The sequence below is a fragment of the Nyctereutes procyonoides genome, unplaced genomic scaffold (assembly GCF_905146905.1).
Source record: "Nyctereutes procyonoides isolate TBG_1078 unplaced genomic scaffold, NYPRO_anot_genome, whole genome shotgun sequence".
NCBI classification, from domain to species: Eukaryota; Metazoa; Chordata; class Mammalia; order Carnivora; family Canidae; genus Nyctereutes; species Nyctereutes procyonoides.
The window spans coordinates 20,269,793-20,341,881 of record NW_026575034.1 but is presented as its reverse complement, the minus strand read 5'-3'; the positions used below and the strand labels follow the sequence as shown (position 1 = coordinate 20,341,881).

At 39.6% G+C, this 72,089-nt stretch overlaps 3 protein-coding genes across 3 annotated transcripts; all 3 read left to right on the top strand.

The window, feature by feature from the left end:
• The first annotated feature begins 1,224 nt into the window (after positions 1-1,224).
• Positions 1,225-2,178, top strand: LOC129505006 (olfactory receptor 10A2-like). Its single transcript, XM_055317933.1, has one exon. It carries the CDS (start codon positions 1,225-1,227, stop codon positions 2,176-2,178), a length of 954 nt encoding a protein of 317 aa, XP_055173908.1.
• Positions 2,179-11,740: 9,562 nt separating this feature from the next.
• On the top strand, positions 11,741-14,631 carry LOC129505004 (olfactory receptor 10A5). Its single transcript, XM_055317930.1, has 2 exons — positions 11,741-11,753; positions 13,676-14,631. The coding sequence occupies exons 1-2, from the start codon at positions 11,744-11,746 to the stop codon at positions 14,629-14,631; spliced, it is 966 nt and encodes a 321-aa protein (XP_055173905.1). The 5' UTR covers positions 11,741-11,743.
• Positions 14,632-44,284: 29,653 nt separating this feature from the next.
• On the top strand, positions 44,285-45,250 carry LOC129505044 (olfactory receptor 2D3-like). Its single transcript, XM_055317972.1, has one exon. The coding sequence runs from the start codon at positions 44,306-44,308 to the stop codon at positions 45,248-45,250; it is 945 nt and encodes a 314-aa protein (XP_055173947.1). The 5' UTR covers positions 44,285-44,305.
• The last annotated feature ends 26,839 nt before the right edge of the window (positions 45,251-72,089 follow it).

The following is a 72,089-nucleotide window of genomic DNA, read 5'->3' as shown; positions in this document are numbered from 1 at the left end:
ATCTTCACTATTTAACTTTTCAAAGGACAAACTTTGGTCTATTTACTAATTTACAATCTCTAAATTAATTTCTGCTTTTAATTCGATTTCTTCCTTTCTGTACTTATTTTGCTTCCTAGTTTATTTGAAAACCCAGTTAATTTATTTTAGTTATTTATTATGGTATAATAATAAGTCTTAATGCTCCCCTCCAAAAAATTTTAAACTGCATATGCTGTGTTTTGTCATGTTGTTGTCAGCAGGAATTTGCTGTTTTTCCAAATTCCTGTATTATGACTTCATCAGGATATAATTGATAGTTAACATTGTGTAGGGTATACAATGTGATGATTTGATACATGAATGTATTGTGAAATGATTACCACATTAAGATTAATTAACATATCCTTTGTTTCACATAATTATCTTCTGAGTGCGTATGTGTGTGTGTAAAGACATTTAAAATCTACTCTTGACAACTTTCAAGTATATACTACAATATTTCTAACTACTGTCACTATGGTGTACATATATCCCCTTATTTGTTTTATAACTGGAAATTTGTGCCTTTTAGTAATAATCACCATTTCCCCCAACTCCTAGCTCCTGACCACCATGAATCCATTCTCTGTTTCCATTAGTTTGGCTCTTAGACTACATACAGTGAGATCATATAGTATCAGTCTTTCTTTGTCTCACTTATTTTACTTAGCATAATGCCTTCAAGATCTATCCAAGTTGTTTGCTGCAAATGGCAGGATTATCTCCTTTGTTGTGCTGAATAATATTCCTCTGTGTGTGTGCGTGTGTGTGTGTGTGTGACATTTTCTTTATCCATACATCCACTGATACATTTAAGTTGTTTTCATGACTTGAGTATGGTGAATAATGCCACAATGAACATGGGAGAGTAGACATCAGCCCCACCTCAAAGTTATTAAGTGTGCATTTGTAAAAGGGTGTAAGAAGATATAGTCTGATTTGTTTCAGCAAATATGGTAAAAAAAAAAAAGACAGAAAATATGTGATAAAAAAGAGAAACCGTAGGAAATGATGAACTATAACACATTCCAGACTTGGGCTCTGGCCATTCTTCCTAGTGTCTTTATTCTTAGACAACACACCAGCTAAGATCCTGACCTTGCCTCTTTTCCTGACACTAAAAGGGAATCTGAAAAACAAACCCAGATTCTGACACTTACAATCAAGAATCTCTCTCCAAGACCACAGCCGGGATTCATTTCTATGGCTGGAGGAAACTGGACAAGAGTTGAGGAATTTATCCTCATGAGCTTCTCTTCTCTACCTACTGAAATACAATTGTTACTCTTCCTGACATTCCTAATCATCTACCTGGTCACCCTGATGGGAAACACCCTCATCATTCTGGTTACTTTGGCTGATCCCATGCTGCACAGTCCCATGTACTTCTTCCTCAGGAACTTGTCCTTCATGGAGATTGGCTTCAACCTAGTCATTGTGCCCAAGATGCTGGGGACCCTGCTTGCCTGGGACACAACCATCTCCTTTCTTGGCTGTGCCACACAGATGTATTTCTTCTTCTTCTTTGGAGGTGCTGAATGCTTCCTCCTGGCCACCATGGCATATGACCGCTATGTAGCCATCTGTAGTCCCTTGCACTACCCAGTCATCATGAACCAAAGGACACGTGCCAAATTGGCTGTCGCTTCTTGGTTACCAGGCTTTCCTGTTGCTACCGTGCAGACCACGTGGCTCTTCAGTTTTCCATTCTGTGGCACCAACAAGGTGAACCACTTCTTCTGTGACAGTCCACCTGTGCTGAGGCTGGTCTGTGCAGACACAGCACTGTTTGAGATCTATGCAATTGTTGGAACTATTCTGGTCGTCATGACACCCTGCTTGCTGATCCTGTGCTCCTATACTCGCATTGCTGCTGCCATCCTCAAAATTCCATCGGCTAAAGGGAAACATAAAGCCTTCTCTACATGCTCCTCTCACCTCCTTGTTGTGTCCCTGTTCTATGTATCTTTAAGCCTCACCTACTTCCGGCCTAAATCCAATAATTCTCCTGAAAGCAAAAAGCTGCTGTCATTGTCCTACACTGTTGTGACTCCCATGTTGAATCCCATCATTTATAGCCTGAGAAATAATGAAGTGAAGAATGCCTTTGGCCGGACCTTCCGTAAGGCTTTAGGCCTTAGAAATTGCATCCCATAGGCATTGAGAAATGAGAATAAAGTATACTGAATGGGAAGCAATCAGTTTCCTATCTGGGCTTCCTCTGCCTCCCTTTCCGTCTCTGTTGGGATGAAACTCAGCTGCTGAATCTCAGTGGGGGTGGGGGGAAGAGAGCACAGAAGTAGATTAGAACTATTGCTACCACTTGAAAAACTCCTGTGCATTAGTTTTCTTATTGGTACAGTGACAATTTGAGACTTCTATCACAATCCATTCTATGTATTTTTACCTTGTTAATATGTGCCAATGTGACATACACTGGGACAAAATGAAACTGCTCGTGGTATGAACTAGGAGACAGAAAATTCATCTTGGCTCTTTATCTTCTTTTGGATCAGTTCAATTTCAATCCTTTGGGAAAAAAGCCTATAATCCTGTTTACCTAATTTATTCATTTCATTTTGTGCACTTCTGAGGTCGTACTGGCTCTTAAGTTAGTTGGTATTTAACATGCATAGTGGAAAGTGGAACAGTAATCTCCATGCATATTCCTTTATAATCCCCAAGAACCTTAATCAGTCCCTTCCTCAGGCTATTTTTTCCAGGTAATATTGTATTACAAAAAATTATACTCAATATTATCAACTCATCACCAGTAAAGACTTTCCTTATTTGGCTGACAAATAATCTACTTAGAAACGTACTTTGCTTGAAGCCTCATAGTCATTTTTTTATTTTTGTGAAGAAATTCTACTTGAGATATTCCATTTAATATTTTCAGATTTTTCTGTTGCTTTTTTGTGAGTTGGAGATAATTTTGGTAAGTATTTAATCTAGAGATGTCTACATATATCGTATTCTTTAGCACAGAGTATTGTAAGATAATAAACACAATGATTTACCATCTAATTTGATAATAGAGTGAGCCACACTCCACTGCACTTTTTTAAAGATTTTAATTTCATTTAGTTAACATATAGTGTTATATTAGTTTCAGGTGTACAATACAGTGACTCAACAATTCTATACATCATTTGATGCTTATCACAACAAGTGAGCTTCCTAATCCCCATCACCTGTTTAACCCATCTCCCTCCCCCGCTCCTCCCCTTCAGTAACCATCAAATGGTTCTCTATAATTAAGTCTGGTACTTCATTGTGTGTCTCTCTTTTTTCCCCTTTGCACATTTGTTTTGTTTCTTAAATTTCATATATGGTTAAACCATAGGGTATTTATCTCTCTAACTTACTTCACTTAGCATTATATTCTCTTGCTCCATCCATGTCACTGCAAATGACAAGATGATTTTGGTCCTTTTTATGGCTGAATTACATATATATTTATGCGGCTTTGGTGAATACATGGTTTTGGTACCGAGCAGAGAGGAGGAGATGCGCACAGCACTCGAGAGTGAGGAAAAATAGAAATGAAGGTATATATATGCACACAAAATTTTGCCTCATTTGTTTGCTGACATTTATTTTCTATCACTGCAACCATTGCCATGAACAACATGATCATGGTTCTGAAGAACATCGCAGACATCATCATGGAATGACAAAATCGGAGTCAAGCAAATTTTCAGTGCTGGACTCTGAAAATGAAAAAAAATATTATGTTGAAAAACTCTTTGACCGATATGGTGAAAATGGAAGATTATTCTAATATATATATATATATATACTCAAAATGTATTTATATTATATATATATATACCACATCTTCTTTATTCTTCATCAGTTGTGGACACTTGGGATGCTTCCATAATTTGGCTATTGTAAACAATGCTGCTGTAAACATAGGGGTACATATATCCCTGTACATTAATTTTTTTCATTCTTTGAATAAATACATAGTAAAACTCCAGCCTACTTTATAATGTGACATGTGAGAGCCTCCTGGGTGACTCAGTCAGTTAAATGTCCGACTCTTGATTTGGCTCAGGTCATGGTCTTAGGGTCGTGTGATGGAGACCCACATCAAGCTCCATGCTCAGCACAGGGTCAGCTTGAGATTTCCTCTCTGCAGCTCACTTTGCCCTCCCCCAAATTGTGTGCTCTCTAATTAAATAAATAAATACATTCTAATGATAAAGAGAAAATCCTTAAAGAAGCAAGAGACAAGAATCCCTAACCTTTATGGGGAGAAGCATTAGAATAACAGCAGACCTCTCCACAGAGACGTGGCAGGCCAGAAAGGGCTGGCAGGATATATTCAGGGTCCTAAATGTGAAGAACATGCAGCCAAGAATACACTATCGAGCAAGGCTCTCATTCAGAATTAGAAGGAGAGATAAAGAGCTTCCAAAATAGGCAGGAACTGAAAGAATATGTGACCTCCAAACCAGCTCTGCGAGAATTTTAAGGAGGACTATGTAAAAGAAAGAGGATGTCCAAGGGAATAATCCACGAAAACAGAGACTGAATAGGTATTACAATGACACTAAATTCACAATTTTCAATAGTAACTCTGAACGTGAATGGGCTTAATGACTGAATAGGTATTACAATGACACTAAATTCACAATTTTCAATAGTAACTCTGAACGTGAATGGGCTTAATGATCTTAAAAGATGCAGGGTTTCAGACTGGTTAAAAAAACAAGACCCATCTATTTGCTGTCTACAAGAGACTCATTTTAGACATAAGGACACCTACATTGTGAAAACTAAAGGTTGGAGAACCATTTACCACTCATATTGTCCTTAAAAGAAAGCAGGGGTAGCAGTCCTCATATCAGATAAATTATAGTTTACCCCAAAGACTGTAGTAAGAGATGAAGAGGGAACTATATCATATTTAAAGGATCTATCCCACAAGAGGATCTAACAATCGTGAATATTTATGCCCTGAATGTGGGAGCTGCCAAGTATATCAATTAATAACTAAAGTAAAGATATACTTAGATTAAAATACACATATACTGGGAGACTTCAACAAGGCGCTTTCTGCAAATGACAGATATTCTAAGCACAACATCTCCAAAGAAACAAGAGCTTTAAAGGATACACTGGACCAGATGGATTTCACAGATATTTACAGAACTTTACAGCCAAAAGCAACTGAATACACATTCTTCTCAAGTTTACATGAAACTTTCTCCAGAATAGACCACATACTGGGTCACAAATCAGCTCTTAACCTATACCAATAGATTAGAATTCTCCTCTGCATATATTCAGACCATAATGCTTTGAAACTTGAACTCAATCACAAGAAGAAATTTAGAAAATTCAAACACGTGGAGGTTAAGGACCATCCGGCTAAAAGATGAAAGGGTCAACTAGGAAATTAGAGAAGAATTAAAAAGATTCAAGGAAACTAATGAGAATGAAGATACAACCATTCAAAATCATTGGGATACAGCAAAAGCAGTCCTGAGAGGGAAATACATTGCAATACAAGCATCCCTTAAAAAATTGGAAAGAACTCAAATACACAAGCTAACCTTACACCTAAAGGAACTGGAGAAAGAACAGCAAATAGATCCTACACCTAGTAGAAGAAGAGAGATAATAAAGATTTGAGCAGAACTCAATGAAATAGAGACCAGAAGAACTGTAGAACAGAAAACTAAACCAGAGTTGGTTCTTTGAAATAATTAATAGGCAGATAAACCATTAGCCAGCCTTTATAAAAGCAAGAGAAAAGACTCTAATTAATAAAATCACGAATGATAAAGGAGAGATCACAACCAATACCAAAGAAATACAAACGATTTTTAAAACATATTATGAGCAGCTATACAACAATCAATTAGGCAATCTACAAGAAATGGATGCATTTCTAGAAAACCACAGACTACCAAAACCGGAACAGGAAGAAATAACCTGTTGGTTATTTCCTGTCGGCCAATAACCAGAGAGGAAATTGAAGCAGTCATCAAAAACCTCCCAAAACACAAAGTCCAGGGCCAGATGGCTTCCCAGGGGAATTCTGTCAATGATTAAAGAAGAAACAATACCTATTCTACTAAAGCTGTTCTGAAAGATAGAAAGGGATGATGTACTTACAAATTCGATCTATCAGGCCAGCTTCACCTTAATTCCAATAACAAAGACCCCACCAAAAAGGAGAATTACAGACCAATAACCCTAATGAACATGGGTGCAATAATTCTCAAGGAGGTACTGGCAAATAGGATCCAACAATACATTAAGAAGATTATTCACTATGACCAAGTGGGTTTTATCCCCAGGATGCAAGGCTGGTCAATACTCCTAAAGCAATCAACGTTATATCTTATCAACAAGAGAAAAAAAAAAGAACCATATGTTCCTCTCATTAGATGCAGACAAAGCATTTGACAAAATACAGCATCCATTCCTGATCAAAACTCTTCAGAGTTTAGGGATAGAGGGAACATTCCTCAGCATCTTAAAAGCCATCTATGAAAAGCCCACAGCAAATATCATTCTCAATGGGGGAAACACTGGGAGCCTTTCCCCTAAGATCAGGAACAAGACAGGGATGTCCACTCTCACCACTGCTATTCAACATAGTACTGGAAGTCCTAGCCTCAGCAATCAGACAACAAAAAGAAAAAAAAGGCATTCAAATTGGCAAAGAAGAAGACAAACTCTCCCTCTTCACCAATGACATGATACTGTACATAGAAAACCCAAAAGACTCCACCCCAAGATTGCTAGAACTCATACAGCAATTCGGCAGTGTGGCAGGATACAAAATCAATGCCCAGAAGTCAGTGGCATTGCTAAACACTAACAATGAGTGAAGAAAGAGAAATTAAGGAGTCAATCCCATTTACAATTGCACCCAAGAGCATAAGATACCTAGGAATAAACCTAAACAAAGAGTTAAAGGAACTATACGCTAAAAATTACAGAACACTTCTGAAAGAAATGGAGAAAGACACAAAAAGATGGAAAAATATTCCATGCTCATGGATTGGAAGAATTAATATTGTGGAAATGTCAATGCTATCCAGGGCAACTTACACATTTAATGCCATCCCTATGAAAATATCATGGACTTTCTTCAGAGAGTTGGAACAAATCATCTTAAGATTTGTGTGTAATCAGAAAAGACCCCGAATAACCAGGGGGATATTAAAAAAGAAAACCATAGCTGGGACCATCACAATGCCAGATTTCAGGTTTACTACAAAGTTGTGACCATCAGGACAGTATGGTACTGGCACAAAAACAGACACATAGATCAATGGAGCAGAATAGAGAATCCAGAAGTGGACCCTCAACTTTATGATCAACTAATATTCCACAAAGTTGGAAAGACTATCCACCACAATATAGACAGTATCCTCAATACAGGTGCTGGGAAAATTGGACATCCACATGTAGAAGAGTGAAACTAGACCATTCTCCTATACCATACAGAAAGATAAACTCAAAATGGATGAAAGATCTTAATGTGAGACAAGATTCCATCAAAATCCTAGAGGAGAACACAGGCAATACCCTTTTTGAACTGGGCCACAGCAACTTCTTGCAAGATACATCCATGAAGGCAAGAGAAACAAAAGCAAAAATGAATTATTGGGACTTCATCAAGATAAAAACCTTCTGCACAGCAAAAGAAACAGTCAACAAAACGAAAAGACAACCTACAGAATGGGAAAAGATATTTGCAAATGAACTATCAGATAAAGGGCTAGTATCCAAGATCTATAAAGAACTTATTAAACTCACCAACAAAGAAACAAACAATCCAATCATGAAATGGGCAAAAGACATGACCAGAAATTTCACAGAAGAAGACATAGACATGGCCAACATGCACATGAGTAAATGCTCCGCTTCACTTGCCATCAGAGAAATTAAATCAAAACCACAATGAGATACCACCTCACACCAGTGAGAATGGGGAAAATTAACAAGGCAGGAAACCACAAATGTTGGAGAGGATGCGGAGAAAAGGGAACCCTCCTGCACTGTTGGTGGGAATGTGAATGGTACAACCACTCTGGAAAACTGTGTGGAGGTTCCTCAGAGAGTTAAAATATATCTGCCCTATGACCCAGCAATGCACTGCTGGGGATTTACCCCAAAGATACTGATGCAGTGAAACGCCGGGAGGCCTGCACCCTGATGTTTCTAGCAACAATGTCCACAATAGCCAAACTGTGGAAGGAGACTCGGTGTTCATCGAAAGATGAATGGATAAAGAAGCTGTGGTCTATGTATACAATGGAGTATTACTCAGTGATTAGAAATGACAAATACCCATCCTTTGCTTCATTGTGGATGGCCCTGGAGGGTATTATCCTGAGTGAAATAAGTCAGTAGGAAAAGGACAAACATTATATGGTCTCATTCATTTTGGGGAATATAAAAATTAGTGGAAGGGAATAAAGGGAAAGGAGAGAAAATGAGTGAAAATATCAGTGAGGGTGACAGAACATGAGAGACTCCTTACTCTGAGAAATGAACAAGGGGTAGTTGAAGGGGAGTTGGGCGGGGGTTTGTGGTGACTGGGTGACGGGCACTGAGGGGGGCACCTGGCAGGATGAGCACTGGTTGTTATGCTATATGTTGGCAAATTGAACTCCAATAAAAAATATACAAAAATATTTCTTGTGTCTTAACAGAAGTGTACTATTTACATATTTTGTATACCTGTGTGCAAATTCATCTCTATGAAATATACATAGAAAATTTGTGTGATGGGTGTATATTTCACCTTCCTTTTTCAAATAAATACTATCTGTGAGTTTATTCCACATCAGTATAATATATTCAGTTACATGGTATTCCAGTGGAGTATCTGTAATTTTTTTTAATCAACTCCCTATTGATAGAATTAAGATAATTTTCTCATGATTTTAATGGTAAAACTTGTGCTACAACAAAAGTTATAATCTTTTTTGCCTAAAATTGCTTGATTGTACCACTATCTCTATCTTATTTTGCTCACTGGCCCATTCAAAAACAAACAGCCTCAATTCACTTGATCAGTCTTTGGACAAGGGATACATCCTCAGTTTTTTCAACTTCCTTACCAAGCCTAGTATTAGCAAAAACAACAAAAGCAAAACAAAAATATACCAACAAAAACATGTTATATTATAGGAGGTCTAAAAAAATAATAAAGGCAGTCTACTTGACTGAGTCCTTTTTCTCAGCAGTTTCTTATTTCTTCCCACTTGGATCTTGTTTTTTTACAACTACTTATTCTTATACGCTTAATGTTTATTTGTTCAATGCCTGGCTTCCCCCATTCCAATGAAAACTTTAGGAGCATAGAGATTTTGTTTTGTCCATTTCTTTCTCAGGGTCTAGAACAATTCCCAGCATGTAGTTACCACTCAATACATATTTGCTGATGAACAATTATTGGCTATATGAAAGGCTGTGGGAACATTATATTCATAGAAGATATGAATACACATGCTGTTGTATAATTTATTAACATTAAAGCTAATAATATATCCATCTAATCATATCAATGCTATAAAATCAACATGTTGTCTTTGTCTTATCAATATAGAAAGTGAAATTTAGAGAGCCTAACAAAATTGCTAAGCATCACAAATCAGAGAGATGCAGTGCCTGAATTAAACTGAAGTCTCTCAGAATCCAAAACTTTTCTTCTTTTCTCTACACAATGCTGCATTCCTAGAGTATGGATTTTGTTCCATGAACTTTATCCTATTGGCATCTGATATTCCTTAGGGCCCCAAAGGACAGTGGATCCAAGAAAGGTCATGACCCTTGAGGAAGGGAAGGAAGAGGAGCCAAGGTGAACCCAATTATACCTGGGGGGAAATACAGATGCCAGCCCTTCAGCTGGCCCTGAGTACAAAAAATACACAGCTGGGAATAACTCTCCGAATTCAGGACTGGGAGTATGGCCAACCCAGGTAATTGGCTCACTTGGGCCTGACAAAGAAGTCAGAAGGGACCTAGTTTCAGGTCCAGCCATTAATGGCTCCTCCAGGATAGAGAATAAGACTTCTCTGGTTCTTCCGGTTCTTCTGACAGCAGAACCAGAGCTCTTCAAATAGTCAAGGTCAGGCATGAAGTATGGGTGTCAGGCAGAGCTGAACATGACAGATCTCCCTAGTGGGTACACGTAAGCCTCCCTCCAAGGACCAGGTCAGTCAAGGTCTCTTCTCTACGTTCAGATGTACACCTGGACCAAGTTTGGCAAGGTTTGGAGGGGCACCTCATTCTATTCCTGCATCCACACTGGTAAGGTCTCATCAGTTTCTCTCTTCCCTAGACCTCAATTTCCTCTTATGCCTGTACATAGTGAGCAGTTTCTGGCTAGAAGGACCTTGCAGATTAAGCTGGGAAATTCTGGTATTCATAGCTAATTAAAACATACTGAATAACAAGTATTTAAAAAAGTACCCAGGGATAAGCCTATTTGGAAACGTATCTGAGTTTTGACAATGGGAAGGAAGAAGTTTTCTAGGTAGAAAAGGTGGCATGAACAAACCCAGATAATGTTATATGCAGAGCCATTAGAGCAGAGATTGGCCAACTACAACCCATGGGCAAAATCCAACTAGTCCCGTTTTACATGGCAGAGCTAAAATGTTTTTAAACATTTCATTTACTCTGAGTGTAAAAAAAAATAAAAAAAATAAACATTTCATTTATTTATTTGACAGAGATAGAGCATAAGCAAGGGGAATTGTAGGCAGAGGGAGAGGGATAAGCAAGCTCCCTGCAGAGCAGGGAGTCGATGTGGGGCTTGGCCTACATTGAAGGCAGACTCTTAACCCACTAAGCCACTCAGGTGTCCCTGGACTTTTAAATTTATTAAGTGGTGAAATAAATAAAAAAAAATAGTGTATAATATCTGAAAATTACATGAAATTCAAATTTTGATGACTATAAATCTATTTTATTAGAATTCAAGTATGCTCATTTGTTTGGGTATTGTGAATATTAGTATGTATGCCCAATGCCTATTTGTTTATCTGTGGATTAGGTATTTTAAGCGTGTGTGTGTGTGTGTGTGTGCGAGAGCACGTGCATTAGTTTAGATATTGAGCAGCTGCCACAGAGAACACATGATCCACAAAGCCTAAAATATTTTATATCTGGCCCTTTACAGAAAAAACTTTGTTGACCTCTGGTGTAGAACCATGAAGCAAAGTAGTTATCAATGTGTGGGAGATATCAGAAAGGGACACAGAACATAAAGACTTCTAACTCTGGGAAAAGAACTAGAGGTGGTGGAAGGGGAGGAGGGCGGGGGGTGGGGGTGAATGGGTGACGGGCACGGAGGGGGACACTTGACGGGATGAGCACTGGGTGTTATTCTGTATGTTGGTAAATTGAACACCAATAAAAATTAATTTATAAAATAAAAAAAAAATAAATGATAAGAAACTCAGCATTGGTGGAGATCAAGGTACCTGGTTGCAAAAGGTAAGAGCTAAGAACTGTTCTGTATTTGTATTGTGTGTCTTGCTGAAAATCCAACTGTTGCTTTTTAGAAAAAAAATATGTTGATATACAGCCAAATCTATACTATCCCTCTCCTTAGCATTGAGCTTTATGATTATTTTCACTTTTCTAAGTTTGATGAGAAAAACTGAATTTCTGTGTTATTCACAGAATTGTTTAATTTTTATTTCTTTCTACTACTGGGAAAATTGAATTACTTTATATGCTTCTTCCTTTTTTAAAAAAAAACTATAAAGTAAGAGAGACAGAACATGAAGGACTCGTAACTCTGGGAAACAACTAGGGGTGGGGGAAGGAGAGGTGGGCGGGGGGTGGGGGTGACTGGGTGACAGGCACTGAGGTGGGCACTTGATGGGATGAGCACTGGGTGTTATTCTCTATGTTGACAAATTGAACTCCAATAAAAAATAAATTTATAAAAAAAGATTTTATTTATTTATTCATGAGAGACACAGAAAAAGAGAGGCAGAGACACAAGCAGAGGTAGAAGTTCTATGTAGAGATCCCGATGTGGGACACCATCCTGGAACTCCAGGGTCACTCCTTGAGCCTAAGGCAGAGTCTTAACCACTGAGCCACCCAGGCATCCTTATATGTTTCTTCCTTATTGGCATTATTGGCAAACTGAATCTTTGTGGCCTCTAGTTTTTGTGGCCAGAGATAATGTTTTTTTAAAAAAGATTTTATTTATTTATTCACGAGAGATACAGAGAGAGGGAGAGAGAGAGGCAGAGATATAGGCAGAGGGAGAAGCAGACTCCATATAGGGAGCCCAAGGTGGGACTAAATCCTGGGACTCCAGGATCACGCCCTGAGCTGAAGGCAGACGTTTAACCACTGAGCCACCCAGGCATCCTGAGATAATGTTTTTCTTTAATGAGGTGTATGACATCATTACAAATCACTAGAAGTTTTTAATTTGTTGTTGAATAACTACAAATACCATTCCAAGTTTATCATTTGTATTTAAACATTTTAAGAGTTCATTTTGAGTTACAGGGGCAGTTGGGTGGCTCAGTTGGGAGAGCATGTGACTCTTGATCTTGGGGTCATAAGTTCAAACCCCATGTTGGGCATAGAGTATATTTCAAAAAAAAAGAAAGAAAGAAACCTAAAGAAAGAGTTGTTTGAGTTACAAAAGTATTGTATTCTCAATAATATATGTGTTTATCTCCATACAAAATAATACATCATTAAGATGAATAATGTGGTATATATGAAATCCAAAGAAGAAATTTGAAACATTTATCATCACAGTACTAAGATTGTGGCATTTATATGAATATAGCTTCAGTTTTTCTATGTATGGATATAATGTAATATTTTATTTTTTAATTTATTTATATTGGTGTTCAATTTTCCAACATATAGAATAACACCCAGTGCTTATCCCATCATTTGCCCCCCTCAGTGCCCACCACCCAGTCACTCCAACCCCCCGCCCTCCTCCCTTTCTACCACCCCTTGTTCGTTTCCCAGTGTTGGAGTCTCTTATGTTCTGTCTCCCTCTCCGATATTTCCCACTCACTTTTTCTCCTTTCCCCTTTATTCCTTTTCACTATTTTTTATATTCCCCAAATGAATGAGACCATATTATGTTTGTCCTTCACCAATTGACTTATTTCACTCAGTATAATTCCCTCCAGTTCCATCCACATCAATGCAAATGGTGGGTATTTGTCATTTCTAATGGCTGAGTAATATTCCATTGTATCCATTCAACCACCAATACATTTAAGTTGTTTCCATGACTTAGCTATGGTGAATAATGCCACAGTGAACATGGGAGAGTACACACCAACCCCACCTCAAAGTTATTAAGTGTGCAATTGTAAATGGGTGTGAGTCGATATAGTCTTGTTTGTTTTCACAAATATGGTAAAAAAAAAAGGCAGAAAATATGTCATAAAAAAGAGTAACAGTAGGAAGTAATGAACTATTACACATTCCAGACTCGGGCTCTGGCCATTCTTCCTAGTGTCTTTATTCTTAGACAACACAAGGCCCTTCCTCTTCCAAATGAGATCCTGACCTTGCCTCTTTCCTTACACTAAAAGGGAGTCTGAAAAACAAACCCAGATTCTGACACTTACAGTCAAGAATCTCTCTCCAAGACCACAGCCGGGATTCATTTCTATGGCTGGAGGAAACTGGACAAGAGTTGAGGAATTTATCCTCATGAGCTTCTCTTCTCTACCTACTGAAATACAATTGTTACTCTTCCTGACATTCCTAATCATCTACCTGGTCACCCTGATGGGAAACACCCTCATCATTCTGGTTACTTTGGCTGATCCCATGCTGCACAGTCCCATGTACTTCTTCCTCAGGAACTTGTCCTTCATGGAGATTGGCTTCAACCTAGTCATTGTGCCCAAGATGCTGGGGACCCTGCTTGCCTGGGACACAACCATCTCCTTTCTTGGCTGTGCCACACAGATGTATTTCTTCTTCTTCTTTGGAGTTGCTGAATGCTTCCTCCTGGCCACCATGGCATATGACCGCTATGTAGCCATCTGTAGTCCCTTGCACTACCCAGTCATCATGAACCAAAGGACACGTGCCAAATTGGCTGTCGCTTCTTGGTTACCAGGTTTTCCTGTTGCTACCGTGCAGACCACGTGGCTCTTCAGTTTTCCATTCTGTGGCACCAACAAGGTGAACCACTTCTTCTGTGACAGTCCACCTGTGCTGAGGCTGGTCTGTGCAGACACAGCACTGTTTGAGATCTATGCAATTGTTGGAACTATTCTGGTCGTCATGACACCCTGCTTGCTGATCCTGTGCTCTTACACTCGCATTGCTGCTGCCATCCTCAAAATTCCATCGGCTAAAGGGAAACATAAAGCCTTCTCTACATGCTCCTCTCACCTCCTTGTTGTGTCCCTGTTTTATGTATCTTCAAGCCTCACCTACTTCCGGCCTAAATCCAATAATTCTCCTGAAAGCAAAAAGCTGCTGTCATTGTCCTACACTGTTGTGACTCCCATGTTGAACCCCATCATTTATAGCTTGAGAAATAATGAAGTGAAGAATGCCCTTGGCCGGACCTTCCATAAGGCTTTAGGCCTTAGAAACTGCATCCCATAGGCATTGAGAAATGAGAATAAAGTGTACTGAATGGGGAGCAACCAGTTTCCTATCTAGGCTTCCTTTGCTTCTCTTCCCATCTCTGTTGGTATGAAACCCAGCTGCTGAAATAACTACTGGAAAAGCTCAGTGGTGGGAATAGAGCACAGAAGTAGATTAGAACTATTGCTACCACCTGAAAAACTCCTGTACTCATTGTAGCCTTATTTTATGAAAAATAAAATAATTTTGTATTAGTATTTCACAATTTTGTGCCAAGTAATTCCAGATATTCGCATTCCTTTGTCCATATTATGAACAGCATGAAGCAGCTTATAATCCTAATGTGGGAATACATTTAATATAGGGCAAAATCAGTAAAAATCATCATGTCACTTTCTCTTCCTTTGGGCAGATCTAACTCCATTTATCAGATAGAAAATCCTATGATCCCTCCCAATGTACAACTTTCATCACTGTCTTACTTCGGTTTACATGGCCTTGAAGTAGTTCTTGGAAGCTCACTGGTATGGGTATGAATATAGAAAAATGTATTGATAATTCCCATACTTACACCTTTATAGCCTACAATTATTTTATTCCTTACTCTGTCTTTTCCAGGAAGAATGAGATAAGGTTTCATGGGCTACCTCTCTATCCCATATTCAGATTCTCAAACTTCATTGGAATAATATTATAAATTTCTATTGTGATTCTGTTTTCATCAAATTTAAAATGGATCTAGCTAACTTCAACATAGCTCTTCTTTAACCACAAAAATATTTCTTATTCTTTTTATAATTTCATAGTACTCTTTTTCTAGGTATACCATAGCTTACTTAGCAAGTCTTTACAATTACAAATCTTGCTATAAAAATAGCTTTATATATCAGAATTTTCATATTTTTGCCAGTATATCTGACAAATGGAAATCTAGAAATTAGGCAAAGGGTAAACATGTGTAATATGTTGTTATATATTGGCAAACTTCCCTCCAAATTGATTGTACCATTTTACATTCCCACCAGGACTTTACAAGGATTCTTGTTTCCTCACAGCTACATCAATAAGATTTATTATCAAATTTGAAATTTTGCTTAACTAATAGGTAAAAAAAGTTTAAATTTTAACTTGAAGGAAATAAATTTTGAAGACTATGGAAAAATAATTGAGTAAATTAGAGAAAATTGTGAGTTTCATTGAGGCTTCTGAGATAATAGTTGAGTTGATTAGCAGCTGGTGATGTTTGATGCTCTGTTTACTGGAAAGGTTCTTTCCATCTTTATTTTAGACAGATCCATCTCACCTTTCAAACCCTCAAGCAGCATAAATTATTATTTCCTACATGTATCTATTCCAATTTTATCAACAGAGAAGTTAAATTTTATATATACTATGCTTTACTTGCTTTTACATGTTTGTCTTCCCCCAATGTACCTGTAACTCTTTGAAAATGAAATGAAATGTTTTATATGACATGAACATTCCTGAAAAACTTATGTTCTAAAGAACTCTACACTGAAAATACTATGGGAAAATAGGGTTAGGGCAGACCACCCCGAATATATGCAAATCTGAAGCCAGAGGATTAACAGAAATACAGATAGTACTTAGAGAGGCAACATAGACTGCTCAGACATGCAGTTCAGTGATAGAGGTTGCTAGAGTAAGTATTAAACATGCATAGTAACAATAGAATGAAATAATGGCTTATTTAGTAAATGGGTATGTGGTGCTGAGATTATGCAAATGGTGTGATGCTCTGAACCAGATGGAGCAGCCCTTATCTGATCATGAGAGTCAGTGACACTTTCCAGGAGCCAAAAGCTACACAAAACAAGAGATGCTTCTCTTTGTGAATGGAACCTCAAGTAAAGGCATACTTTTAAAATTTCTTTAAAACAGCTAAGAAGTGCCAAGGTCTTATGACATTGACCTCAGTGTTGAAAGTTATCACTTTATCTATTCTGGTTTGCTTTGCCTGATACAAACTTTACATTATAATGAACTTACTCTCCAATTTTTCAATAGTCTATGAAAGATGAATAAATGAATGGATAATCCAATTGAGAAATGCTGGTGACTTGGAATAGAGAGTAAAATTTATCAAGTATCAGTAGAAATTACTTGTAAATAATTTTTAGAGGAAGGATTGATAGAACTTGATGGTAGATTGGTTGTGCTCAAGGGAGGGGATTTGATTCTAGAACAAAGCCAATTCCTGTAGCAGAGTGTAGGTGTTCTGAAAGTCTGGAGGAGATCCATAAGAGAGTTATGAAAGATTTTTTTATAGAAAGGTCAAGCCTTTTCTTTCACATCCCAGTTATGAATCTCTTTTTATCATTTGGGGAAACATCTTCCCAAACTGCAGTAACTGATCTTGCCTTGGGACCAGCCGCTTTCATCGGGTTATCACAGAACTGGATGTGGAGCCAAGGACTCAAGTGCAAATGAGTTATTAAGGATAAGTAATTAAATGAATGACCAAAGTAGAGTTGGAATGGAGGAGAAGCTAAGCAAAAATATAATTTGGGGTGCAATCCCAGACTCAGCTTGATCCAGCAGGAAACTCCAGAGCATAAATAAAGCTTAGTTTGTTCTGCTTCATCCATAAGAAGTAGGCCTTTGTATTTCCCTTTCACTCATCCACTGGCTATTGGCAGACTGTGGGGGTAGGGAAGAGGGGGAATTAAAACGCCCAGGCACCACTGTCTCCCAGTGCCCTAGAGAACTGAGAACCTGAAGTTCTCAGGTACAAGCTATTAGAAGTAAAGCTTGCAGAAACTGACAAAGGATGCTCAGAGCTAGTCAAAGTGACTGAGGAAGATTGAGAAGAAACTTCAACAGTGTCTACTACAGTCTGCCCTTTAGAAGTGCTTTTCATCATTGGAGTGTTTGGGACAAGAAAAACCTCCAAGTCTTTAATCAGAACATTAAAAAATGGTCATTGAAAAAATAACTGCTGAAACTCTAAATCTAGAGCTCAGTTCAACATACTGCAATCTCTCCAAGTTCAACACCTGCCCAGCAGTGTGAGTTCTGATACATTTATTTTTTCTAGAGGAGTAGTTTGAACCAAACACACAAATCCAAAAACATTGATCATTAGACACAATGGAATTAAACTCAGAAGTATGAAACAAAAATTTTCTTTTTTAATTCATAAAGGCATTTTTTTCACAATGGACTCAGAATACCCACCATTGGCTTCAACGTGGATGGAACTGGAGGGTATTATTTTTTATTGGTGTTCAATTTACCAACATACAGAATAACTCCCAGTGCCCGTCACCCATTCACTCCCACCCCCCGCCCTTCTCCCCTTCTACCACCCCTAGTTCGTTTCCCAGAGTTAGGAGTCTTAGGGAAGGGAGAAGAAATGTGTGCTTTTGTTTCTTTTCCCTTCGTGGATGTATCTTGCAAGAAGTTACCGTGGCTGAGTTCAAAAAGGGTGTTGCCTGTGTTCTCCTCTAGGATTTTGATGGAATTTTGTCTCACATTTAGATCTTTCATCCATTTTGAGTTTATCTTTGTGTATGGTGCAAGAGAGTGGTCCAGTTTCATTCTTCTGCATGTGGATGTCCAATTTTCCCAGCACCATTTATTGAAGAGACTGTCTTTCTTCCAGTGGATCGTCTTTCCTCCTTTATCGAATATTAGTTGACTATAAAGTTCAGGGTCCACTTCTGGATTCTCTATTCTGTTCCATTGATCTATGTGTCTGTTTTTGTGCCAGTACCACACTGTCTTGATGACCACAGCTTTGTAGCACAACCTGAAATCTGGCATTGTGATGCCCCCAGATATGGTTTTCTTTTTTAGAATTCCCCTGGCTATTCGGGGTCTTTTCTGATTCCACAGAAATCTTAAAATAATTTGTTCTAACTCTCTGAAGAAAGTCCATGGTATTTTGATAGGGATTTCCTTAAACATGTAAATTGCCCTGGGTAACATTGACATTTTCACAATATTAATTCTTCCAATCCATGAGCATGGAATATTTTTCCATCTCTTTGTGTCTTCCTCAATTTCTTTCAGAAGTGTTCTATAGTTTTTAGGGTATAGATCCTTTACCTCTTTGGTTAGGTTTATTCCTAGGTATCTTATGCTTTTGGGTGCAAATGTAAATGGGATTGACTCCTTAATTTCTCTTTCTTCAGTCTCATTGGTAGTTTATAGAAATGCCACTGATTTCTGGGCATTGATTTTGTATCCTGCCATGCTACCAAATTGCTGTATGAGTTCTAGCGATCTTGGGGTGGAGGCTTTTGGGTTTTCTATGTAGAGTATCATGTCATAGGCGAAGAGGGAGAGTTTGACTTCTTCTTTGCCAATTTGAATGCCTTTTATGTCTTTTTGTTGTCTGATTGCTGAGGCTAGGACTTCCAATACTATGTTGAATAGCAGTGGTGAGAGTGGACATCCCTGTCTTGTTCCTGATCTTAGGGGAAAGGCTCCCAGTGCTTCCCCATTGAGAATGAGATTTGCTGTGGGTTTTTCATAGATGGCTGTTAAGATGCTGAGGAATGTTCCCTCTATCCCTACACTCTGAAGAGATTTGATCAGGAATGGATGCTGTATTTTGTCAAATGCTGTCTCTGCATCTATTGAAAGGATCACATGGTTCTTGTTTTTTCTCTTGCTGATAACGATGAATCACATTGTTTTACGAGTGTTGAACCAGCCTTGCATCCCGGGGATAAATCCTACTTGGTCATGGTGAATAATCTTCTTAATGTACTATTGGATCCTATTGGCTAGTATCTTGTTGAGAATGTTTGCATCTGTGTTCATCAGGGATATTGGTCTATAATTCTACGTTTTGGTGGGGTCTTTGTCTGTTTTGGAATTAAGATGATGCTGGCCTCATAGAACGGGTTTTGAAGTATTCCATCTCTTTCTATCTTTCCAAGCAGCTTTAGTAGAATAGGTATGGTTTCTTATTTAAATGTTTGATAGAATTCCCCAGGGAAGCCATCTGGCCCTGGACTTTTGTGTCTTGGGAGGTTTTTGATGACTGCTTCAATTTCCTTCCTGGTTATTGGCCTGTTCAGGTTTTCTATTTCTTCCAGTTCCAATATGGTAGTTTGTGGTTTTCCAGAAATGCTTCCATTTCTTCTAGATTGCCTAATTTATTGGCTTAGAGCTGTTCATAATATGTTTTTAAAATTGTTTGTATTTCCTTGGTGTTGGTAGTGATCTCTCCTTTCACATTCATGATTTTATTAATTTGAGTCTTCTCTCTCTTCTTTTTAATAAGGCTGGCTAATGGTTTATCTATCTTATTAATTCTTTCATAGAACCAACCCCTGGTTCTGTTGATCTGTTCCACAGTTCTTCTGGTCTCAATTTTTTGAGTTCTGCTCGAGTCGTAATTAACTCTCTTCTTCTGCTGAGTGTAGGATCTATTTGCTGCTTTTTCACTAGCTCCTTTAGGTGTAAGGTTAGGTTTTGTATTTGAGTTCTTTCCAATTTTTGAATGGATGCTTGTATTGCGATGTATTTCCCCCTTAGGACTGCTTTTGCTGCATCCCAAAGATTTTTAATGGTTGTATCTTCATTCTCATTAGTTTCCATGAATCTTTTTAATTCTTCCTTAATTTCCTGGTTGACCCTTTTATCTTTTAGCAGGATGGTCCTTAACCTCCACGTGTTTGAGGTTCTTTCAAACTTCTTCTTGTGATTGAGTTCTAATTTCAAGGCGTTATGGTCTGAGAATATGCAGGGGACGATCCCAATCTTTTGGTATCGGTTCAGACCCGATTTGTGACCCAGTATGTGGTCTATTCTGGAGAAAGTTCCATGTGCACTTGAGAAGAATGTGTATTCAGTTGAGTTTGGATGTAAAGTTCTGTAGATATTTGTGAAATCCATCTGGTCCAGTGTATCATTTATCCCTTGTTTCTTTGGAGATGTTGTGTTTAGAAGACCTATTGAGTGTAGAAAGCGCTAGATTGAAGTCACCAAGTATAAGTGTATTATTATCTAAGTATGTCTTAACTTTGGTTATGAATTGATGGATATATTTGGCAGCTCCCACATTCGGGGCATATATATTGAGGATTGTTAAGTCCTCTTGTTGGATAGATCCTTTAAGTACGATATAGTGTCCCTCTTCATCTCTCATTACAGTCTTCGGGGCAAATTTTAGTTTATCTGATATAAGGATGGCTACCCCTGCTTTCTTTTGAGGACCATATGAATGGTAAATGGTTCTCCAACCTTTTATTTTCAGGCTGTAGGTGTCCTTCTGTCTAAAATGAGTCTCTTGTAGACAGCAAATAGATGGGTCCTGCTTTTTTATCCAGTCTGAAACCCTGTGCCTTTTGATGGGGTCATTAAGCCCGTTCACGTTCAGAGTTACTATTGAAAGATATGAGTTTACTGTCATCATGATATCTATTCAGTCCTTGTTTTTGTGGATTGTTCCACTGAACTTCTTCTTAAAGGGGAATTTTAAGAGTCCCCCTTAAAATTTCTTGCAGAGCTGGTTTGGAGGTCACATATTCTTTCAGTTCCTGCCTGTCTTGGAAGCTCTTTATCTCTCCTTCCATTCTGAATGAGAGTCTTGCTGGATAAAGTATTTTTGGTTGCATGTTCTTCTCATTTAGGACCCTGAATATATCCTGCCAGCCCTTTCTAGGCTGCCAGGTCTCTGTGAAGAGGTCTGCTGTTACCCTAATATTCCTCCCCATGAAAGTCAGGGATTTCTTGTCTCTTGCTGCTTTAAGGATCTTCTCTTTATCTTTGGAATTTGCAAGCTTAACTATTAAATGTCGAGGTGTTGGACGGTTTTTATTGATTTTAGGGGGAGAGCTCTCTATTTCTTGGATCTGAATGCCTGTTTCCCTTCCCAGATTAGGAAAGTTTTCAGCTAGGATTTGTTCAAATACATATTCTGGCCCTCTGTCCCTTTCGGCGCCCTCGGGAACCCCAATTAAACGTAGGTTTTTCTTCCTCAGGCTGTCGTTTATTTCCCTTAATCTGTCTTCATGGTCTTTTAATTGTCTGTCTCTTTTTTCCTCAGTTTCCCTCTTTGCCATCAACTTGTCTTCTTGTCACTCACGTGTTCTTCCACCTCGTTAACCCTCGGCGTTAGGACTTCTAGTTTGGATTTCATCTCATTCAACTGATTTTTAATTTCTGCCTGATTGGATCTAAATTCTGCAGTCATGAAGTCTCTTGAGTCCTTTATGCTTTTTTCTAGAGCCACCAGTAGCTTTATAATAGTGTTTCTGAATTGGCTTTCTGACATTGAATTGTAATCCAAATTTTGTCACTCTGTGGGAGAGAGGAGTGTTTCTGTTTCTTTTGAGGTGAGGTTTTCCTTCTAGTTATTTTGCTCAGTGCAGAGTGGCGAAAAACAAGTTGTATTGGGAAAATGAGAAAAAGAGAGGAGAGAAAGAGGGAAAGAAAAGAGATAAAGAAAAAAGAAAAAAGGAAGGAAAAAAGAGAAGAGAAAGAAAAAAGGGTGGGGGAAGAAAACAGAAATCAAAAAGCAAAAGAAACAAAAAACAAAAAACAACACTGGGGGAGTATCTTCTGATTCTGTATACTTTAAGTCCCTTGACTTCCCCTGGAACTTGTCCGTCTAGTTGGTCTTCTGGGGGAAGGGCCTGCTGTGCTGATTTTCAGGTGTTAGCACTTGAGGGAGCTGCTCTGCCCCCTGCCTGGTGCAGGGCTCAGTGGGGTTTGTTTACCCCGTGAGGTCCCGGGAGCAACAAGCACTGTGGTGGCGGCCAGCTCTGGAGCCCTGGAGTCAGTTCCCGCAGTAACTCCAGAGCTTTCTGTCTGCAGGGCCTGGATGCTCCGGGGTGGGGCCGCTGATCTGCTCAGCTCGGGGCAGGAGCGTCCTCCTGTCCTGGTCCCTCCAGGCCTCTGCCTTCCCGGGGGGAGGCCGGATCCTGGCCTGTGTCCCCCGTGCCCTGTGCTCCTGGCCTGCACTGTTGGATTCCTGCTGCCGGCCGCACAGCCCCCTCCGCGGAGCCGCCGCCCGAGCACCTCGGAGCTGCTCCCGGAGCCGCGCAGCCCCCTCCACACGGAGCTTCTTCCTCTGCCAGAGCGGCCACCACCGAGCTGCTCCCGGGAGCCGTGCAGACCCCTCCGCGGAGCCACCCCCCGAGCCCCTCCGAGCTGCTCTGGGTCCCGCCGTGCGCGCTGCAGCCCTTAGGGAGCTCGGCGCACTCTCCTGCGCGCGCAGGTGTCTGTTAGTGTCCCAGGGAGCCCAAGGACATCCCCGCCCTCCTGGGGTCCTGCTCTAACTCCCTGCAGGCCCCTTTCCGCCCGGGAAGGTTGGTGCAGCTCCCGCTTCTCCAGGACGGGGCTCTCCTGTCCTGGGGACACTCGCCCTGGCCTTAGCCCGGCTCCTCGCGGGGTCCCTCCCCCTTGGAGGCCTTTTGTTTCTTTATTTCTTTTTCCCCGTCTTCCTACCTTGATAGAAGTGCGAACTCTTCTCACTGTAGCATTCCAGCTGTTCTGTCTTTAAATCTCAGGCCGAATTCGTAGATTTTCAGGATGATTTGAAGTTTATCTAGGTAATTTGGTGGGGACAGGTGACTTGGGGACCCTACTCTTCCACCATCTTGCCCCTCCCTCCATATCTATTTATTCATATTAGGCATGCAGAATTTGAAAAGTCAGATACTGTAAAATGTTGGCAAAAGTAGAAAAGAGAGGAACACTCACTTTCACTTGGGAAAATGTATAATCATTCTAGGCAGGAATCTGGTATTACTGAGTCTTATGCCTGTACATATTCTCACACTTAAATATAGACACAAGAAATTTCTCAAACAAAATGGTACAGTCATATGGTATATTTCTGTAATATTTGTGGTTCTGTTATTTGTGTTGGCAAGGCGTTGTGTAATTTGGTATTTTAAATGATCTTAAAGACTCAGTCAAGTGAAAAAACGTAAACAAAGAGGCATATAACACAATATCATTTATGTAAAGTAAAAATATGAACAAACAGAAAATCATTTTTTGAGGAAAATAATAGTATCATATACATTAAATGGTTATAGTCAGTGGGAATGAGGTATGGGTGTATATTAAGCAAACAAATGCATAAATAAATAAATAAATAAATAAATAAATAAATAAGGGACTTTAAAGTCACTAATCATAAAAATGTCATATCCTGGTTAATATAATTAACTCCATTCTCCACACCTGAGAACACACACACAAAAACCAGGAGAAATTGATTGCATGGCACTTGCACAGAAATACAAAGTCAGCATAGAAACAGATTACATAGTATAAAAATAGACCAAATTTAGCAAGAGTTTAGTATCTCCTATAAAAGACACTTAAAATTGATAATAATTTTCCTGTAAATGGTGCTAAGTGATCAATATGAGGAAAAAAAAACTAGGATCTCAAAAAAAAAAAACACAAGCAAACTAGGATCTCTATAGCACTCTTTACATCAGAATAAATTCTAGATGTATGTCTCTGCCTCTCTCTCTGTGTCTCTCATAAATAAATAAATAAATAAAATATTTTTTAGAAATAAAAAAAAGAATAAATTCTAGATGTGTCAAGATGTAGAGCCATGTATATAAGCAAAACTATGAAAATCTTAGGTGATTTTTAAAAATAATAACCTTTTAACAGAGACCTTTCAAATATTAACACAAAATTAAGTCATAGGGAAAAGATATTAAATTATAAATGTGTGATACAAAAATCCATAAATCAACTGGCAAAGTAGAAAAAGACTTATTTTAATACAAAATCAAAGAGTCCATTATTCATAATATTCAAGGGTTTTACCCAGCAATGAAAGTTGAAGAGCCCAATAAAAGAAAAGTAGGAAGGAAAATACACAGTCACTTCACAGAAGAAATGGGAAATGAAATGATCAATAAACTATACAATTATGCACATCCTCAATTATAATTAAAGTATCATATAATAAATTAACAGGGAGGGATCCCTGGGTGGCGCAGCGGTTTGGCGCCTGCCTTTGGCCCAGGGCACGATCCTGGAGATCCGGGATCGAATCCCACGTCGGGCTCCCGGTGCATGGAGCCTGCTTCTCCCTCTGCCTGTGTCTCTGCCTCTCTCTCCTCTCTCTCTCTCTCTCTCTCTGTGACTATCATAAATAAATAAATAAATAAATAAATAAATAATTAAAAAAAAATAAATTAACAGGGAGAGATCCCTGGGTAGCACAGCAGTTTAGCGCCTGCCTTTGGCCCAGGGCGCGATCCTGAAGACCCGGGATCAAATCCCATGTTGGGCTCCCGGTGCATGGAGTCTGCTTCTCCCTCTGCCTATGTCTCTGCCTCTCTCTCTCTCTCTCTCATTCTCTCTCTCTCTGTGATTATCATAAATAAATTAAAAAATTAAAAATAAAATAAATTAACAGGGAGATACCATTTTTTTGACCTAATGGATTAACAAAATTGAAGAGTTTCATAATGCCAAGTGGTAGTAATATTGTACTAAGTAGGAACTTTTTTGCAATATTTTGTAGAATAATACAATTTTAAAAGGGCAATACAATATATATTGTATATTTTAAAGGAATTCTTAGATCCTGTAGTTAAACCCCAGGAATATATGTTTCAAATAGAGTTGAGAAGGACACAAAGATGTATGTTCAATAAAGTTCTCTTTTGGCACTGTTTTAATGTCTGAAGATTGGAAAAATCTGTATATCCATTCGCATGGATATGGTTAGATGTTACAGCACATTTCTACCATGGAACATTATCATTTATTTTTAATAAGTTAGGTGTGTATGTGCTGTGAATTAAAAAAAAACCATAAATAATGTGTAAGTCAAACCACAAAACCAATAAAACAATAAAATTCAAATTAATAGCATTTCTTTAATGTGATAAATGATGTTTGCTGAAATGATATTGCCACAGGAATATGACTGGGGGATTAACAGCCTCAGGGAATTTCCTTGAACCCAAATATCTATACTACCATATAATAATCTGATTCTTCCACCTTTTTTCTCTTACAATTTTGGACCTTTGGATAATATGAATGCATCATTTGGATCTGAAATTTACCTTTAACAAATGTTTTCATTAGCTTGAGAGAGTTTTAGGAGTAGTTCCTTTTTCATGTGGCCAAACCAAAGTCATAATAGTTTAAAAGTCTCATTCCTTAAGACTGCCCTTTGTGAATTATTCCCACCAAAGGAAAGCTTTGCTTTTATGTCCAGTATATTAACAACTTTAATAGAAGAGCCCACCCAGAACACCTACTATCATGTTGATATTAAGACCCTGCTAACCAAATGAACGCCACCATATAAGGTGAACATATGACATTAAAACAACAGTAAACAAAAATGAAACTATGAGCCCTTGCAATTAAGTTTGTAGTACTCAGAAAGTTGGCATGCAGACACTCCAATATCTATTTATTTTTATTTCTTTTCATTGCCATACTTGTGAAAACACAAGTTTAATGACTTGTGAACCCCGAGATATCCGCTGAGGCTATCTGGAATGCTATTGGTGTAAGGTTTGAATGAAGGGTGCTAGTATGAGTTAGAGACTTCAGCCTGTGACCTCAAATAGAACACCGAGTGCCCTAGGATGTCTCAGAGGATGGAAAGGTAATCAGGTTGAGGGCTTCTCAAGCTCCAGGGAATGCCCTGTTTACATACTCTCAGGACCTCAGCTTTAAATAGATCCTTGAAGGAAAAATGCTCCCTGTTCAGGAGTGGGACCTAGGAGAATTGGAGTTTGTACCTGGAGTTGAGTAAGGCAGAAAGGCTTGGGGTGGAGTCAGACTTCTAGGATGACTGGAGTGCAGCCGCGGGAGGCATTGCTTAGGGGCCAACCCACGACCGGTGCTGTCCTTCCAGACTGGATCTGGAGGCTGCAGACATCATTCCCTCCCACACTTGATCCTTCACCAGGGATCTGAATGCCAGTTTCTGCCTCCTCTATGCCCCCAGGTGAGAGTGGACAAGCAGGTGATGGGCCTCAGGCCATAGGAATCTTAGTACCCATTGGGGGTTGTGAGGTGGGCATGGCATTGGGAAAGATAAATTTTGACATTTGCGTTCTTGCAGATCAATGTTCCTTGCTAGCCACCCAGAGACAACAATTCTATTCCCACTCTTCTCCAGGATCCCAGCCCAAAAATGCTTTCCCAGACTTTCTTCTTCAGGTATAGGGCTCCTTCCAGAGAGATCACAGAGGTTGTGCTTCTTGCTGTGGAGAAGCAACTGCCTGATTCTCCCTTTGCCTCCTTGGTCAGGCCTTCAGCATCATGTTTGCCTCAGCTTACATTTGTCCCACCCTCTCCCACTGAACAGACAAGGGGCTAGAAGGAAACAGGAATCTTGCTTCAAGGAACCCGGTCAAGAGCTCCTTGCTCTTGCGTCCTCTCCGGGTCTAGGAGATATGAAGGAATCAGGACTGCGTAGTACAGCGTTCTAGGAAGGCCAGAACTGCTGCCTCCAAGCCCCTGGTGAGTTAGGGTAGACAGTAGGGTGTGAGTCCAGTTACAGGCAGTGCTGGCCTTCTAGCCCTGAAGAGGATACTAGCGCCCACTACAGGTGCCCTCGGGCAAACATCCCATAGTGTGGTATCCTTCACACAAGGTCAGGCATGTGGGTTCCCACAACACCCAGCCTTGGTCAGTATCCAGTTGGCTCAGTACCCACTCTGGGACGTCTTTGGTTGTTGTGAAAGATATGGTGGCCATGAGGGTATATAAATTAGAGTATGAAATACTTCAGTGAGTATATCTGTGGTGTTGGATGTCTGTGTGTTTATATAAGATATTGTGAAGGTGAGAGTGAGTATATGTAGCATGTGATGTGTGCATATGACAAGGAACAATGCCATGTATGCAATGTGACTGTGTGAGACACAGTAACTAAGAGAAAATATCTGGAAAGACTATATAATAGAATTAATATTATTAGGGCCTCAGAGGATGAAAGATGCATTGCCTGTCCCTTTGATTTGGGGACAGAGCAATACTTTCATATATCTTCCTGTATTTCTTCCTTGTTTTTTTTCCACATCTCTAGATTTCTGTTCTCTTAGCTTCTGTTCCCTGATTTCATATAACTTCTATTCTCTTTATTGTATCTTCCACTCTGATTTTTCCTCTTTGTTTTTTTTTCTGCAAATTTGATAAACCAGCATCATTGTTTAATTAATTAGTAAAGATGACAAAGTTAAATGAAATCTTTAAGACTATGAAAATAATTCCCTGGCCTTCTTTGGAATATAAAGAATACTACATTTCATCTCATTTACCTCCTTTTCTACTGATTTTTATTGCTGTCCTGGTGCAGGCCTTCCCAATCTGTGTATACACATTACAAATCCTACCTTCTAGGGATAAATAATCATTCTTTAAATATACCATACAATCTCTACGTGGATGCTAAGTTTTTGTTGTAGGTTAAGAGTTTATCAATGAGGTAAGGGTATTATTATTTTTTATATTTTTTTATTGGAGTTCAATTTGCCAACATATAGCATAACATCCAGTGCTCATCCCACCAAGTGCCCCCTCAGTGCCCATCACCTGGTCACCCCAACCCCCTGCCCACCTCCCTTTCCATTACCCTTTGTTCGTTTCCCAGAGCTAGGTGTCTCTCGTGTTTTGTCACCCTCACTAATATTTTCACTCATTTTCTCTTCTTTCCCCGTTATTCCCTTTCACTATTTTTATATTATTTAATGGAATCATCTCTAGAGGGACAGAAACATATATGACACACAAATATACATACCCTCATATGCCCTATATGTGTGAATCATACATATTATTTCATCCTTGTCAAACCCATTTTTAAAACTCAACAGTGTGAGCAACATCTTTCTATGGAAAATGTAGATCTACTTTATTTTAATGGCTTAAAGTTAGTGCATCATGATCACAGTAGCCATTTCTTTCAATGGAGCTGTCAGACGTTGTGCACACTACTTTCCATTAAGTTCTTAACTTAATCTTTACATCCATACTATGAACTTGTGGTGTTATAACCAATTCACACTGGAAAACAGAAGCATAAAGGGGCTAAATCAACTGGTCAAGGCCACAGAGCTATGAAATAGGGGGAAAGGATTCAACCTGTGTCTGTATGATTCACACATCTTTACAGTTACCCATTTCTCTACATGGTATAGATTATATCTGAAAGCAATAATTTCTTTTGCCCATCACCTATTGTTAGACTGTAAGTTATTTTATCCTAGAAACAATCCTATATGTGAATACTCTTTAAAGCAAAGTTTCATGCATACCTGTAATTCTTTCTGAAATGTAAAGTCCTAAAAATAACAAATTCAGAAAAAAGGCAAATCCATTTCATAGATTTTTAATATTTTTAGGTAACTGTCTAGAGATATTTTATAGATGTTACATGTCTACATTTTCCATGTCTGTTTGTCCCATTCCAAAAATACAGTGGGTGATTTCTTTTTCTTTTTTTAATAATAAATCTATTTTTTATTGGTGTTCAATTTGCCAACTTACAGAATAACACCCAGTGCTCATCCCATCAAGTGCGCCCCTCAGTGCCCGCCACCCAGTCACCCCCACCCCCCGCCCTCCTCGCCTTCCACCACCCCTAGTTCGTTTCCCAGAGTTAGGAGTCTTTATGTTCTGTCTCCCTTTCTGATATTTCCCACACATTTCTTCTCCCTTCCCTTATATTCCCTTTCACTATTATTTATATTCCCCAAACGAATGAGAACATATAATGTTTGTCCTTCTCCGATTGACTTACTTCACTCAGCATAATACCCTCCAGTTCCATCCACGTTGAAGCAAATGGTGGGTATTTGTCGTTTCTAATGGCTGAGGAATATTCCATTGTATACATGGACCACAGCTTCTTTATCCATTCATCTTTCAATGGACACCGAGGCTCCTTCCACCATTTGGCTACTGTGGACATTGCTGCTAGAAACATCGGGGTGCAGGTGTCCTGGCGTTTCATTGCATCAGTATCTTTGGGGTAAACCCCCAACAGTGCAATTGCTGGGTCGTAGGGCAGGTCTATTTCTAACTCTTTGAGGAACCTCCACACAGTTTTCCAGAGTGGCTGCACCATTTCACGTTCCCACCAACAGTGTAAGATCTATTTCATCTTTGATAATCTAATGTGAGAGAAACAATAATTATTTTATTTTATGTTTATTTAGGTGAGAATGAACATTCTTTACACAATTTTTGGGCCTTTGCATTCCTTCTATGAATTGGCTATGTAACATCCTGTTGGCATCATTTTCATTGATATTCTTTTTATTCTTTTTAGAAGCTCTTTGATGTCCTAGTTTCCTATTTGTTGTTTCTATGTTAAATGTATATGTTCTTTATTAAACCACTCATTTTTACATTGTTTTATAATAGACTATACCCACCTTTACTTAATGGTTATGGTTTTCATGGCATCCTTAGAAGGTCCTTTCCCACACAGGCTGAATCCTGGATCATATGATAATTCTACTTTTAATTTTTTGAAGAACCCCCCATACTATTTTCCACATGGCTGCACAAGTTTGCATTCCCACCAACAGTATACGAGGGGTCTTTCCCCCCACATCCTCCCCAACACTTGTTGTTTCTTATGTTTTTTATTTTAGCCATTCTGACAGGTGTGAGGTGATTTCTTATTGTAGGTTTGTTTGTATTTCCTTGATGAATAGCGATGTTGGGCATCTCTTCATGTGTCTGTCCGCCATCTGTATGTCTTCTTTGGGGGAATGTCTGTCCATATTTTCTGCCCATTTATTTACTGGAGTATTTTGGTTATGATGTTGAGTTGTACAAAATCTTTATATATATGGATAATAACCCTTTATTGGATATGTCATTTGCAAATATCTTCACCCATTCAATAGGCTGTCTTTTAGTTTTGTTGATTTTCTCCTTTGCTGTGCAGAAGATTTTTATTTTGAAGTCGTCCCAATAGTTTATTTCTGCTTTTGTTTCTCTTGCCTCAGAAGACATTTCTAGAAAGATGTTGCTATAGTCAAAGTCAGAGAAATCATTGCCTGTGCTCTCTTCGAGGATTCTCATGATTTCAGATCTCACATTTAGGTTCTGAATTCATTTTGAGTTTCTTTTTGCATATGGTATGTTGTAAGAAAGTGGTCTGGTTTCATTCTTTTGCATGTAGCTGTCAAATTTACCCAACACTATTTGTGAAGACTAACTGTTTTCCATTGCATATTTTTGCCTCCTTGATCAAAGATTAATCCACCATATAATGATGGGTTTATGTCTGGGCTGTCTGTTCCACTCTACATCTCTGTGTCTGTTGTTGTGCCAATACCATATTGTTTTGGTTACTAGAGCTTTGCAGTGTATCTAAAAATCTGGGACTGTGGTACCTGCAGTTTTTCTTCTTCCTCAGAATTGATTTGGCTCTTCAGGTTCTTGTGTGGTTCCATAGAGATTTTTAGCATTATTTGAATCAGTTCTGTGAAAAATGCTGTTGTTATAAAGATTGTGTTTAATCTGTAGATTGCTTTGGGTAGTACGGATATTTTAAGGATTTGTTCTTCCAATCCATGAGCATAGAATATTTTTCCACTTGTGTTATCTTCACTTTTTTTCATCAATGTTTTATAGTTTTCAGAGTATGGGTCTTTCACCCCCTTGGTCAACTTAATTCCTTGGGTCCTTATCTTATTCTAAATGGGATTGTTTCCAAATTTCTCTTTCTGCTACTTCAATTATTAGTGTATAGAAATGCAACAGAACTAGGTATTGATTTTGTATCCTGTGACCTTTCTGAATTCATTCATCAGTTCTAGCAGTTTTTAGGTGGAGGCTTTATGGTTTACTACACATGGTATCATGTCATCAGCAAATAGTGAAAGTTTTACTACTTCCTTACCGGTTTGGGTGCCTTTAACTTCTTTTTTTTGGATTACTGTAAGGCTAGGACTTCCAGTATCATGTTAAATAAAAGTGGTGAGTAATATCTGTTTTGCTTAGTCTTTTGCTGTGATTTAGTCCTGTTGTCTCATTCAGTATATATTCCTTTGTGTCTTCATTTTGAATGTCAGCTACATCTCCTGCTCCTAAAAGTAATGGCTTTATGGGGCACCTGGGTGGCTCAGCTCATTAAACGTCAGTCTCCAGCTCTAGTCATTCACCCTGGGGTTCTGGGATCAAGCCCTGCATTGGGCTCCTTGCTTGCTCAACGGGGAGTTCGCTTCTTTCTCTCTTTGCCTGTCACTCTGCCTGCTTGTGCCCTCCCTCTCTGTCTCTCTATCTGTCAAATAAATAAATAAAATCTTTTTAAAAAGTAATGGCTTTATGAAGAAGAGGCCCTATATGTCCTGCAGTGCAGTGTTTCTTGTTCTCCAGGACCTGATGCCTCAGGAAGTATCCTTTATCTGTTTTGCTTATGCCCTACTGTTGAGTCATGGCCACTTTTCCCCTTCAGTCTGGTAGTCTGCAGAGGCTCTCTTTGCCTTGTCTGGGCAGTGTTTAGTCTCCAGACATTGGAGCACATTTTAACAGGGTGTGCACTGGTCTGCTTGTGAAATGAGACCTGCTGGTGCTGCTGCCAGAACTGAGGTCCTACAAAATATGTGGGTCAGGAGATGACGTGTGGGTGGGCTTTGTGCTGGTCTTCTGTGGAGGGATCCCATGGAGCCAAGACTGAGGCAAGTGTGACTGTGAAGGAGGAACTGCCAACACGTGGGTGTAAGCAAGTTAGGTAGCGAGTGTCAGCACTGTGTTGTTTCCCACCAGTGGCCCTGTGTTTATGCTGAGTAGTGAGAAAGGAAAATGGTACCTGCCAGCTCCTTTGTTCTTAAAGGGGGCCTCCCTGTGATCCCTGCCTTTCTGTGGCATGCTCTGAGATAAGTAATCACTCCACCTCCTCTCTGGCCCCAGTATTTTTCAAACTATTATTTCCATGCTATATCTTCCCTGGCTGTGTGTTGTGCTATCTCTTTAGGTGGTTGGGACACTGCTTCCTAATCCACCTGGGCTCTTTTAGAGCCCAGTCTGCCAATTTTTTTTTTAATTTTAGTCTGTAAGTCACACTGGTTGGGAGAACTCACAAGGCTTGGTCCCTCTCACTTTCAAGACCAAATGTTATGTGGTTTTGTCTTTCCAGAACAAGCTCTCTGGTGTGACAGTCTGTTTTTTGCCTTTCTCTGCATCACTGGTTGCCTCCCCACTGTGGACTGCCATGGTCCATTTCATTCCCAACTGGTGTGTTCACCCTTCTTACCTCTCTCAGTGTGGCCTCTTTTCTACATGTAGTTGTGGAGTTTGTTCTGCTGTTCTTCAGGTCATTTTCTGTGTTATTTAAGGTTGTAAGTGTGCCTAGTTGTATCCATGGGACAAGGCAAGCTTAGAATCCTCTTACTTCACCATTTAATTAGGATGTTTTATCCATTTAGTTTTAATAGAATTATGAATAAAATTGGGTTTAAGTCTACCAACTTGTTATTTGCTTTCTATTTTTCCCATGTATTCCTTGCTTTTTACCTCTTTCTTGCCTTCTGTTTGAGTACTTTTATTATTCCATTTTATATATTCTATTTGATTTTTTGCCATACCTATTGTTATATATATATATTGAAGTTTACAGTATTCATCACAGTTTTATTCCAAAGATCTGTCCTCAGAGAGGTAGCAACTCATTACCAGGAGTTTTCAATGAAGCTCCTCCATTCTGGATGACTGGAATTCCCAAATCTTGCTGCTTTACGTGGCCTCCCTAATAATTGCTTTTTGGGGGGTTTGTTCTATCTTATTCCATGCCTGCCTGGCTTAATGTACAGCCAAAACTTGTTCAGATTTCTAAAGCCCATTTTCTATGCAACTGCTTATTTTCTGATGCTCTCTTTCACCACTTCTAAATACTTCGGCACTATCCGTTATGGATCTTTGTCTCCTCAGCTCAGTGAGGCCATCATGCTCTGCTTAGGCTCTAGTCTATGGACCATGGTTCTCAGAATGTCTCTACACATAACGTTAGTGGGACCCTGGAAACTCACTTTATTTATATCCTGGCTGTTCAGGATTACTTTATGAACTAGCTTTAGTCCAATGACTGAATATAGTAGTTCCATCATTTGTTTTATATTTCTTCTAGCAAGAGGGCTGGTCCTATAGCAGTTACTTTATGTCCACAATAGCCAAACTGTGGAAGGAGCCTCATTGTCCATCGAAAGATGAATGGATAAAGAAGATGTGGTTTATGTATACAATGGAATATTATTCAGCCATTAGAAATGGCAAATACCCATCATTTGCTTCAATGTGGATGGAACTGGACGTTATTATGCTGAGTGAAATAAGTCAATCAGAGAAGGACAAACATTATATGTTCTCATTTATTTGGGGAATATAAATAATAGTGAAAGGGAATAGAAGGAAAGGGAGAAGAAATGGGTAGGAAATATCAGAAAGGGAGACAGAACATAAAGACTCCTAACTCTGGGAAATGAACTAGGAGTGGTGGAAGGGGAGGAGGGTGGGGGGTGGGGGTGAATGGGTGACGGGCACTGAGGGGGGCACTTGACGGGATGAGCACTGGGTGGTATTCTGTATTTTGGCAAATTGAACACCAATAAAAATAAATTTATTATTAAAAAAATAAAACTGGGAGGAGGGGCAAGATGGCGGAGGAGTAGGGTCCCCAAATCACCTGTCCCCAACAAATTACCTAGATAACCTTCAAACCATCCTGAAAATCTACGAATTCGGCCTGAGATTTAAAGAGAGACCAGCTGGAACGCTACAGTGAGAGGAGTTCGCGCTTCTATCAAGGTAGGAAGACGGGGAAAAAGAAATAAAGAAACAAAAGGCCTCCGAGGGGGAGGGGCCCCGGAGGAGCCGGGCTGAGGCCGGGGCGAGTGTCCCCAGGACAGGAGAGCCCCATCCCGGAGGAGCAGGAGCTGCACCAACCTTCCCGGGCGGGCGGAAAGGGGCTCGCAGGGAGTTGGAGCAGGACCCAGGAGGGCGGGGATGCCCTCGGGCTCCCGGGGACACTAACAGGCACCTGCAAGCGCAGGAGAGTGCTCCCAGCTCCCTAAGGGCTGCAGCACGCACGGCGGGACCGACCGGAGCAGTTCGGAGGGGCTCGGGAGCGGCTCCAGGGAGGGAGCTGCGGGGCGGGAGCGCAAATCCAACAACGCAGGCCCGGGAGCACAGGGCGCCGGGACACAGCCCAGGATCCGGCCTCCCCCCGGGACAGGCAGAGGCCGGGAGGGCCCAGGACAGCAAGGACGCTCCTGCCCCGAGCTGAGCAGATCAGCGGCCCCGCCCCGGAGCCTCCAGGCCCTGCGGACGGAGAGCCGAGAGCCCCGAGCCCCGTAGTTCCTGCGGAGGCTGAATCCAGGCTTCTAGAGTTGCCATAGCAACTGCGACTGATCCTCCTGAGACCTCACGGGGTAAACAACCCCCGCTGAGCCCTGCAGCAGGCAGGGGCAGAGCAGCTCCCCCAAGTGCTAACACCTGAAAATCAGCACAGCAGGCCCCTCCCCCAGAAGACCAGCTAGACAGACCAGTTCCAGGGGAAGTCAAGGGACTTAAACTCTACAGAAATACTCCCCCGTGTTTTTTTTTTTCTCTTTTCTTTTTTCTTTTCTTTTTGATTTCTGATTGCTTCCCCCACCCCCTTTTTTTTTCACCTTTCTTTCTTTTTCTTTCCCTTTTTCTTCTCTTCTTTCCTTTTTATTTTCTTTTTCTTTTTTCTTTTTCTCTTTTCTTTCCTTCTCTCTCTTTCTCTCATTTTCCCAATACAACTTGTTTTTGGCCACTCCGCACTGAGCAAAATGACTAGAAGGAAAACCTCACCTCAAAAGAAAGAATCAGAAACAGCCCTCTCTCCCACAGAGCTACAAAATCTGGATTACAATTCAATGTCAGAAAGCCAATTCAGAAGCACTATTATACAGCTACTGGTGGCTCTAGAAAAAAGCATTAAGGACTCACGAGACTTCATGACTGCAGAATTTAGATCCAATCAGGCAGAAATTAAAAATCAACTGAATGAGATGCAATCCAAACTAGAAGTCCTAACGACGAGGGTTAACGAGGTGGAAGAACGAGTGAGTGACATAGAAGACAAGTTAATGGCAAAGAGGGAAACTGAGGAAAAAAGAGATAAACAATTAAAGAACCATGAAGACAGATTAAGGGAAATAAATGACACTCTAAGGAAGAAAAATCTACGTTTAATTGGGGTTCCCGAGGGCGCCGAAAGGGACAGAGGGCCAGAATATGTATTTGAACAAATCCTAGCTGAAAACTTTCCCAATCTGGGAAGGGAAACAGGCATTCAGATCCAGGAAATAGAGAGATCCCCCCCTAAAATCAATAAAAACCGTTCAACACCTCGACATCTAATAGTGAAGCTTGCAAATTCCAAAGATAAAGAGAAGATCCTTAAAGCAGCAAGAGACAAGAAGTCCCTGACTTTCATGGGGAGGAATATTAGGGTAACAGCAGACCTCTCCACAGAGACGTGGCAGGCCAGAAAGGGCTGGCAGGATATATTCAGGGTCCTAAATGAGAAGAACATGCAACCAAGAATACTTTATCCAGCAAGGCTCTCATTCAAAATGGAAGGAGAGATAAAGAGCTTCCAAGACAGGCAGGAACTGAAAGAATATGTGACCTCCAAACCAGCTCTGCAAGAAATTTTAAGGGGGACTCTTAAAATTCCCCTTTAAGAAGAAGTTCAGTGGAACAATCCACAAAAACAAGGACTAAATAGATATCATGATGACACTAAACTCATATCTGTCAATAGTAACTCTGAACGTGAACGGGCTTAATGACCCCATCAAAAGGCGCAGGGTTTCAGACTGGATAAAAAAGCAGGACCCATCTATTTGCTGTCTACAAGAGACTCATTTTAGACAGAAGGACACCTACAACCTGAAAATAAAAGGTTGGAGAACCATTTACCATTCAAATGGTTCTCAAAAGAAAGCAAGGGTAGCCATCCTTATATCAGATAAACTAAAATTCACTCCGAAGACAGTAGTGAGAGACGAAGAGGGACACTATATCATACTTAAAGGATCTATCCAACAAGAGGACTTAACAATCCTCAATATATATGCCCCGAATGTGGGAGCTGCCAAATACTTAAACGAATTATTAACCAAAGTGAAGAAATACTTAGATAATAATACACTTATACTTGGTGACTTCAATCTAGCTCTCTCTACCCTTGATAGGTCTTCTAAACACAACATCTCCAAAGAAACGAGAGCTTTAAATGATACACTGGACCAGATAGATTTCACAGATATCTACAGAACTTTACATCCAAACTCAACTGAATACACATTCTTCTCAAGTGCACATGGAACTTTTTCCAGAATAGACCACATACTGGGTCACAAATCGGGTCTGAACCGATACCAAAAGATTGGGATCGTCCCCTGCATATTCTCAGACCATAACGCCTTGAAATTAGAACTCAATCACAAGAAGAAGTTTGGAAGGACCTCAAACACGTGGAGGTTAAGGACCATCCTGCTAAAAGATAAAAGGGTCAACCAGGAAATTAAGGAAGAATTAAAAAGATTCATGGAAACTAATGAGAATGAAGATACAACTGTTCAAAATCTTTGGGATGCAGCAAAAGCAGTCCTGAGGGGGAAATACATCGCAATACAAGCATCCATTCAAAAACTGGAAAGAACTCAAATACAAAAGCTAACCTTACACATAAAGGAGCTAGAGAAGAAGCAGCAAATCGACCCGACGCCCAGCAGAAGAAGAGAGTTAATTAAAATTCGAGCAGAACTCAACGAAATTGAGACCAGAAGAACTGTGGAACAGATCAATAGAACCAGGAGTTGGTTCTTTGAAAGAATTAATAAGATAGATAAACCATTAGCCAACCTTATTAAAAAGAAGAGAGAGAAGACTCAAATTAATAAAATCATGAATGAGAAAGGAGAGATCACTACCAACACCAAGGAAATACAAACGATTTTAAAAACATATTATGAACAGCTCTACGCCAATAAATTAGGCAATCTAGAAGAAATGGACGCATTCCTGGAAAGCCACAAACTACCAAAACTGGAGCAGGAAGAAATAGAAAACCTGAACAGGCCAATAACCAGGGAGGAAATTGAAGCAGTCATCAAAAACCTCCCAAGACACAAGAGTCCAGGGCCAGATGGCTTCCCAGGGGAATTCTATCAAACGTTTAAAGAAGAAATCATACCTATTCTACTAAAGCTGTTTGGAAAGATAGAAAGAGATGGAGTACTTCCAAACTCATTCTATGAGGCCAGCATCACCTTAATTCCAAAACCAGACAAAGACCCCACCAAAAAGGAGAATTACAGACCAATATCCCTGATGAACATGGATGCAAAAATTCTCAACAAGATACTAGCCAATAGGATCCAACAACACATTAAGAAAATTATTCACCATGACCAAGTAGGATTTATCCCCGGGATGCAAGGCTGGTTCAACACTCGTAAAACAATCAATGTGATTCATCATATCAGCAAGAGAAAAACCAAGAACCATATGATCCTCTCATTAGATGCAGAGAAAGCATTTGACAAAATACAGCATCCATTCCTGATTAAAACTCTTCAGAGTGTAGGGATAGAGGGAACTTTCCTCGATATCTTAAAAGCCATCTACGAAAAGCCCACAGCAAATATCATTCTCAATGGGGAAGCACTGGGAGCCTTTCCCCTAAGATCAGGAACCAGACAGGGATGTCCACTCTCACCACTGCTATTCAACATAGTATTGGAAGTCCTAGCCTCAGCAATCAGACAACAAAAAGACATTAAAGGCATTCAAATTGGCAAAGAAGAAGTCAAACTCTCCCTCTTCGCCGATGACATGATACTCTACATAGAAAACCCAAAAGCCTCCACCCCAAGATTGCTAGAACTCATACAGCAATTTGGTAGCGTGGCAGGATACAAAATCAATGCCCAGAAATCAATGGCATTCCTATACACTAACAATGAGACTGAAGAAAGAGAAATTAAGGAGTCAATCCCATTTACAATTGCACCCAAAAGCATAAGATACCTAGGAATAAACCTAACCAAAGAGGTAAAGGATCTATACCCTAAAAACTATAGAACACTTCTGAAAGAAATTGAGGAAGACACAAAGAGATGGAAAAATATTCCATGCTCATGGATTGGCAGAATTAATATTGTGAAAATGTCAATGCTACCCAGGGCAATTTACACGTTCAATGCAATCCCTATCAAAATACCATGGACTTTCTTCAGAGACTTAGAACAAATTATTTTAAGATTTGTGTGGAATCAGAAAAGACCCCGAATAGCCAGGGGAATTTTAAAAAAGAAAACCATATCTGGGGGCATCACAATGCCAGATTTCAGGTTGTACTACAAAGCTGTGGTCATCAAGACAGTGTGGTACTGGCACAAAAACAGACACATAGACCAATGGAACAGAATAGAGAATCCAGAAATGGACCCTGAACTTTATGGTCAACTAATATTCGACAAAGGAGGAAAGACGATCCACTGGAAGAAAGACAGTCTCTTCAATAAATGGTGCTGGGAAAATTGGTCATCCACATGCAGAAGAATGAAACTAGACCACTCTCTTGCACCATACACAAAGATAAACTCAAAATGGATGAAAGATTTAAATGTGAGACAAGACTCCATCAAAATCCTAGAGGAGAACACAGGCAACACCCTTTTTGAACTTGGCCACAGTAACTTCTTGCAAGATACATCCACGAAAACAAAAGAAACAAAAGCAAAAATGAACTATTGGGACTTCATCAAGATAAGAAGCTTTTGCACAGCAAAGGATACAGTCAACAAAACTCAAAGACAACCTACAGAATGGGAGAAGATATTTGCAAATAACATATCAGATAAAGGGCTAGTTTCCAAAATCTATAAAGAACTTATTAAACTCAACACCAAAGAAACAAACAATCCAATCATGAAATGGGCAAAAGACATGAAGAGAAATCTCACAGAGGAAGACATAGACATGGCCAACATGCACATGAGAAAATGCTCTTCATCACTTGCCATCAGGGAAATACAAATCAAAACCACAATGAGATACCACCTCACACCAGTGAGAATGGGGAAAATTAACAAGGCAGGAAACAACAAATGTTGGAGAGGATGCGGAGAAAAGGGAACCCTCTTACACTGTTGGTGGGAATGTGAACTGGTGCAGCCACTCTGGAAAACTGTGTGGAGGTTCCTCAAAGAATTAAAAATAGACCTGCCCTACGACCCAGCAATTGCACTGTTAGGGATTTACCCCGAAGATTCAGATGCAATGAAACGCCGGGGCACCTGCACCCCGATGTTTCTAGCAGCCATGTCCACAATAGCCAAACTGTGGAAGGAGCCTCGGTGCCCATCGAAAGATGAATGGATAAAGAAGATGTGGTTTATGTATACAATGGAATATTACTCAGCCATTAGAAACAACAAATACCCACCATTTGCTTCAACGTGGATGGAACTGGAGGGTATTATGCTGAGTGAAGTAAGTCAATCGGAGAAGGACAAACAGTGTATGTTCTCACTCATTTGGGGAATATGAATAATAGTGAAGGGGAATATAAGGGAAGGGAGAAGAAATGTGTGGGAGATATCAGAAAGGGACACAGAACATAAAGACTTCTAACTCTGGGAAATGAACTAGGGGTGGTGGAAGGGGTTGAGGGCGGGGGGTGGGGGTGAATGGGTGACGGGCACGGAGGGGGACACTTGACGGGATGAGCACTGGGTGTTATTCTGTGTGTTGGTAAATTGAACACCAATAAAAATTAATTTATAAAATAAAATAAAATAAAATAAAATAAATAAAACAGTGAAAAAAAAATAAAAAAAAAAATAAAACTGAAAGCAGATGCAATAACATGACTTTAGTTTAGGGCATCCTCAACTAAGTGCTGTTTAGATTTTCCCATGTTTATATTTTTCCTATATTGGCAATACATGATGACCTATTAAAGAACAAAAACGTTAAAAAAGGAATAAATAACCCACACATAATTCCAATAACCAGAGTTAAACACTCTGAAATAGTTTTCTTTCAGTCCTTTCTGTGCATTTTGAAAACATATATTAACATTGGCCCCTAAGGCATTAGCAAAACCACTTTTGGTAAATACCAGTGTAAGATGATTGTTATCATTATTATTAATTATATTAATCATTATCTTTAGGTTTTAGAGGAAACAATAATGCTCAGATAACAGGTAAACAATAAATAAGGGGAAATTAAGTTACAAACATTACATTACTGACAGTGCTGAGAGTAGTTATTACCTGTGGAATTTCAGAAATAATTGTGAGAGAGGAAGCAGTTCTTTGTTGAGCTATAGGCACTGTGCTGTACAATACAGCTCTAGGAATTACTCATTTTACATAACTGAAACTTAGTATCCTTTCACTAATACCTAATTTGACTAATAATCACTTCCTTCCCCTAGCCCCTGAAATGACTATACATTCTCTGCTTCTAGGAGTTTGACTATTTTACATAAGTGATATATGTAGTATTTGTCATTGTGTGTGTGTGTGTGTGTGTGTGTGTGTGTGTATTTGCACTTCTGTATCTGGCTTAGTTCATTTAGCACAACGTCCTCCAGGTCCGTCGATGTTGTCACAAATGGCAGAATTTCCTTCTTTTCTAAGGTGAGCAATATTCTATTGTGTGTATATTAAACATTTTCTTGATCCATTTTTAAATGGACATTTAAATTGCTTCAGTGTCTTGGCTATTATGAATAATGCTGCTATGAACATGGGAGTCCACATATTTCTTCCAGATCTTGATTTCAATTCCTTTGGATATATATCCAGAGGTGAAATTGCTGGAACATATATAGCTGTATCCTATATTTTTTGAGAACCTTGAAACTGTTTTTCCATAGTAGCCGCACCAATTTACATTTCCACCTGCAATGTACAGGGTTTCTTATTCTCCACATCCTTGCCAACATTAGTTATCTTAGGGTTTTTTTAAAAAAAACTTTTTGTAGTAACCATCCTAACAGGGTTAATGTAATATTTCATTGTTTTGATTTATACTTCCAGGATGATTAGTGATGATGCACAACTTTTCATGTACCTGTTGGCCATCTGCATATCTTCTTTGGAGAAAATTTTATTTAGTTTTCTTGTCCATTTAAACACAGGATTATTTACTTTTTTTTTCAGTTGAGGTGTATGAGTTCCTCATATATTTCAGGTATTGACCTTTCATCAGATATATGGTTCGCAAATATATTCTCCTAATTCCTAGGTTGCTCATTTTGTTGATTGTTTCCTTTGCTATGCAGTAGCTTTTTAGTTAGGTGTTTGTTTGTTTTTAAATATCATATGCCTTTTTTTTTTTTTTTGCTTTTTTGGCTTGTGCTTTAAGTGTCAAATCCAAAATCCTTGCCAGGTCTAATGCCCAGAAGTTTTTCTCTTTTCCTCATTGAATTTCATAGTTTCAGGTCCTATGTTAAGTCTTTAATCCATTTGGGGTTGATTTTTGTATATGATTTGAGATAAGGGTCCAATTTCATTCTTTTGCATGTGGATATCCAGTTTTCCCAACACCAGTTTTGGAGAGGCTGTCATTTCCTCATTGTATATTCTTGACACGCTTGTCAAAAATCTGCTAACTGTATATGTGTGGTTTACTTCTGGGTTCCTTATTATATTCTATTTGTATATATGTTTTTAACCATTCTTACATAACATGATAAATAAATTTTCTTGTGAATGTTTTTCTGCAGTTTATTTATTTTGAATAGATTCCTAACATTGGATTTAGAAATTGGCATAATATTTGAGGATATTATATGATATTAGGCCTAGGGACTCAGAAACTCCTAATATTCTAGTCCTGGTCATTCCTCTCCTTAGAGTCCTACAAAAGAAACAAGAAATATTAAAAAATAACAGACTGCTTTTTATTAATTGCAGTAGTCCCTAATGTCACTCAAGTTCAGAACTTTGATAAGCCTGGGGTGGGGCGCTTGGTCTAGTCTAAAGTCTTTCAAAATCTCCAACCCCCCATTACATCTTGAATGGGGCTTTCTCTAATTTATCAGTCCAGTTTCATGAAGAAGTGAGGAAATAGAACAAGCATGACCTTTTAAAGCACAATAACCCTGGCCAGTAGTAAATAGGGACCAAGCAACATCCTAGAATGTCACAAATAAGATTCCTCCTCAGGGGGAAGAAAGGACCAATAAAAAGGTGCTCTCTCCCTCCCCCATATTGCTGAGAACTGGGTCAAAGTATACAACTATTTGAATTTTAAAATATATTTGACAAAATTATTTTCCAGACAGACTGAACTAATTTTCCTACCCATTTGCATTGTACAAAAATGTCTTTTTTCTGCACCATCATTTTACAATTAATGAATTCTGCCTTTTATTAATTGTGTAATTTGGAGAAGGTAGCTGAACTTTTCTGTGCTTCAGTTTTTTTGTCTATAGAGTAAGACCAATAATGTCTGCCACATAATGCTATGGGAACAATGTACTTATATGAAACGCTTCATGCCTGTCATGAGTTAAATTTCCAATCAAATAAAGTTGCTAATTGTGATGTGGTTGTTTTGTTAAAATCCTAGTTAATTTCCCAGGTGAAAGATGTATCTCTCAGTGTTGTGTTGTAATTATTCAATTATAATAATTGTATTTTTGCTTTATTTAATAGCTATTTGCATTTCTTCTTTGTAAATAGTTCTTGGTCCATTATTTCATGGCCTCAACAACTTTTATAGTGTTTTATATGTAATCTTAATGTAAGAAAGCCATTAACTTATTTAAATTTAAATTCAGTTAGCCAACATATAATTCATCATTAGTGTCAGATGTAGTGTTCAATAATTCATCACTGGCGTATACCACCCAGTTCTCATCACATCACATGCTCTCCTTAATGTCTATCACTCAATTACTCCATTAACTTGTGTGAGATCTCCTTCAAACATTTCCTCAGTTTGTAGTTTATCTTTTAATTTTATTCATGATATCATCTCACCGAAGCCTTTCAATTAATGTTGTAAATTCTACATGTTTTCCTTCATGGTTTCTTAGACAGATTTTGTATCAACTGATCCTATCCAGATAGCACTAGAATTTTAACTTATTTTTCCTGTTTTTATTGTTTTACTTTCAGTACTTTACTCTTTAATCCAAATAGAATAATAGTCTATTAAACACTAAGGCTTTATTTTTAAAAGAAGAAAATTTATTGCTTTTAAGAGGTCTAATTAAGTTTGGTGCCTGAAAGCAGTTTCATATTTTTCAAGCATATGTTATAATTGAATATGTAGTATTTTGAATGGTTAGTGGTGCTGGTTTATACATGGTAATAGTGCTAACAGTATACACAGTCATTTTGTAACAATATGTGTACAGCCATTTAGTAAAATCCACACAAATTCCAATATCCTCATAGCAGAGCTAGCCAGGAAGGCTTTAACAATGTCATAATCTATAAGTGGCACTGGAAAGAAGAGATTTGGGAAAAAGTGAAGTGGATTGAAATTACAACCAAGTAATAAGAATTAATATATTCTATTTAGTATTAATTAGAATGACTTAGATAGCAAAAAAGCTAGAAATATCCAATCTGGTTATAAGCTGAGCTTTATTTAAAACTCGACTCTTTTACAAGACTCGATGATACAAACCCAAAGGTTGTTCTTTTTATTTGTGCAAACAGGTAAACAGGCATAAATCTCAATGGGAAAGGAAAACCAAACCTTTGCGACTGAATTTATTTTCCTGGGCCTTTCACAAGACTTGCAGACCCAGATCCTGCTGTTTGTTCTTTTTCTCATCATTTATCTTTTGACTGTGCTTGGGAACCTGCTCATCATCATTCTCATCTTCATGGACTCTCGACTTCACACTCCCATGTATTTTTTTCTTAGAAACCTCTCTTTCGCAGATCTCTGTTTCTCTACTAGCATCGTCCCTCAAGTGTTGGCCCATTTCCTGGTAAAGAGGAAAACAATTTCTTTTCTTGGGTGTATGACCCAGATTGTTGTCTTCCTTTTGGCTGGATGTACAGAGTGTGCACTGCTGGCAGTGATGTCTTATGACCGGTACGTGGCTGTCTGCAAGCCCCTGCACTACTCTACCATCATGACCCAACAGGTGTGTCTCCAGTTGGCCATAGGATCCTGGGTCAGTGGAGCACTCGTGTCTCTGGTGGATACCACCTTTACTTTCCAACTACCCTATCAAGGACAGAACATTATTAATCACTACTTTTGTGAACTTCCTGCCCTTCTGAAGGTGGCTTCAGCAGATACTTACAACACAGAAATGGCCATCTTTGCAATGGGTGTGGTTATGCTCTTAGTTCCTGTGTGCCTGATTCTGGTCTCCTACTGGAATATTATCTCCACTGTGATCCAGATGCAGTCTGGGGAAGGGAGGCTAAAGGCCTTCTCTACCTGTGGCTCCCATCTCATTGTTGTTGTCCTCTTCTATGGCTCAGGAATATTCGACTACATGAGGCCAAACTCCAAGACCACAAAAGAGCAGGATAAAATGGTATCTGTGTTCTATACAGTGGTGACTCCAATGTTGAACCCCATAATATATAGCCTGAGAAACAAGGATGTTAAAGGGGTGCTCAGAAAACTAGCTGGAAGAAAGCCCTTTTCTCAGAGGCAGTGATCTCTGGGTTTAACTTTTAATTTAGTTTAGTTTAGTTTTAGTTTTAGTTTTAGTTTTAGTTGTTTTAGCTTTTAGGAGAGAGCGCATGCACATGAGGGGACACAGAGGGAGAGAGGGAATCCTAAGCAGGCTCCACGCCCAGCCCAGAACTGATTCAGGGCTCCAACTTACGACCCTGAAATCAGGGCCTAGCCTAAATCAAGAGTTGGATGCTCAACTGATGAACCACCCAGACACTTCTCTGGGTCTTGCTTTTAGAACAATGGTAACATGCTTAAAGGGGGTACAGTATTTTAGTAGACAGTTATGAATTGGGTTAAGAAGCATAAAAGTAAAGGACATGTTCTAAAAACCATGAATCCTCACATGAGCTAGGACACAGAGGAGAAATAAAAGGATGCAAAATTAGGTTTTCTTGATCATGTAGTACATCAAATGCCATTTTAGAGTTTGTGGTTAATTCAGCTAATGCAGATATATTTTAAGCATGATCACAACTGAATCTAAGGTTCAAACTGGATTATTTTGAAATAACATCAATATGAGTTGCTTACATGATTCTAACATCAAAGACATTTCAGGTCTAGATGTCCTACTCATACAGATATAGGAGTAGGCTCTGATAGAAACAATGTATGTGGAAGAGTCTTTAATACTGAGATCGTTCATGGCTCAGAACATTTCAGCTTGTAAAATGGTACCAAAAGCAAAATATTTCCAAGTTCATGATGTGCTCTCCTGAAAGCTTCCAAAAAATGAGTTTTTTATCTTATTATCTCAAATTTCAAGTAAACATAGAGTATCAAAGTAAAAAGGAACTTAACAGTCATTTAATTGAAACATAGATCTAAGGCTTTAACCACTCCATTTTTTTTCTATTGAGTAATTATCAAGCATTTACCTAAAGAAGACTATATGCCTCCCAACTCTCTTGAATCACCACCTTTCATTTATACAGTTGACCCTTGAACAACATGTGCCAACCTCCACATATTAGAAAATCCATATATAACTTTGAACTCCTTCAAAACTATCTTCTAGTAGCCCTCTGTTGGCAGGAACCTTCCCAATAACACAAACAATCGATTAATGCATATTTTGTACATTATATGTATCATATACTGTATTCTTACAATAGAGTAAGCTAGAAAAGAAAATTTTATTAAGAAAATCACAAAAGAAAATACATTTACAGGACCATACTATGTTGAAAAAAATCCACATGTAAATGCACTCATGCAATTAAAATCTACATTGTTCAAGGGTCAACTATAGATAGTTCTTTGCTATTACAATGATCTTCCTTATGATAAGTCAAAATCAATGTTCCTGTATTGATTTATCCACTTTATCCAGTTTTAGTTTTAGAACAATTTTCATTTTCCTATACCACAGCCCACTGAAGAAATTTTCCATATTGGCCAAAATTCAATTCTCACAGCCAACCATCTACTTGTTTCTTTAAAGTTGCTTTATCTAACATGTTTTGGCACCCTGTATTCATACTGGTCATCCTTATTTGAACAACCCCACTTTATCCAATGAATACCTCTTCCAAAAGCAAAAGAAAAATTAGAAATTTAGAAATGCAGTTTACTAATCTGAGGCTGATCTCTCCATAGGCTTAGATGCCTGTAACCACATCTCACTATGACTCAACTTCTCAAGAATGGCCGATTCTGGAGTCCACTTCAGGTTTCATAGATCCTTAATCAAAACAATCTAGTTGACAGCTTATTTTACCCAAACTTGAAATCAAGCACTTGTTTAGAGGAGATTTAAAGATAACCATCCTACAGTTGCCATGGATATGAGTCAGGAACTACTGACTCTGCTATAGACCTCCCCAGTGAAGTAATATCTATTAGGTAAATTTCTTCTTTCTTTCACTCATGCATCCATGCTATCATTTTAAAACTATTTATTGGGTACTTATTTCATTTTATCTGATCTGACTCTAATAGTATTCAATATACCCAGAGCAATGACTAATACATAATGTGTTTCAATACACAATTTTGCATTTGTTACTATTTTTTAAAGATTATATTTATTTACTCGAGAGAGTGAGAGAGAGAGAAGGAGCAGGGGGAAGGTGCAGAAGGAGAGGAATAAGCAGATTCCTCACTTAGTCAGGAGCCTAATTAAGGGCTTTATGCCAGGACCCAGGGGTCATGACCTGAGCCTAAGGAGGACACTTAGCCAACTGTTCCATCCAGGTCCCCTTGATGCTGTCCTTTTAAATTGCTGGAGTTGCACTACAATAGACAAACTCTAATCTGGGGTGTGAGGATCAGAGAAAACTCACATATAAACATGTGCTAATTGAAATGATATAGACAAGGACAAAACACTAATAGGTGAAGTTGGTGATTTGGCTGCCCATGATGATCTAAATGAGATCTATTTCACTAATGGGAGGAAAAATAAGGAAATGTAAACAGAAAATTTCGACACTAATTTAGAGAAGTCTTGTCATGAAGAAGAAAGAAGATATGGATGAGAAAGTGGGATAGTGAACTTTATAAAAAATTCTACATTCCTAGGTCACTTCCCTCTTTACTTTGAAGACTTTAACCCCTGGGTAACTGCCCACACTACTTTCCACAACACACTACTCCTGTTATAGATCTTAGGTTTTCTAATTTTCACGTAAAATGAAATATTAAACTATTTTGCATTCCCAGAATTCCTCCCACGATCTCAGCCACCCATGCCATGGTCGTGTCTTTAATATTGCCTTTACCAGTAGTTGCCATCCCCACTCCAAATTCTGAAACCATAGATCCTGAGCAAAATAAAATGGTTACAGTTTTTAGGCACTAAGTTCTGAGATGGTTTATTATACAGCAGTGGATAACTGAAATGCTGAGAGAATTATGCTCCCATTCATTCCATCAAAATAGATATCGATGGGTTTTTTTCACTCTACGAATAAAAGCTTCCATCTCTTTCAAAACAAAACAAGCCCCCCCCCCCAAAAAAAATCCCCAACACATGCTCTCTCTCCTGCTATGGAAGGAGAGAGGGAATAAACTGCCAGAAAGCTTCCAAAGAAAACATTTCCTGTATACACCCAAAAATAATAATAGAGATAACATATAGATAAAGGTTCTTAGCTGCAAGTAAGAGAGATTGACTATGTGTGATTTAAGCTAGAAGGAAAATTATTGAAAGAATGGTAATTCTGGTCCTGCAGCCAGAACCACAGGCCAAAATCAGAGAATGGGTGTGAGGACAACGTCGCTACCACTCAGCACTAGATGGCGCAAGTCGCTCTGCCAACACCATCAGCCCAGGCCCTGGTGCTGGAGCTGCTGCCTCACTGAGGCTGGAAATGGGGCTGTTGGTGCTTCCTCTGCCCCTAAAAGAAAAAGACAAAGGAAATTGTGTGCTGACCAACACTAGGTCAGTCAGGTGATCCAGGAGAACAGCAATAGTGATCACGTGAGTAGTATGTGCCCTTGAGATGATGTGATGGAGATAACACTTTATCTTTGTGACCTCCCTCCCCTAAATCCATAACCTCAGTCTAATTCGAGAAGAACACCAGACAAATTCTAATAGGTCATCTTCCTATAAAATATGTGACCAGTACTCTTTAAATCTGGAATGGTCATCAAAACACAAGTCTGAGAACCTGTCACAGCCAAGAGGATCTTAAGGAGAGATGCCCGGTAAATGTAATATGGCATCCTGTGTGGGATCCTGGATCAGAAAAGGGATATAAGGGAAAAGAGAAGAAAAGAAAAGAACGGGGGCACCTGAGTGGCTCAGTCAGTTAAGCATCCGCCTTTGGCTCAGGTCATGATCTCGGGGTCTGGGACCAAACCCCATGTGGGCCTCCCTGCTCAGTGGGGAGTCTGCTTCTTCCTCTACCCCTCCTGCTACACTCGTGCTGTCTCTCTCAACTGAATACATCAACTCTTTAAAGGAAAGAAAGAAATCCAAATGAAGTATGAATTTTGGTTAATACTGTATCAGTAGGGGGCTTGGTGGCTTAGTCTTTTGGGTGTCTGACTCGTGGTTTCAGCTCAGGTCATGATTTTGGGATCTTGGAGTGGTGTGATTATTCCCTATTTGGGGCTCCACACTCAGCGTGGAGGATACTTGGGATTCTCTCTCTCCCTCCCTCTCTGCCCCTCCCCTTGCTCTCCCTTTCTCTCTCTCTCTCACTCTCAAATAAATAAATGAATAAATAAAAAACCTTAAAATCATGAGGTACCAATGTTGGTTTCTTAAAAGTAACAAATGCCATAATAATAATAATGTAAGATGTCAGTAATAAGGGAAAGTGGGTATATGTGGACTCAGGGTACTTCTCAGTTTTTCTGTAAGCCTAAAACTGATCTAAAAAAAAGTCAATTTTTTAAAAAAGAAAAGAAACGACTTGCTATCCTTGCTTTTTCATATCACTGGAGCTTAATTCAGAGTGTAGACTGGGAATATCTGACTGACTACACCTTACAAGCTATGCCATAACTATGGTGATGACAAGAAACTGAATTTCAGGTGTATCCAGCTTCTGTGGAGGGAGACAGGCTCTAAGTAGCCCAAGACTCACCGAAGACAATAAATGTGAAAAGGGAACTCAAATGACCAGAAGCCAAAAACATGTACATATTGCATGTGTAATATGTCCATTACACATGGCCTGTGAAACCAAATCACCCTCACTAATGTCTTGACTACCTATAGATTCCAGCCTGACCAGTGTAATTCATAATCTACACAACACAAGGACTTGTAGAACACAGAATGTTGAATGAAGAGATACAATAGCTTAGCATAAGGACTGCTTCTGTTAGACATTAAGATAGTCCTCATCTGATTATGTTTCCTTATATGTTACCTATTGCTAGTACAACATCTGCCACATATTAGATTCTCAATAAAAATCTGCTGAATGAATATGTGGTCTAGGAAAACTATTGGCTTAAGTCAAGTTTTCTCTTTATTTTTCTCTTAAATAAATACAGATAGGTTCTAATTCAGAAGATCTGGATTTCATGATGCTAAAAGGAAAGGGGAGTTTGTAGTAAACGATAGCATGATCTCAAGGATCAAGTTCCAAAGAGCTTCAGAATCCTTTACCTTTACTATGAATGTCACATATTGAGAAAAACCTTACAAGATTATTGAACTAAAAAACTGGACCTTTAGTAAAGTGACCACAACCAGAAGGTCGCCCTATTTAATTAGCAGCCTCAGGGATTCAGGGGGCCTTTGATGGCACATGGTCAGAAACCTCCTATCTATGAGAGGTAGGAGAGAAGGTCTGTACTACTTTGTGCCTTTTCCATTGCACTGATCTTAAACCAGGTATAGATCATGTTTGAGCCTCTTTACTGGCAATATTACAAGATAAAATTTTAATTTTTGTCTGGCTACATTATTAAGACTTTATTAAGGCCAGCCTCATCACAAACAATTCATAGCATACACCATACCCCCAATCTTGAAAAATATCATTGAGTGAATAGCAGTGATCTGAGTAAGAAGTGATCTGAGCTTGGAGCTTAGCATTGCCAGATTTTAGCTACAACAAATTGGGGATGCTAATCTCTACCTTACCTTAAGGTGTATTGTGGTGATGAGTGAGATGCTATGTATAATGTGCTTAAGACAGTAGTGAGCACAGAGGAGGTTAGAAAAAGATCCTAGTAACCTTTTTGTTTTACGTTGGTGAACTCATGGTCTAGAGTTAAAGCTCCCTCCCTGGAGGCTCTCTGTGACTGATTCTGTTGAGTCTTCCCTTGGGCCTGAAGCCAGGACCTTCTCCTTTTAGTGTTTTCTCTTTTTTTCCTTTCTAAAATGTCATTCTCCCCCATAGCCTCACCTATTATCCACCCAGAACAGACACAAAGTGTACACCTCTGGCCTCAGACACCAATAAGCTGCGGACCCTCCCCATCCATCTGCCTATTTGATAATGCTTCTTGGATGACCCAGAGTTATCTCCTACTTAACAAGCCCAAACTGAACTCACAAACTTCCGCGAGACTTTTTACTTGGATGGAAACCAGAATGAATGATTGAGTGAATCGATTAATCAGGGACCACCATGTTTTATACATGCCAGTATATTTTCGAAATTCTCCCTTGTTTGGTCCCACGCTAATAGGGTGGGGTTGACGCGGAGAAGGTGAGGATTTGGGGCAGTTAACATGGGTGGGATGGGGGAAGCTAAGAATATATGACTGGCCTCTCCCTGCACCTCAACCTCACCTCCACCCTCACTGTGGCCTGCTGCCACCCACTCCCAGCCCCCTGGGTGGACAGCCTTCTACGGGTGGGTGGGGCCTAGGGAAGGGCTGGTCTGGAGATGGGGAGGGGGCGGGGCCTGGAGAAGGAGTGGGCGGGGCCTGAGAATGAGGAGGGCGGGGCCTGGAGCTGGGGATCAGGCAGCACTTGGAGATGTGGAGGGGGTGGGTCTGGAGATGGGAAGGGGGCGGGGCCTGGCGATGGGGAGGGGCGGGGTCTGGGGAAGCCCCGGCTTCTCAGGTGGACTGGGGCCGCGGGGGCCGCTGGGGGCTCCTTCCAGGGCTGGTGCGCGTGCGTGCGCCCGGGGGGCGGGGGCGGGGCGGGGCGCCTGGGCTTCTGGGACACGCCGGACCCGGGCGGCGCGGAAGGGCGGGCTGTGCCCTGCTGCTTGGCTCGGGCGTTAGTTCCCACGCCGGCTGCCCCCGCCCGGAGCCGCACGGCCTCCGCGGCTGCCGTCGCCACTGGCGCCCGGGCGGACGGAACGGAGCCCCTGCCGGGAGCCGCGCCCAGGGACCACCGGGTCGGTGGCGGTGAGGACGCGCTGTGCGGCTCGGGGAGCCCCGCTGCGGCGCGTCCGCGGGTTGGGGCGCGCGCCCCGCAGTGTGTGCGGGACCCCGGGGGGCGCGGGGGGCGCGGGCGGCGGGGAGGCGCGGGCTGCAGGAGGAGGGGTGCGCGCCGGAGCCCGGGGAGCCGCGTGCGGCGCCGCCTCTCTGCCCTGCTGCGGGGGCGGCCTGCGGGCCTCGTGCCGCCGGGGGGGGGGGGGGGGGGGGGGGCTTCGGGGCCGGGATGACGGGGCTGGATCCGTGGGCCGCAGACGCGGTGGGAAATCTGCATCCCAGCTGGCCTTCTTCCCAGCCATTCCTAACCTCGCCGCCAGTGCGGACAGTTCAGGGCGTCTTTCTCGGTCTCAGACGCTCCGTGTGCACAGGGCCCTGTGCGCCCCTCTCCCTGCGCCAGGCGCGAAGGGGTTTACCTAGGCTGCTGCCTATCAGCTCTTTCGTTGAAATTTAAACTTGCTCTACAAAACAACCCTCTCCACCCACGGAAAGTACCTTGCTTCTCAAAGGGAATCATGTGTGCTGCCAAACTTAATCTCTCTCATTATTCTGCCTTTTCAAGAGATTGAATGTCAACTTTAAGTTCATTTCTCTAATAATGACATTTATGACGAATGAAACGAAATGATCGGTTCATGGAGCCATGCATTGTCTCTTCTGACATTTGTTTTAGGAAGAAGATTCTGAGGGAGTACATCGGAATCAAGAGAAAATACTGAATTTCAGTTCTGATTATAAAGTCTTTTGTGCTCAAAATCACGTACTCCCTATCCTCCATACCGACTTACTGTCTTCCAAGCCCAGCTCAGCAAGGCATATACATCCCCATATAGAGAATCAATACGGACTCCATGGAAGTTCTACTTATGTCCTCTCTGCGTGGGGACCATGATTCTTCTTCACAAGGAATTTGACATTGTAGTTGTTTGTTAAAGTACATCCACTGTGGAAAACACCTTGGCTAGATCGATTAGATTTACCCCTAAGGATCTGATTGTTTGAACCAAATTAGTTGAATTTTAAAGGCCAAATTTTAGTTCACTCCCAATATATGCCACGTTATTACCTTTGTCACATTGTGCCTTCTCTTTTGATACCTTTATTTTTTTAAATCTTTTTTAAAAAAAGATTTTATTTATTTATTCATGAGAGACACAGAGAGAGATAGGCAGAGACATAGCCAGAGGGAGAAGCAGGCTCCAGGCAAGAAGCTCAATGTGGGATTCAATGCCTGGACTTCAGGATCACTCCCTGAGCTGAAGGCAGATATTCAACCACTTAGTCACCCAGACATCTATCTTTCCATCCCTTTAATAATATTACAACCATTTTTTCATCTGAGGAATGAAAAAACCATAAACTTAGCATGTTAGTGGGCAGAGGGGAGAATGCAAAAAAGTGTGAGCATCTTGGTATAAGTCATCTGAGTCAAAGAGTTCCATAAAATCTCTGAAGCCAAGATCAAAGACAAGGCAGAAAGGGGAATCCCCACAACTCTGTTGTTCTGTGGCCTCCAAAGGTGTTATTGACATCAAGGTATACTGTGCAACAATAGTTCCATTTAAAGGAGGTCACCAGAAGGATACTTGGAGCAGTCTCTGCAGTGGGTGAAGTGCTCAGGAGAATTCTGAATCATTAGGGTGGATATCAGCTCTGTTTCTTCTCATAGGTTCCCAAATGGTTATAAGTAGAATAAAAAATAACATGCAGTTAGCACTCACATCTCCATTTATGGGCCCCATTATCAGTTCGGCTTACCTGTCCTCTTTTTTGCGAAGTGTTGTATTGTTGGCATTAAGTACTGGGTTTCTAGGTTCTAGGTTGCAACCCCATTGTATTACATATTCTACATATGATTATTGAGAACTTCATCATGTGTAGAATGTGAATATGATGTGCCCTAGATAATAATAGATTCTTCAATTATTAACATTTAACCCTATTTTCTTTGTCTCTCCTAATACCCATAGTTATTTTAGTAACTTGATGCTAAATTGTGGACTTACTGCCCAGAATATATAAGAAACTCCTACAGGTAGGAAGAGTCAGAAAATTCCAGTTTTTAAAATGGGCAAAAGACTAGAATTAGTCTTTACAGCATAGGGAACACAAATAGCTAATAAGCGTATAAAAAGTTACACGACAGAATTACCAACTAGAATACATAAATTAAAAGTACAGTGAAATACCACTAAGCCTCATAAGGATGGATTTAAATGTCTGAGGATTTTTAACACTTTACATTGCTGATGGGGGATTAGCTTGGCACAGTCAATTCAGAAGGTCCATTGGCAGCATCTTTAAAACATAACCTTAAATTTATATGCCTTCTCTCCTACAACCAGTGGTTTCACTCCTCTGTGGTATACATGCCTTGTGGATACAAGTGCTTATATCCACAATATGTATGAGATTTTTTATTACTACCTTACTTATAATAGCTGGATTTGGAAACAGTATAAATTTCACAGATAATAGAAAGCATAATTTGTGATACAATCATGCAGTGCAATACTATTAAAATATTTTTGAAAGAATTAACTACTACTACATGCACCAGGTAGACGGCAAGATGTGTAGTATAAGCAGCAGACATTACAAAGTCCATTCAGTTTTAAAATTTTTTATTTATTTATTTCAGAGAGAGAGCGAACATAAGCAGAGGAAGGGGCAGCAGTAGAGGGAGAAGCAGACTCCTCAATGAGCAGGAAGCCTGATGTGGGACTATATCCCAGGACCCTGGGATCATGACCTGATCAGAAGGCAGACACTTAACTGACTCTGCCACCCAGGTGCCCCTAAAAATTATATTCTATTAGATTCCATTTCTTTGAAGTTCAGGAAGAAGAAAATTTATATTTTTAGAATTCTAAGTAATGGTTACCTTTGAGAGACTTTTGATTTGGAGTTGACTGAGAGCCTTTTGATGGCTGTGAGGGTCCTACATTCTGACCTATATAATAGTTATACAAATACATACGTAAGATTTTCTTGAGCTGTATGCAGATTGGTACACATTCTATATATGAGTAATAACTCATTTAGAGGGAGAGAGAGAAGAGAAAAAATGAGACTAAGCATTTAATTGAAACTGCTGGGGACAGGAGTAGAAATATCAGGGTCAATCCAAAGGCCAAAATAAATAAATAATAAAGATAAAAGAAGAAATCAATGAAATTGAAAATAAAATATTAATATGATATTTTAACAAAATCCCAAATATTTCTTTAAATGATTACAACATTGCCAAAACCCTATTTAAAAATATTTATGGGGGTTCCTGGGTGGCTCAGCGGTTTAGCGCCTGCTTCAGGCCAGGACATGATCCTGGAGACCTGAGATCAAGTCCTGCATTGGGCTCCCTGCATGGAGTCTGCTTCTCCCTCTGCCTGTGTCTTTGCCTCTCTCTCTCTCTCTTTCTCTCTCTGTCTCTGATGAATAAATAAATCTTTTAAAAAATTTATGAGAGACAGTACTAAAGTAAATATACTAAGGGGCAGTTGGCCCTCCCTCCAAAAAAATGCAAAAACATAACAAATATTGTCAGAATTAACTTTATCTGGTTTCTGGAAGATAGAAGTTTACAGAATCCAATTGAATGTTTAATCAAGAAAAACACTACTGAAACCATGTTTGAGTTGTTTACCTTAGTCTCCCCATGAAAGTGAAATGACATCTCATAGAATGGGAGAAAATACTTGCAAATCATATATCTGAGAAGGATCTAGTATCCAGAATATATAAAGAATTCCTGAAACTCAAAAACTAGAAAAGGAAACAACAAAATTTAAAAATGGACAAAGGGCTTCTAAAGGTATGTCTCCAAGGAAAGTATACAAATGGCTGACAGGAACAGGAAAGGATGTTGCACATCATTAGATGTTTTGGAATTGCAAATTAAAATCACAATTAGAAATAGAACCTCTCCTTTCCTCTATAATCCCTTTCACTATTTTTTTTATTCCCCATATGAGTGAAACCATATGACAAATGAGTGGGAAAAATCAGAGAGGTTGATAAAACATGAAAGACTCAGACTCTGGGAATCGAACAAGGGGTAGTGGAAAGGGAGGTGGGAAGGGGCATGGGGTGACTGGGTGATGGGCTCTGAGGGGGGCACTTGACGGGATGAGCACTGGGTGTTATATGTTGGGAAATCGAACTCCAATAAAAATTATACATATTAAAAGAAAAAAGAAATAGAACCTCTTCCTTTTCTATTGGCAATATTGCTAAGTCACAAAGTAAAAGCCAGGTGGTACTGGTGGGAAAAAAAATAGTGATCAGTGGAACAGAATTGAGAGTTCATAGATAGACATATAAGATTTTAATGTCTGACAAAGTTAATTCCAAAAATCCTTAGGAAGAGGACAAATAGTGAAGTATAAAGTGTCACTAAATACTAGTTTACTAACTAGAGAAAAATAAAACTGGATTTCTACCTAACATGACGCAAGAAGGTAGACTCTAAATAGATTAAATGACTAAAAGTTAAAATAAAACAATGACATTATGCAAGAAAACATAAGGGAACATCTATCTTTCTAACCTAGAGGACAGAACATCCAAAGCACAGACCATAATGAAACAGTTGATGAATTTGATTTCCTCAACATCTGAGATTTGTCTTCAATGAAAAACATTTTATACAAGGAATTTATGAATAGGAGGCAAGATGGCGGAAGAGTAGCGTCCCCAAGTCACCCGTCCCCACCAAATTACCTAGATAACCTTCAAATCATCCTGAAAATCTACGAATTCAGCCTGAGATTTATTTTATTTTTTTTTTCCGGCCTGAGATTTAAAGAGAGAACAGCTGGAATGCTACAGTGAGAAGAGTTCACGCTTCTATCAAGGTAGGAAGATGGGGGGGCAGGGGGGAGAAATAAAGAAAAGGCCTCCAAGAGGGAGGGGCCCCGCGAGGAACCGAGCTAAGGCCGGGGCGAGTGCCCCCAGGACAGGAGAGCTCTCTCCAGGAAAGGCAGGAGCTGCACCAACCTTCCCAGCCGAAAGGCTCTTGCACGGAGTTGGAGCAGGACCCCAGGAGGGCGGGGATGCCCTCAGGCTCCCTGGGACACTAACAGACACCTGCGCCCCGGGGAGATGCGCTGAGCTCCCTAAAGGGCTGCAGCGAGCACACAGCTGGATCCGAAGCAGCTCAGAGGGGCTCAGGCAGCGGCTCCGCGGAGGCAGCTGCGCCACCAGGAGCATGAATCCAACAGCGCAGGCCCCGGAGCACAGGGTGCGGAGGACACAGGCCAGGATCTGGCTTCCCCCGGGACACGCAGAGGCCAGGAGGGCCCAGGACAGCAAGGACGCTCCTGCCCGGAGCTGAGCAGATCAGCGGCCCCGCCCAGGAGCCTCCAGGCCCCTGCACGGAGAGCTCCATAGTTACTGCGGGAGCTGAATCCAGGGCTCCAGAGCTGGCCCTGCCACTAGGGTTGTTCCTCCTGGGGCCTCACGGATTAAACAACCCCCACTGAGCCCTGCACCAGGCAGGGGGCAGAGCAGCTCCCCCAAGTGCTAACACCTGAAAATCAGCACAGCAGGCCCCTCCCCCAGAAGACCAGCTAGACAGACCAGTTCCAGGGGAAGTCAAGGGACTTAAAGTATACAGAATCAGAAGATACTCCCCCGTGTTTTTTTGTTTTGTTTTGTTTTGTTTTGTTTTTGCATTTTGATTTCTGTTTGCTTCCCCGACCGTTTTTTTCTTTCTTTTTCTTTCTCTTTTTCATCTTTTTTCTTATTTTTTCCTTTTTTCTTTTTCTCTTTTCTTTCCTTCTTTCTCTCCTCTCCTTTTCTCCTTTTCCCAATACAACTTGCTTTTGGCCACTCTGCACTGAGCAAAATGACTAGAAGGAAAATTTCACCTCAAAAGAAAGAATCAGAAACACTCCTCTCTCCCACAGAGTTACAAAATCTGGATTACAATTCAATGTCAGAAAGCCAATTCAGAAGCACTATTATACAGCTACTGGTGGCTCTAGAAAAAAGCATAAAGGACTCAGGAGACTTCATGACTGAAGAATTTAGATCTAATCAAGCAGAAATTAAAAATCAATTAAATGAGATGCAATCCAAACTAGAGGTCCTAATGACGAGGATTAACAAGGTGGAAGAACGAGTGAGTGACATAGAAGACAAGTTGATGGCAAAGAGGGAAACTGAGGAAAAAAGAAACAAACAATTAAAAGACCATGAGGATAGATTAAGGGAAATAAATGACAGCCTGAGGAAGAAAAACCTACGTTTAATTGGGGTTCCCGAGGGCGCCGAATGGGCCAGAGGGCCAGAAAATATTTGAACAAATCATAGCTGAAAACTTTCCTAATCTGGGAAAGGAAACAGGCATTCAGCTCCAGGAAATAGAGAGATCCCCCCCCCCCCAAAATGAAAAACCGTTCAACACCTCGACATTTAATAGTGAAGCTTGCAAATTCCAAAGATAAAGAGAAGATCCTTAAAGCAGCGAGACAAGAAATCCCTAACTTATATGGGGAAAGATATCAGATTAACAGCAGACCTCTCCACAAAGACCTGGCAGGCCAGAAAGGGCTGGCAGTATATATTCAGGGTCCTAAATAGGAAAAACATGCAGCCAAGAATACTTTATCCTGCAAGGCTCTCATTCAGAATGGAAGGAGAGATAAAGAGCTTCCAAGACAGGCAGTAACTGAAAGAATATGTGACCTCCAAACCAGCTCTGCAAGAAATTTTAAGAGGGACTCTTAAAATTCCCCTTTAAGAAGAAGTTCAGTGGAAAAATCCACAAAAATAGGGACTGAATAGGTATCATGATAATACTAAACTCATATCTTTCAATAGTAACTCTGAACATGAATGGGCTTAAAGACCCCATCAAAAGGCACAGGGTTTCAGACTGGATAAAAAAGCAGGACCCATCTATCTGCTGTCTACAAGAGACTCATTTTGGACATAAGGACACCTACAGCCTGAAAATAAAAGGTTGGAGGACAATTTACCATTCAAATGGTCCTCAAAAGAAAGCAGGGGTAGCCATCCTTATATCAGATAAACTAAAATTTACCCCGAAGACTGTAGTGAGAGATGAAGCGGGACACTATATCATACTTAAAGGATCTATCCAACAAGAGGACATAACAATCATCAATATATATGCCCCGAATGTGGGAGCTGCAAAATATATCATCAGTTAATAACCAAAGTAAAGACATACTTATATAATAATACACATATACTTGGTGACTTCAATCTAGTGCTTTCTACACTCGATAGGTCCTCTAAGCAAAACATCTCCAAAGAAACAAGAGCTTTAAATGATACACTGGACCAGATGGATTTCACAGATATCTACAGAACTTTACGTCAAAATGGAACTGAATACACATTCTTCAAGGGTGCACATGGAACTTTCTCCAGAATAGACAACATACTGGGTCACAAATCAGGTCTTAACTGATACCAAAAGACTGGGATCGTTCCCTGCGTATTCTCAGACCATAAGGTCTTGAAATTAGAACTAAATCACAATAAGAAGTTTGGAAGGACTTCAAACACATGAAGGTTAAGGACCATCTTGCTAAAAATGAAAGGGTCAATCAGGAAATTAAGGAAGAATTAAAAAGTTTCATGGAAACTAATGAGAATGAAGATACAAGGGTTCCAAATATTTGGGATACAGCAAAAGCAGTCCTGAGGGGGAAATACATCGCAATACAAGCATCCTTCCAAAAACTGGAAAGAACTCAAATACAAAAGCTAACCTTACACCTAAAGGAGCTAGAGAAAAAACAGGAAATAGATCCTACACCCAGCAGAAGAAGAGAGATAATTAAGATTCGAGCAGAGGTCAAAGAAATCGAGACCAGAAGAACTGTGGAAGAGATCAACAGAACCAGGAGTTGGTTCTTTGAAAGAATTAATAAGATAGATAAAGCATTAGCCAGCCTTATTAAAAAGAAGAGAGAGAAGACTCAAATTAATAAAATCACGAATGAGAAAGGAGAGAACACTACCAGTACCAAGGAAATACAAACGATTTTAAAAAACATATTTTGAACAGCTATATGCCAATAAATTGGGCAATCTAGAAGAAATGGACGCATTCCTGGAAAGCCACAAACTACCAAAACTGGAACAGGAAGAAATAGAAAACCTGAACAGGCCAATAACCAGGGAGGAAATTGAAGCAGTCATCAAAAACCTCCCAAGACTCAAAAGTCCAGGGCCAGATGGCTTCACAGGGGGATTCTATCAAACATTTAAAGAAGAAATCATACCTATTCTACTAAAGGTGTTTCAAAACATAGAAAGAGCTGGAGCATTCCAAATTCGTTCTATGAGGCCAACATCACCTTAATTCCAAAACCAGACAAAGACCCCAACAAAAAGGAGAATTACAGACCAATATCCCTGATGAACACAGATGCAAACATTCTCAGCAAGATACTAGCCAATAGGATCCAACAGTATATTAAGAATATTATTCACCTTGACCAAGGAGGATTTATCCCCGGGACACAAGGCTGGTTCAACACTTGTAAAACAATCAATGTGATTCATCGTATCAGCAAGAGAAAAAACAAGAACCATATGATCCTTTTAATAGATGCAGAGACAGCATTTGACAAAATACAGCATCCATTCCTGATCAAAACTCTTCAGAGTGTAGGGATACAGGGAACATTTCTCAGCATCTTAACAGCCATCTACGAAAAGCCCACAGCAAATATCATTCTCAATGGGGAAGCACTGGGAACCTTACCCCTAAGATCAGGAACAAGACAGGGATGTCCACTCTCACCACTGCTATTCAACATAGTACTAGAAGTCCTGGCCTCAGCGATCGGACAACAAAAAGACCTAAAAGGCATTCAAATTGGCAAAGAAGAGTCAAACTCTCCCTCTTTGCCGATGACATGATACTCTACATTGAAAACCCAAGAGCCTCCACCCCAAGATTGTTAGAACTAATACAGCAATTTGGTCGCGTGGCAGGATACAAAATCAATGCCCAGAAGTCAGTGGTATTTCTATACAATAACAATGGCACTGAAGATAGAGAAATTAAGGAGTCAATCCCATTTACAATTGCACCCAAAAGCATGAGATACCTAGGAATAAACTAACCAAAGAGGTAAAGGATCTATACCCTAAAAACTATAGAACACTTCTGAAAGAAATGAGGAATACACAAAGAGGTGGAAAAATATTCCATGCTCATGGTTGGCAGAATTAATATTGTGAAAATGTCAATGTTACCCAGGGCAATTTACACGTTTAATGCAATCCCTATTAAAATACCATGCACTTTCTTCAGAGAGTTAGAACAAATTATTTTAAGATTTGTGTGGAATCAGAAAAGACCCCAAATAGCCAAGGGAATTTTAAAAAAGAAAACCATATCTGGGGGCATCACAATGCCAGATTTCAGGTTGTACTACAAAGCTGTGGCCATCAAGACAGTGTGGTACTGGCACAAAAACAGACACATAGATCAATGGAACAGAATAGAGAACCCAGAAGTGGACCCTGAACTTTATGGTCAACTAATATTTGACAAAGCAGGAAAGACTATCCACTGGAAGAAAGTCTCTTCAATAAATGGTGCTGGGAAAATTGGACATCCACATGCAGAAGAATGAAACTAGACCACTCTCTTGCACCATACACAAAGATAAACTCAAAATGGATGAAAGATCTAAATGTGAGACAAGATTCCATCAAAATCCTAGAGGAGAACACAGGCAACAACCTTTTTGTACTCGGCCACAATAACTTCTTGAAGATACATCCACGAAAGCAAAAGAAACAAAAGCAAAAATGAACTATTGGGACTTCATCAAGATAAGAAGCTTCTGCACAGCAAAGGATACAGTCAACAAAACTAAAAGACAACCTACAGAATTGGAAGAGATATTTGCGAATGACGTATCAGATAAAGGGCTGGTTTCCAAGATCTATACAGAACTTGTTAAACTCAACACTAAAGAAACAACAATCCAATCATAAAATGGGCAAAAGACATGATCAGAAATCTCACAGAAGAAGACATAGACATGGCCAACAAGCACATTCAGGAAGAAAAGGAAGAAACCTCCAATAGAAAACATAAATAAACAACAAGAGTATATACAAGGGAATTTACAAAAATTTACCAAAAGTCCTCCAAGAATAGAAAGCAAAAGTGAAATTCATTAGTATTAATGGTCTACAAATGGAAACAAGAAAGATATATAAATTTACCTCTATTAGACCGGCTGAAATTAGAAAGTCAGATACTGTAAATTGGCAAAAAGCAGAAGAGAGAGGAACACACATTTACATTTGGGATAATGAGAGGCACAGCATAATTTCTCACACAGAATATGATACGGTCATACGGTATATTTCTGTAATGTGTGTGGTTCTGTTATTTGTGTTGGCAATGCATTGTGTGATTTGGATATCCCTCACTGGAGAAAAGAGAAATGAAAATGCAAGAGATGTGCACCAAGGATATTGCACAGCAGTAGAGAGAAGGATTAGATGAACATCTGGCATTGTAAACGATCTTAAAGACTCAGGTAAGTGAAAAGGTAAACAGAGAGGCATATAACACAGTATCATTTATGTAGAGTAAAAGTACATGCACACACATAAAATCATTTTTTGATGAAAATAAATGCATCACATATTTAGAATCGTTATGAAGTCATTGGGAATAAGATATGGGTGTATATGATGCAAACAAATGCATAAATAAACAAGAAGTGGGCTTTAAAATAACTATTCATATAAGATGTCATATACTGATGAATGTAATTAACTCCATTCTCCACACCTGAGAACACACACACAAAAAACAGGAAAATTAAGATTCCTTGGTACTTGTACAGAAAAACAAAGTCAGTATAGGAACAGAATACAGAGTACAGATGTAGATCAAATTTAACAAGAGTTTAATGTCATATAAAAGACACTTAAAATTAATGACAATTTCCCCATAAGTGGTGCTAAGTGACAAGTGAGAGGAAAAGAAGATTTCTGCAGGATTCTTTACATCAGAATAAATTCTAGGCATATCGAGATGTAAATAAAGCCATGCGTGTAAGCAAAACTGAAACTTTTAGAAGAAAAAGGGGTGATTTTCAATTGAATGAGATGCAATCCAAACTAGAAGGCCTAACGACGAGGGTTAACGAGGTGGAAGAATGAGTGAGTGACATAGAAGACAAGTTAATGGCAAAGAGGGAAACTGAGGAAAAAAGAGACAATTAAAAGACCATGAAGACAGATTAAGGGAAATAAATGACAGCATAAGGAAGAAAAACCTACGTTTAATTGGGGTTCCCAAGGGCGCCGAAAGGGACAGAGGGCCAGAATATGTATTTGAACAAATCCTAGCTGAAAACTTTCCCAATCTGGGAGGAGAAACAGGCATTCAGATCTAGGAAATAGAGAGATCCCCCCTAAAATCAATAAAAACCGCTCAACACCTCCACATCTAATAGTGAAGCTTGCAAATTCCAAAGATAAAGAGAAGATCCTTAAAGCAGCAAGAGACAAGAAGTCCCTGACTTTCATGGGGAGGAATATTAGGGTAACAGCAGACCTCTCCACAGAGACCTGGCAGGCCAGAAAGGGCTGGCAGGATATATTCAGGGTCGTAAATGAGAAGAACATGCAACCAAGAATACTTTATCCAGCAAGGCTCTCATTCAGAATGGAAGGAGAGATAAAGAGCTTCCAACACAGGCAGGAACTGAAAGAATATGTGACCTCCAAACCAGCTCTGCAAGAAATTTTAAGGGGGACTCTTAAAATTCCCCTTTAAGAAGAAGTTCAGTGGAAAAATCCACAAAAACAAGGACTAAATAGATATCATGAAGACACTAAACTCATATCTTTCAATAGTAACTCTGAACGTGAACGGGCTTAATGACCCCATCAAAAGGCACAGGGTTTCAGACTGGATAAAAAAGCAGGACCCATCTATTTGCTGTCTACAAGAGACTCATTTTAGACAGAAGGACACCTACAACCTGAAAATAAAAGGTTGGAGAACCATTTACCATTCAAATGGTCCTCAAAAAAAGCAGGGGTAGCCATCCTTATATCAGATAAACTAAAATTTACCCCGAAGACTGTAGTGAGAGATGAAGAGGGACACTATATCATACTTAAAGGATCTATCCAACAAGAGGACTTAACAATCCTCAATATATATGCCCCGAATGTGGGAGCTGCCAAATACTTAAACGAATTATTAACCAAAGTGAAGAAATATTTAGATAATAATACACTTATTCTTGGTGACTTCAATCTAGCTCTTTCTACCCTCGATAGGTCTTCTAAGCACAACAGCTCCAAAAAATTGAGAGCTTTAAATGATACACTGGACCAGATAGATTTCACAGATATCTACAGAACTTTACATCCAAACTCAACTGAATACACATTCTTCTCAAGTGCACATGGAACTTTCTCCAGAATAGACCACATACTGGGTCACAAATCGGGTCTGAACCGGTACCAAAAGATTGGGATCGTCCCCTGCACATTCTCAGACCATAACGCCTTGAAATTAGAACTCAATCACAAGAAGAAGTTTGGAAGGACCTCAAACACGTGGAGGTTAAGGACCATCCTGCTAAAAGATAAAAGGATCAACCAGGAAATTAAGGAAGAATTAAAAAGATTCATGGAAACTAATGAGAATGAAGATACAACCGTTCAAAATCTTTGGGATACAGCAAAAGCAGTACTGAGGGGGAAATACATCGCAATACAAGCATCCATTCAAAAACTGGAAAGAACTAAAATACAAAAGCTAACCTTACACATAAAGAAGCTAGAGAAAAAACAGGAAATGGACCCGACGCCCAGCAGAAGAAGAGAGTTAATTAAAATTCGAGCAGAACTCAACGAAATTGAGACCAGAAGAACTGTGGAACAGATCAATAGAACCAGGAGTTGGTTCTTTGAAAGAATTAATAAGATAGATAAAGCATTAGCCAGCCTTATTAAAAAGAAGCGAGAGAAGACTCAAATTAATAAAATCATGAATGAGAAAGGAGAGATCACTACCAACACCAAGGAAATACAAATGATTTAAAAAACATATTATGAACAGCTCTACGCCAATAAATTAGGCAATCTAGAAGAAATGGACGCATTCCTGGAAAGCCACAAACTACCAAAACTGGAACAGGAAGAAATAGAATACCTGAACAGGCCAATAACCAGGGAGGAAATTGAAGCAGTCATCAAAAAACTCCCAAGACACAAAAGTCCAGGGCCAGATGGCTTCCCAGGGGAATTCTATCAAACATTTAAAGAAGAAATCATACCTATTCTACTAAAGCTATTTGGAAAGATAGAAAGAGATGGAGTACTTCCAAATTCATTCTATGAGGCCAGCATCACCTTAATTCCAAAACCAGACAAAGACCCCAACAAAAAGGAGAAGTACAGACCAATATCCCTGATGAACATGGATGCAAAAATTCTCAACAAGATACTAGCCAATAGGATCCAACAGTACATTAAGAAAATTATTCACCATGACCAAGTAGGATTTATCCCCGGGACACAAGGCTGGTTCAACACTCGTAAAACAATCAATGTGATTGATCATATCAGCAAGAGAAAAACCAAGAACCATATGATCCTCTCATTAGATGCAGAGAAAGCATTTGACAAAATACAGCATCCATTCCTGATCAAAACTCTTCAGAGTGTAGGGATACAGGGAACTTTCCTCGACATCTTAAAAGCCATCTACGAAAAGCCCACAGCAAATATCATTCTCAATGGGGAAGCACTGGGAGCCTTTCCCCTAAGATGAGGAACAAGACAGGGATGTCCACTCTCACCACTGCTATTCAACATAGTATTGGAAGTCCTAGCCTCAGCAATCAGACAACAAAAAGACATTAAAAGCATTCATTTGGCAAAGAAGAAGTCAAACTCTCCCTCTTTGCTGATGACATGATACTCTACATAGAAAACCCAAAAGCCTCCACCCCAAGATTGCTAGAACTCATACAGCAATTTGGTAGCGTGGCAGGATACAAAATCAATGCCCAGAAGTCAGTGGCATTTCTATACACTAACAATGAGACTGAAGAAAGAGAAATTAAGGAGTCAATCCCATTTACAATTGCACCCAAAAGCATAAGATACCTAGGAATAAACCTAACCAAAGAGGTAAAGGATCTATACCCTAAAAAGTATAGAACGCTTCTGAAAAATTGAGGAAGACACAAAGAGATGGAAAACTATTCCATGCTCATGGGTTGGCAGAATTAATATTGTGAAAATGTCAATGTTACCCAGGGCAATTTACATGTTTAATGCAATCCCTATCAAAATACCATGGACTTTTTAAACTTGGCCACAGTAACTTCTTGCAAGATACATCGACGAAAGTAAAAGAAACAAAAGCAGAAACGAACTTTTGGGACTTCATCAAGATAAGAAGCTTTTGCACAGCAAAGGATACAGTCAACAAAACTCAAAGACAACCTACAGAATGGGAGAAGATATTTGCAAATAACATATCAGATAAAGGGCTAGTTTCCAAGATCTATAAAGAACTTATTTAACTCAACAGCAAAGAAACAAACAATCCAATCATGAAATGGGCAAAAGACATGAAGAGAAATCTCACAGAGGAAGACATAGACATGGCCAACATGCACATGAGAAAATGCTCTGCATCACTTGCCATCAGGGAAATACAAATCAAAACCACAATGAGATAGCACCTCACACCAGTGAGAATGGGGAAAATTAACAAGGCAGGAAACAACAAATGTTGGAGAGGATGCGGAGGAAAGGGAACACTCTTACACTGTTGGTGGGAATGTGAACTGGTGCAGCCACTCTGGAAAACTGTGTGGAGGTTCCTCAAAGAGTCAAAAATAGACCTGCCCTACGACCCAGCCATTGCACTGTTAGGGTTTTACCCCAAAGATTCAGATGCAATGAAACGCCGGGACACCTGCACCCTGATGTTTCTAGCAGCGATGTCCACAATAGCCAAACTGTGGAAGGAGCCTCGGTGTCCATCGAAAGATGAATGGATAAAGAAGATGTGGTCTATGTATACAATGGAATATTACTCAGCCATTAGAAACGACAAATACCCACCATTTGCTTCAACGTGGATGGAACTGGAGGGTATTACGCTGAGTGAAGTAAGTAAATCAGAGAAGGACAGTGTATGTTCTCATTCATTTGGGGAATATGAATAATAGTGAAAGGGAATATAAGGGAAGGGAGAAGACATGTGTGGGAAATAACAGAGAGAGAGAAAGAACATAAAGACTCCTAACTCTGGGAAATGAACTAGGGGTGGTGGAAGTGGAGGAGGGCGGGGGGGGGGGTGAATGGGTGAGGGGCACTGAGGGGGACACTTGTCGAGATGAGCACTGGGTGTTATTCTGTATGTTGGTAAATTGAACACCAATAAAAATTAATTTATTAAAAAATAAAAAAAAGAAAAAGGGGTGATTTTAAAAGCATAATCCTTTAACAACAGAGACCTTTCAAGGATTAACGCTAATTAGTCATAAAGGGGAAAGACTGATTAAATTATACGTGTGTGATACAAAAATCCATAAAGTCAGCTGATAAACTAGAAAGACTTCTTTTTAATGTTAAAAGACCCCATTCTTTGTAATACAGAAGGATTTTACACAGCAGTAAAAGAAAGTTGAATAGCCCAGTAAAAGAAAAGTAGCAAAGGAAATATTGACTCACTTCACAGAAGAAATAGGAAATGAAAATGATCAATAAACATAATTGTAATTAAAGTATCATATAATAAATTAACAGAGAGGTACCTTTTTTTGACCTAATGGATTAAAAAAATTGAAGAGTTTCACACTATGAAATGATAGTAAAGTTGTAACTAAAGAGGAAATTTTATGCAATATTGATGTGTAAAATAACACAAATTTGTGAGAGGGCAATTGACAACATCTATTGGCACTTAAAAAATGTACTTTTAGATCCTGCAATTAGATTCTTCATCAGATATATCTGACACAAAGATATATGTTCAAGGACGTTCACTGTGGCACTGTTCTAATGTTTGAAGATTTGAAAAAATCTGTATGTTCATTACTATGGATATGGTGAGATATTACAACATATTTCTACCATACAACATCATCATTCAGTTTTAATGAGTTAGACTGATATATGCTGTGAAATCAAAATTAAACTATAAATAATGTGTAAGTCAAGCCACAAAACCAATAAATTCAAATTACCAGTGTTTTTTAATGTGATGAATGCAGTTTTGCTGAATGAAATCGCCACTAGACATATGATTGGGGGATCAACAGCTTCAGGCCCGTACCTTGAACCCGACATGGCTATCCTACCATGTACTTACCTGATTCTTCCACCCATTTCAATTACATATTTTGGCCTTCGGCTAATATGAATGCATCATTTGGATATGATTTACCTTTTAAAAAATGTTTTCATTAGCTTGAGAGGACTATAGGAGTAATTCCATTTTTATGTGGCCAAAGTCTTAATTTAATAATTTAAAAGTCTCATTCTTTAAGACTGTCCTTTGTGAATTATTCCCAAAAAAAGAAAGCTTTGCCTTTATGTCCAGTAAATTAACAACTTTAACAGAAGAGCCCGCCCAGAACCCCTACTATCATGTTGATATTAAGACCCTGCTAACCAAATGAACTCCACCATATAAGGTGAACAAATGGCATTAAAACAACCGTAAACCAAAATGAAACTATGAGCCATGAAGTTAAGCTTGTAGTACTCAGAAAGTTGGCATGCAGACACTCCAATATCTATTTATTTTTATTTCTTTTCATTGCCATACTTGTGAAAACACAAGTTTGATGACTTGTGAACCCCAAGATATCCACTGATGCTATCTGGAATGCTATTGGTGTAAGGCTTGAATGAAGGGTGCTAGTATGAGTTAGAGACTTCAGCCTGTGACCTCAAATAGAACATAGAGTGCCCTAGGATGTCTCAGAGGATGGAAAGGTAATCAGGTTGAGGGCTCCAGGGAATGCCCTGTTTACATACTCTCAGGACCTCAGCTTTAAATAGATCCTTGAAGAAAAAACGCTCTCTGTTCAGGAGTGGGACCTAGGAGAATTGGAGTTTGTACCTGGAATTCAGTAGGCAGAAAGGCTTGGGGTGGAGTCAGACTCCTAGGATGACTGGAGTGCAGCCCGGGAGGCATTGATTAGGAGCAAACCCACAACCAGTGCTGTCCTTCCAGACTGGATCTGCAGGCTGCAGACATCATTCCCTCCCACACTTGATCATTGATCCTTCACCAGGGACCTGCAGCCCAGGCTCTGCCTCCTCTCTGCCCCCAGGTGAGAGTGGACAAGCTGGTGATAGGCCCCAGGCCATAGGAATATTAGTACACATTGGGGGTTGTGAGGTGGGCAGGCAGTGGGAAAGGTAAATTTTGTCATTTGCTTTCTTGCACATCAATGTTGTTCCTTGCTGGACACCCAGAGACAACAATTCTATTCCCACTCTTCTCCAGGATCCCAGCCCAAAAATGCTTTCCCAGACTTTCTTCTTCAGGTATGGGGCTCCTTCCAGAGAGATCACAGAGGTTGTGCTTCTTGCTGTGGAAAAGCAACTGCCTGATTCCCCTTTGCCTCCTTGGTCAGGCCTTCACCATCATGTTTGCCTCAGCTTGCATTTGTCCCACCCTCTCCCATTGAACAGGCAAGAGGCTAGAAGGAAACAGGAATCTTGCTTCAAAGAATCCGGTCATGAGCTCCTTGCTCTTGCGTCCTCTCCGGGTCTAGGAGATGTGAAGGAATCAGGACTGAGTGGTACAGCCTTCTAGGAAGGCCAGCACTGCTGCCTCCAAGCTCCTGGTGAGTTAGAGCAGACAGTAGTGTGAGTCCAGGTACAGGCAGTGCTGGCCTTCTAGCCCTGAAGAGGATACTAGTGCCCACTACAGGTGCCCTCGGGCAAACATCCCATAGTGTGGTATCCTTCACACAAGGTCAGGCATGTGGGTTCCCACAACACCCAGCCTTGGTCAGTAACCAGTTGGATCAGTACCCACTCTGGGACATCTTTGGTCGTTGTGAAAGATATGGTGGCCATGAGGGTATGCAAATTAGAGTATGAAATACTTCAGTGAGTATCTGTGGTGTTGGATGTCTGTGTGTTTATATAAGATATTGTGAAGCTGAGAGTAAGTATACGTAACATGTGGTGTGTGTATGTGACAAGGAATAATGCCGTGTACAGAATGTGAGTGTGTGAGACACAGTCCCTAAGAGAAGATGTCTGGAAAGGCCATATTAGTGACAATATTACTAGGGCCTCAGAGGATGGAAGATGCATTCCCTGTTCCTTCGATTTGGGGATACAAACACTGTACTTTCAAATCTCTTCCTGTATTTCTTCCTTCTGCTTTTCTCTACATATCTAGATTTCTGTCCTCTCAGCTTAGCTTCTGTTCCCTGAATTCTTCTAATTTCTATTCTCTGTATTGTTTTTCCCACTCTGATTTTTTCTTCTTCCTTTTTTCTCTAAATTCAATAACATAACATCATTGTTTAATTAATTAGTAAAGTTGACAAAGTTAAATGGATTCTTTAAGACTGTGAAAACAGTTATAGTCCCTGGCCTTCTTTGGAAAGTAAAAGATACTATATTTCATCTTATTTACCTCCTTTTCCATTGATTTTTATTACGCCTCTGTTTCAAGGTTTCCCAATCCACATATACACATATTTATGTAAATGTACAAGTCCTACCTTTAAGGGAGAGAGAATCATTCTTCAAATGTATTGTGCAGTCTCTACATGAGGCTAAATTTTTGTTGTGGTTAAGAGTTTATTCATTTGGTAAGGATATTCTTTAATGGAATTATCTCCAGAGGGACAAAAAGATATACAGCCTGCACATGCGCACACGCACGCATACACACACACACACACACAACCCCATATGTTGTTCATACCCAAACATGTTATTTTGCAACCCATTTTTTTAACTCAACAATCTGAACAACATCTTTCTAGCGAAAATATAGATCTAAAAAAAAAGAAAAAAGAAAATATAGATCTACTTACTTTTAATGACTTAAGGTTAGTGTATCGTGATCACAGCAGCCATTTCTTTCAATGTAGTTTGTCAGGCATTGTGCGAACTAGTTTCCTTTAAGTGCTTAATTTAATCTGTACATCCATAGTATGAATTTGTGGTGTTATATCCATTTAACACTAGGAAATGAGAGGCATAAAGGAGCTAAATGAACTGGCCAAGGACAAAGAGCTAAGAAACAGAGGGAAAAAATTCAACCTATGTCTGTAAAATTCACACATCTGTACTGTTACCCATTTCCCTATATGGTATAGAGCATATTGTATAGGAAAATAATTTCTTTTGTGCACCTACTGTTAAGCTGTAAATTGTTATTATCCTGGTAACAATTCTATACATGAATATCCTTTGAAGCAAAGTTTTATGCATACTTATTTTGAAAATGTAAAATACTAAAAATAGCATTGTTCAAAAACAAAAGGCAGGTCCATTTTGTAAATTTTTACTACTTTCAGATTGCCTTCCAAAGAGATTTTATGAATGATACAGGCCGACATTTTTCATATCTTCCTTATTCTCAAAAATACAGTGGATGATTCAATCTATTTCACCTTTGCTAATCTAATGTGAGAGATACAACAGCTATTATCCTATTTTTTGTTTCTCTAAGTGAGGATGAATATTCTTTACAGAGTCAGTTTGGGGCATTTGACTTTTCTTTGAATTGTGTGTTTGACATCCTTTTTGCCTCATTTTCATCGGTATTCTTTTTATTCTTTTTAGAAGCTCTTAGATGTCCTAGTTTCCTATTTGTTGTTTATATGTTAAATACATATGTTCTTTATTTAACTGCTCATTTTTACATTGTTTTTTAATAGACTATACCCACCTTAACTTAAGGGTTATGGTTTTCATGTCATCCTTACAAGGTCCTTTCCACAGAAGATCACAGAAAGTATTCACTTACATTTTCTACT

Excerpts from the sequence above, each read along its gene's own strand:
- LOC129505006 (XM_055317933.1), top strand. The coding sequence starts at position 1,225 with ATGGCTGGAGGAAACTGGACAAGAGTTGAGGAATTTATCCTCATGAGC.
- LOC129505044 (XM_055317972.1), top strand. The coding sequence starts at position 44,306 with ATGGGAAAGGAAAACCAAACCTTTGCGACTGAATTTATTTTCCTGGGC.